This window comes from Engystomops pustulosus, chromosome 4 (assembly GCF_040894005.1).
Source record: "Engystomops pustulosus chromosome 4, aEngPut4.maternal, whole genome shotgun sequence".
Lineage (NCBI taxonomy): Eukaryota > Metazoa > Chordata > Amphibia > Anura > Leptodactylidae > Engystomops > Engystomops pustulosus.
This window is the reverse complement of record NC_092414.1, coordinates 76,799,658-76,871,746: the sequence shown is the minus strand read 5'-3', so window position 1 is coordinate 76,871,746 and position 72,089 is coordinate 76,799,658. Positions and strand designations below refer to the sequence as shown.

Here is a 72,089-nt window from a genome sequence, read left to right as displayed (position 1 = left end):
ATATCTGGCTTTACCATTGGTTTTACAATTCTAATGTTCATAATCAATGTGGGATTGATTATTTAAGGCCACGTTTGAATGAACCATGAACATATTTGGATATACTTTCCTATTTCACAGAACATATACATTATGCTAGAATGTTCTGCTAGCTTCCAGTAAGCTTGCACTTTCAGCTGTAACAAGGTGGTCTGGGGACTGAGCAACTTAAGAACATCCAGTTCTCATTTTCTTCATAAAAAGTAAACCCCTGACAGTTGTTATAAAGACGAACTGAAGACCACAATGTAGTGTGAACCTGGCATACATGTAAAGAGTACAAAGGCTAGCTGTTAGGAATAATGAAGAGATACATGATATTCTTTGGACGCATAAGCAGAATAGCTGCTGTTCTATTTCCCAGAAGCCCTTAGGATGAAATTATGTCATTCACGCCACAGTTGCAATTTCTTGGGCAACATAATGTGCAACTTTTGGTAACATAAAACATCAGTTGAAAATTTTGAGGGTTTTAGTGACTGCATAAAACATGTCTGTTAATAGAAAAAGTATGTCTTTTATTTTCTCATATTTATAGCGCTGTGCATTGGACATTTGTAAAAGGAGAACTGACATAGGCTTATAGAACAAATGTATATGGGGTCATATAAGGTGAATTTACACAGAGTAATACTGGATGAATACTGTTCCCTCATCTGTGTGTTTTACTACCATTAGCGTGCATTAGTTCTTATGATTTCATATGAGGAATTTAAACCTATACTTGGTGTTATTTTAAACTATTATATATATATATATATATAATGATTTAAAAATGAAAAATCTAAAACTTTTTTAATCCCTTTAGGACCAGGTTTTGGGACTTCCATTTTCTACTTGTTTCTTTCCTCAAGCCATATCTTTTTGATTTTTCTGTTTACAAAGAACATGTTATCTGAGAGATATACTGTGCCATGTACTGGGAAGCTGGAAAACAATTCCAAATGTGGTGCTGTCCCACTGTCCCCTGCAGCACAGTATTCTGATTGGCTTTGTTTTTGCATTTGTCTTTCACTGTGCAGTCTAGATGACACAACCCCTTATCTTTGGGTGAGTACGTACATTTAAAAAAAATCAAAAAGAAAGCTGTGCGTCACCTTATTCTGTAACTTCTTTGTACTATATACTGAGAAGCATTACGTCGATGCAGCCACCACAAATGTCCTATAGATCGCTCCGTCTCACCAAGCTCCATCTCACTGTAAGCTGCCATTGTTGGGTCCAACCATGTCACCTTACAGCTTAATTTCCTTTATCAGTACCAGCACCAAACAGGGCACTTAGTGGTAGGTGTCAGCTATATAATACAACTGACAACCACCATGCTAAAACTTGCTATTGTTTGTTCTGTGTTTTAACCACACCCAGGGATGTTTGCTGGAAGTCTTAATTGACAACTGCCTTGCAAAATTTCTTTTGGGGAAAGTTGGGTACTGTCATTTTAGAGCTCAGTTGTGTATCACATGTGACTTGAGTGATGGACGGTCATTTAGCTGCTGGGGCAGTGTTTAGGAGATCCTTTATATATCTGCCCAGTTCCATTTCAACTTGCTGGTTTTACTAGTCTCCTGGCACTTTTGTCCTATTTGTGCTTGCTATTCCTACTATATTGTGTATCTGACCTCTGACACTTTATATGACCATTCTCTTACTATTTGATTCTGTGCTTCACCACTATCTTGGATTTCACCAGGTTCTGTCTGAATTTTCGTGTCTGTCTGTTATCTGTTAAAGAAGAAGTCCTTAACCAATGGGGTTTGTGAGGATTGTAAGGTAGGTGACAGGGGATGCGGCTCACCCTCTCTATCATGGCATGCTGTTAATCTGAGTCCATGAGCCCTCATCATGCACCCATTCATATTTTTAAGTTGGCTGGTCATTAAGTGGTTAAAGGCATAACAGCAGTAAGGCAGTTGCAAACACACGATTTTGTTCCAGCTGTTCTGGGTTTGGGCTGATAAATTCGTCAGACACATAGACACAAGCTAACTCATATGCAACTTCCCTGATACCTTACAATCAAAAATCTGATGTAAATACTTTTGTGTATAAACTATAAAACTGCTTAAGGAATGATACCCTTATTGGCTAACCAGAAAAATTATATTTGTTGCAAACTTTTAGTGCACACAGGCCCCTTCTTCAGGCATGGATACAAATGAAGCACTGAGACAAAAACACAACATTTGAGGGATGTTACAACAAGATAATTAGTACATATGGTGAGACTCAATTAAGATAAGCTGGGGCAATAAAACTAGAGGTTATGTTACACAGAGAAGGGTGATGGGGAGGGGGTGGGGGGCTAGGATGGCAGGGGTCTGGAGTTAGTCTCTTGTGGGGATTGAAGTTAGTCCATGTAATGAGCCATAAACCCAGGTGCAATATTGAGGCCTTGTGTCAGTGACTGGAAAATCATCATCAGTTTGAACTCCCAGGTTTTCCTTTCTCTGTTATCCTTAAAGTCACCTTTCAGTAAATCCTTCTCGCTTTGGCCTGGTCTAGAAAATTGCTTTCCCACAGGTGTGTCTTATGATGTGTTTGTGAGAATTCATCCTGCTCTGAAGTTTTTGTTGAGTCTCCCCAATGTATATATTATTTGTGTGACACCTCATGCACAGTATCATGTACACAACATTGGAGGATCTACAGGAGAATGTACCCGGGATTATATACTCCTGTTGTGTGTTGGAGATGTGGACAGTGCTTGATGATAGAACATGGGCACAAGTCTTGCATCTTTTGTAGTGGCAGGGAAAAGTGCCTGTCTGTGTTGGTGGTGAGAGGGCACTTCTTACCAGGAGATTCCTCATGTTGGTGGCTGTTTGTAGGCAAGTAGGGGTAGGTCCGGGAATATGTCCTTTAGCCTGTTGTCCTTATGAAGAATGGCTTGGAGATCTGCTGCAATTTTCTTCAAAATCTTCATTTGGGGGTTGTACATGACCACCAAGGATACTCTGCACTTGTCCTCTTTCTGTTGGTATTCCAGCAGGCTGCTCCTTGGAACCCTTGTAGCTCTGTGGATCTGTCTATCTATAACCAGGGGGTGATACCCCTGTTGTAAGAATGTTCTTCTTAGTGATAGAAGGTGTTGTTCTCTATCCTCATTGCCTGTAGACAATAGATTTCTTGATATGTTTTGGATGAAAACTGTTCCACTTTAGTTACGCTGGACGAACTGTAGGTTTTTGATAAATTGTAGTTTGTATGCTGTTGTCCTTAATGTATGCGGTTGTGTCCAGGAAATGTACATTAGATTTAGAGTAGTCCAGGGAGAGTTTTATGGTAGGATGGAATTTGTTAAAACTTCTGTGGAAAGACAACAGTTCATCCTCAGATCCTGACCAGATAATAAGCAGGTCATCAATATAGCAGAAGTATGCTAGAGGTTTAGTGGTGCAGGTTGTTAGAAACTCCTCCTCTAGTTTGGCCATGGACAGGTTGGCATACTGTGCAAACAGTCATATTAATATAACTATTCTTCTGCATCATGCTGCTCTCAATAAATAAAATAAATGGTAAGTGTAGGTGCTTATATCTAGATGTTATTCTTTATGAAGGTGAAAGGATCAGGTAGGTCATTTTTAAACATACATATGCATAATTTACTAACAGTCTCGAGTATTTTGGCAGGGGGGCTTAAAAAGAAAAGTACAATTCAATAGCATGAAAGAAAAAGGAGAAATCTACAAAAACACTGCATAGTAGCCTGGAAAAAAGTCTTAAAAAAGACAAAAGTCAATTAAGTACTGAAAAATCGAACATAATTTGCTATTATTTATTACTACCCAAATCAGAAATCGTCTAGAATTTCATGAAATGCTGCAATAGTTTAAGCTTTAGTTTAACTTTAAAGAACCATTTCCTATCCACGATGTTTGTCCTGTGGTCCTTTGCACAGTTCACGGGAATAATAAATTGTATGCTAGCTTTTTGTCCAGACTATGTAAATTGAAATTGCATCACTTCTAAGGTGTCTTTTTTCCAAGCTTTTTTCCAATCCAATTTTTTTTATCTGGTTGCATGTCTTCAAACTGTCTTGAAGACTAGAAACAAATATTGGGGAATCGCTGAGGAACATGAGCAGCGAACATTACACAGTGAATCCAAGCATGACGCTGCAAATCACTGTGGGTTAGCCAATTTCCCTGTGGCTAACCCAAAACAATTCAGCAGTGTGTGTCTCTGCTAAGCTGTCCTATATCCTTTTTAGAATGTGCTGTCCGAAACTGGAACTATAGGAAATTGCTCTCATTGCAATCATTTGGAGGTATCACCGTATTACATTTCCTACATTCTGGGCACAACCTTGGTTGACACTGCATTAAATATATGGCATGTATGGCAAAATCAGTAGGAAACCCGACAGTACAACCAGACCCATTCGTTGACTGACTTTCTGACAGACAATGCAGGTTAAATGCTGTTGTTGGAACTCAACCTAACAAGAGATTTATAGAAGCCCAATAATATATTGGCATCTCTGATTTTCATTTTGGGTAATGAAGCTAGAGGAAATATATTTGCAAATATGAATATTTTATTCCTGGTTTTTGTTACTTTTCATTTATGGATAGTGTCCAGTGTAATATGGTTGTAGCTATTCTCTGGCTGATAATGAAAGAGTTGGAAGATAAGTATTTATTAAGTGTAAAGTTCAGGAACAATCAGGAACAAATTTACAGCTCACCATCTGTTCTAAAAAAGAAACTCAAGTCATATATAGTATTTCTGTTTCTTAAATTCAGTCCTCCTAGGCACCATAGATTAGTGGGAGCGTGACACGTGAAGCATACTTTGCCAAAAATGCATGTAAATAGTTTGCTATAAGCATGTGTTTGTTTAATCTCTTAACATTCAGTCCTTCTTCATACTCAAGCGTTTTACATTGATTGACAAAGAATAAAAAGGTTCAACCAGATGTAGGCCTTATGGTGAGAACTTTAATCCTGTCTTTAACGTGAAGGGATACACATTAGCTGCACTGATTTGGGCTGCCATTATGCTCCACATTGATCACCATTTGTAGTGATACAAGGAACACCAGCTTAGTGTATGTGCAGGACATGTTGCAGCCACATGTGTTGCCTCTCCTGGCAGGGCTTCCTACTGGCATTTCTAGCAAGATAATACTTGCCCACAAACAGCAGGGATTTCAATTAGTGTCTCTGCCAGATTGCAACACTCCGTTGGCTTGCTCAGTCACCAGATTTGCCAATTGAACATTTATAAGACTAACGCCAACTTTGGCATCCAAGGTGTATGCTAGAGACCACCTGAAAGTCTATGGGCAAATGTACTGCAGGATTCTATACAGAACCTATTTACCTCCATGTGCAAATATGAGGCATATCACGAGGACCTCATAGGTGCAATAGTAACCATCATCATCCCTTAATCATATTCCTAACAAAAGGAGACCACTTTTCCCACTAGAGGACACATTTTTAATTAAAGGCACCAGAACTTAAAAGTTAACACTGATTTGAACCTGCTGCTTGTCGGGAATACTTCATGACTGTGTCATAGCTACATACTGTAAACCCTACCCTTATGGGCCTCTGGCACTGGCAACTACCAGTGCCTAAGGGTGTTGGTCCTCAAATGATTTGCCAAATCTGTTTTAGTCTTTAATGTTGGCCCTGTCTAGTCTATGGTTTATACACTAGTTTGTCCTTCCAATTCTGTGACATCATTAAACATTTCAATAAAAATTGATAAAATAGTAACAGTTACCTATGCAAGCACTCTGACTATGCAATGGAAGTGACATATCTTGCCAAACAAGTTACATTAGATTGCACCCAATCTTAACCCTCAATAGCAAGTTCAGGGCTGATCATTTTCTGTGTTATAGAGGATACTCTTGGAAGCACAAGAGTGTGTCCTCCATCATGTGAATGGATTTTTGTAAATCCTACTGCATCAACACGTTGATTCCTTTTTCTTCAAATGCTGTAAAATGTTGAAATAATGGAAAAACACAATTTTATTGTGATATAAAACTTAAAAGGACACTTATTTAAATGTAAAAAAACATGTTTTTAATTTAGACTTTCGTTCTATCCATTGATCTGCCTGTTTCTTGGCACTGGACCTCATTGTCTTCTGCAAAACAGACACAATTATAGCTAGGACCACTATGACCTTTCCTTAATGGTCCCCGTCGTGGACACATGCTCTCAAATTAGGTGATCAGACATACAATAAAAACAAGTTTATAATAGGCTTCAGCAGTTTCAGCTGGCAGATCTTCATATCTCCCTGCCTAGAACAGCAGTGTGGGAAACAAGATGTAATAGATAGCAATGTTGAATAAACCCCAACCAAAGAGTAAATGATATTTATTTTCAACATTTGATGGCCACAGTTGTTGTTTTACTCTTTCATAGACACAAGAAGAATTCAGAAACTTGATTGTTCTCATAACCACTCCCATAGGAATTAGAGGATTATATATTATAAAGATATTATAAAAAAAGCTGCAACGAGTGCTGAGCATACAACAGTGTCATTGAAAAAGTTGCAACTGGGTCCCAATGCCTGGAGAACATGCAGTTCACTTACTTATAGAACATAAGGTATTAAAAGAAAAGATTGGGCCACAATTATGCAAAGTAGTGCAAACTGCACTAGGTACAGTTTGCCTGTGGAGCGTGTAGCGGGTGCCAGATTTATCAAAAGTGGTGCCTGGTCTTAATTAATCTGGTGCACCTTTTAACACAGAGGGGCTTATTTACTAAGGTCCCGTGGCCGCATTTCCGTCGGGTTTTCCGACGTTTTCGGGGTTCGCGCCGGGGATTGCGTCGCATGCAATCAGATTGTGTCACAATCGCGCCGGCTTTCACACAACACAAATTGGGGGGCGGGCCTATGGACAATCTGACGGATTCGGACTACACGCAGGATTTAACAAGTCAAATTGTGTTGCAAGACATGCACTCACATACACCGGGAAGAAGAAGGTGAACTCTGGCGGTCCTGAGCGTGGAAGCGACACATGCAGGATCTCGGGCACACGATCTTGGTGAATTGCAGAAGACTTCATCGTCGTTGGACAATGCACCTCGGGGATAAGTAAATGTGCCCCAGAGCGTGCGACACAATTCAGTCAAGTCGCTGTGTTAAATGTGGTGCGCGGTCTGACTCTGCAGTGCAACGCCCCTTTAGGTGCAGAATTTCTTGCCACATTAAGCATAGTGCAATCATGCCATGTTGGCAAAAAAGCTGCGCCACCTCTGATTTGTTTTTATGCTATTACTTGACAATGGCTTCAGCACTCAGTGGGAGACATTTTTCTATTAGAGCTGAACTGTTCTAGTCATCTAAGGTAACCAAATAAAATGAAAGCTGAGCTCTGACTGGTTTCCATGGGAAAACTACAACAGCCTTACTTCAGAAACTTATGATAAATCAACCAAAATAAAACCAACCAACCAAAAGAAGCAGTGCCTGTTCTTTACTTGCTTTATCTATACACCTCTCTTCAAACTGAGTCAGAAGGAAACAGAATGCAAGATTATTCCATATTATTAGACAACTATGTGATTTGTTATATCAGTGAGATTATTGTTAATGTCCTTCATTATCTCTTACACATGTGTCTAACATTTCCCTGTGTTTATGTCCCTCAAATAAAATATTAATCATAATTGGTTAGCCTTGTTATATTACGGGGATTCGTACTTCATGTAAATGATGACCAGAGAGCACATAGTACATCTGTTTAATGAAATATGTGGTGATCACTAATTAAGTCATGTTTAGAGGATTTTATGGCTCATTTATATTCATTTTGGCAACAAGTTAGAATTGTTGTAGAATACTGCAATATCAGTGCTGTAGCAACAAATGATAAACATGTACAAAGCATAATATACAGAAGTAATTTCACCATAATTACTCCCAGATGCCCCAAGATCCTTAGCCGTTACCTTTTTAAACATATCAGTTATTCTAAGTAAGGGGGATTAAAGTGCCTTTTCGATGTATCTCGGGATATACCAAAAGTGGTTTTATTCAGTTTATTCAATAAGTTTGAAAAACATGTCTGTTTTTTCCAGAAACTACAAAATCTTTATCAGTGAGAATGTATAATGGGTAAGAAAAGCATTTAGAGCCCTTTAAATTTTTCACTGTATGTTCCATGCAGCAAATTGGTAAGATCAAGATTTTTTTTCTTCATTAATGTGCACATTGCACCCCATCTTGACAAACAAAAACAAAAATGGAGATATTTTTGCTAATTTATTAAAACAAGAAAAATGCACAGATCTGGTAAGAATTTCTGCAGCACTTAAGGTTCCTAAGAGCACAATGGCCCACTTAACCCTCAAATCGAAAAAATTTGAGACAACCACAACTCTTCCTCGACCTGGACGTCCAGCCAAACTAAGCAATCGTGGGAGTAGAGCCTTGGTGAGAAAGGTAAAGTAGAAAGGAGATGGGAGAAAGTTACACAAAGTCATTTATCACTGCAGCTCTCTACCAGTCGGGGCTTTTTGGCAGAGTGTGCCGACAGAAGTCTCTACTCAGTGCAAGACATAAAAGCCCACAGAAAGGTTTGCAAAAGAAAACACATGAAGGACACCCATAATATGAGAAATAAGATTCTCTGGTCTGATGAGATGACCATTGACCTTTTTGGGTGTTAATTGTAAGCAGTATGTGTGGCAAAAACCATGCCTTGCTCATCACCTGCCAAATACAATCCCAAGAATGAAACATGGTGGTGGCAGCATCATGCTATGGTGTGTTTTTCAGTGGTTACAATTTAAAGATGAAGATGAATATGGCCAAGATATCCTGGATGAAAACCTCTTCCAGAATGCTATGGACCTCAGACTGGGCTGAAGGTTCACCTTCCAACAAAACAATGACCCTAAGGACACAGCTAAAATAACAAAGCAGTGGCTTCAGAACAACTCTGTGCCCATTCTTGACTGGCCCAGGCAGAGCCCTAACCTATGCCATGACTAATAACGGGGTTACCGTTTGAAACGCGTTGGCCAAAAACGCACTTGGATTTTAAATATCATGCCTTAATAAAGCTTGATTTGCCTTGGAAACGTCTGCATATGGAATTTTCTTTCCTTGTACAGAGCCCTAACCTAAACCCAATTGAGCATCTCTGGAGAGACTTGAAAATGGCGTCCACCAACATTCACCATCCAAACTGAGGGAACTGGAGAGGAGCTGCAAGGAAAATTGGCAAAGAATCCCCAAATCCAGGTGTGAAAACTTGTTGCATCATTTCCAAGGAGACTCATGGATGTACTAGCTCAAAAGGTGCTGTCTGAATACTTATGACCATGTGATATTTTGGTTTTTCTCGTTTAATTAATTAGCAAAAATATCTACACTTCTGTTTTTTTCTGTCAAGATGGGGTGCAGAGTGTACAATAATTAGTATAAAAAAAAAACCTTTTTTGATCTCCACAATTGGCTGCAATGAAACAAAGACTGAAAAATTTAAAGGGGTCTGAATACTTTCTGTACCCACTGTAAATAGGACTGAGTTATAAACAAGACACAACCTATGTACAAGAGTTGAGGGAGATTTAAACCAGAAATAATACACCAGAACTCATAATTTGCACCATAAAGACTGTCTAAAGCCAAGGACACACAGTGCAGTATGCTATCTAGATGATGCAAAAAAACTATCAGTGTAAATGATTTACACTGTGAGTTTAGAATCAACATATCTATTACTGCTCCAGATTATAATTGTAGAATTCAACTTTTGCAATTCCAAGTTTTAATTTACCCCCCTGCCCCAGACCAGTTACATCTAAAAATCTAAAAGTCTGGGGAACTGGTGGCTCAGAAGACGAATCAGTAGTTTCTTCTGGACACAGATGTCTCCTGTTCCAGCCATGGCTATTGTTATTGTGTGGAGCCATGAGTCTTTATAGTGAGGGGGGCTGATGAGCTGATGAGAATAACAATGTGGTGGGGGCTTCCCAGTCTAATCAATTCAGCATAGCAATTCAACATTGACCAGCTGGATAAAACCATCCATTACAGAATGGTCACACAAACCATTCAAAGGAGGTTTTAAAATAATAGATACATAAGTCAGAAGTCAAATAACAGTATTGGCAACCTGCTGCGCATATTTGATAGAAGAACCATCATATCACCATGGAACACTGAAAGTAGTAAACGTGTGCATGAACCGTATATGGGCCACTTGTTATATCTTATCATTGAACACCATATTTATTTCTCAGGCTTAATATTTAAAAGGCTTTTAATAATTGTTAGCCATGAAAGGTATTGCACACAATCAAAAAGTTAGTAGAATGGTAGATGTTTTTGGGTGACTCCCTTGCCTAATGGGCCCCTCTGTACCAGTAGAAAGTTGTACCAAAGGTATGTCTACCATTAGTATTAGATCGACTTAGCGAGCTTAGCCCCGTGTGGGCAATTTAATATTACACTGAAACATGTGCTAGACAAAGGCCAAGGTCCTGATATAGAGCAAACGATTCAGGTTAAGGTCACAAACACAGAAGCAATCACAGAACGTAGGCTACAGATTAGGTCATGAAATGCAACCTTAGGCTGAGTTGTCATGGTCAGTTTCCAAGAAAATTTAGAACATGATTAGAATTACAGAGTTTCACTTGAACACAGTACATATACTGAATGAGAATCTAATTCAGATTTGCTTTCTACCTTTATATCAGCTGTAGGACATGGTAGTAAAATCTTCAATCTGGTACACAGGACCACCAGAATTATTAAGTGGTGAAAACTCTCACTTGGAAGACTGGCATGAGATTCGCCTGTCTTAGTAGATACTCCCAATTTCCAGCGTTGGACCGGCCCACTAGAAGCCCAGCTCTCTGCATTTGCTGCAGAAGTTCAGAAGAGTAAAGCCCCACTGGCTTAACTTGAATACAGCCAGGGCTATGTGTACCTGACAAGTGCTTCCTGATAAGAGATACTTTCTCTCCTCTCTCCTGCACTGTTCTTCTAAATCTATATGGAGGTGTGAATGAAGCCTAAGATTGCTGTGTAGTCAGTGGAGGGAAGATAGGAGAGTGAGTTAGGCATGAGAACAGGAAAGAAACTGTAGAAAATAATGGCAACTCCTTAGCTCTAAGACTATGCATGGACTCACAGAGAAAGCCTGGGAGTCCTGAGAAGTGTGAGGGGGAAGGGGGGCAGAAATGCTGACAACAACAAAATAGAAAGGTGCTATTTTATATCTAAATAGAAAATATAATTAAAATATAAGTTAACAAACACAATCTAGAAGGGAGTACAGGAGGTACCCCGACTTAAGGACGCCCGATTAACAGATGACCCCTAGTTAAAGACAGACCCGTCTGCCAACTGTGACCTCTGATGAAGCTCTCTGAATGCTTTACTGTAGTCCCAGACTGCAATGATCAGCTGTAAGGTGTCTGTAATGAATAATCCTTGGTCCAACTACAGCAGAAAATTTTGAAACTCCAATATTCACTGTGGCAAATTTTTTTTTGTCTGGATATACAATTATAAAATATCCAGTTTCCACTTATATACAAATTCAACTTAAGAACAAACATATGGAACTTATCTTGTACGGTCCCCTTTGCCCACTGTGACCTCTGATGAAGCTCTCTAAATGCTCTACTGTAGTCCCAGACTGCAATGATCAGCTGTAAGGTGTATGTAATGAAAAATCCTTGGTCCAATTACAGCAGAAAATTTTGAAACTCCAATATTCACTGTGGCAAAATTTTTTTGTCTGGATATACAATTATAAAATATACAGTTTCCACTTACAAATTCAACTTAAGAACAAACATATGGAACTTATCTTGTACGTAACCCGGGGACTGCCTGAACATTCTTTATTCTGATTAAACATATACCCTATAAAAGTTGGGAGGTATGTACATGTACATGAAATGTTTAGAAGGGGTTACAACCCAACTCCATTTATCACACTAGTACCAGCCTTGTGCTAAGGTCCCATAAAGATGTTCCCAGCAGAATTAAACTAAAAAGTTCTATCTATAAAATCTATATTGGGTGTGATAAGACCCAGCAGAAATTGTTAACTCCTTCACACCCAGCGATCATGTGACTGCTGTCATATAATATAGGTATTGCTGAAGCCACTATTAGGTATATAGCATCATTCAGAGATTGAGATCTTTTCAGGAGAAGAAACTGCAGGACACCACTGCTGACTAGGGATTTGCAATATCTGACCTTTGTTTTCACATGCTGCACATAGTTATTCAATATTTTCTCTAATTTGCCATCATTTTGTACCTGTTCTTCTCTTTGCTTAAGTTAACATTTGGCAGTCCAATAAAATGCTTTTAAAATAAAGAAACAAAGGTTTCATAAGAGTGGGCACATAGTGAAACTGTAATAAAGAAATTTTCGGATCCAGCAAGTTGCAGACTAAGACCGCCTTTATTGTATATTCAGGGCATCCATGAGATAAAATACAGGTGACATGGTAGGATCGTCAACGCGTTTCTAGCACATACAAGTGCTCTTAATCATGACTGGGGAGTGAAACTGTACATACTCTGGGGTTCTTTATTCATAACAGCAATAGGCTGTATTATTTTTATTAAATGCATTAATATGTTGCTGTTGGCATTGATTGAAAGAAAGCAACCTTTTTGTGGCATGACACATGATCTTTTCTTAAAATCCAAATTCTTAGCAAATCGTGTACCTGGTTATTTGTTTAAAAGGATAGCGTTGTTTGCTTATTTGTCTGGGTTCCCCGTGGTCAAAGAAGGATTTGGACACAGTGCTCCATCCTATCTAACTCTACTAGATACATACTGATCTGTTGAAAAAAGTAGGTACTCACATGGTTGTATTAGATCTCTAGGAATTCTAGGAGCATTATTCGGTCATGGCCAAAAGTTATGAGAATAATACAAATGTTAATTTTTACAAAGTCTACTGCATCAGGTTTTATAATGGCAATTTGCATATACTCCAGAATGTTATAAAGAGTGATCAGCTTAACAGCGATTAATTGCAAAGTCAATATTTGCCTAGAAAATGAACTTTTTTTCCCCAGAACACATTTCAACTTCATTGCAGGCCTGCCTTAAAAGGAGCAGCTAACATTGTTTCAGTGATTGCTCCAGTAACGCAGGTGTGGGTGTTGATGAGGACAGGGCTGGAGATCAATCTGTCATGATTAAGTAAGATCCACCCCACTGGACACCAAAGGAGACTGGTGCTTGGCATAATTGTTTCTCTTAAAAGTATTTCAGCTTCGGGATCGGGCTACCAGCAGTGCAGAGCTTGATCAGGAATGGCCGCAGGCAGGTGTGAGTGCATCTGCACGCACTGTGAGGCGGAGACAATTGGAGCAAGGCCTGGTGTCAAGGAGGGCAGCAAAGCCACTTCTCTCCAGAAAAAACATCAGGGACAGACTGATATTCTGCAAAAGGTACAGGGAGTGGACTGCTGAGGACTGGGGTAAAGTCATTTTCTCTGATGAATCCCCTTCCTGATTGTTTGGAACATCTGGAAAACAGCTTGTTCGGAGAAGACAAGGTGAGTGATACCACCAGTCTTGTCTCATGCCAACTGTAAAGCATCCTGCAACCATTCATGTGTGGGGATGCTTCTCAGCCAAGGGAATCGGCTCTCTCACAGTCTTGCCTAAAAACACATCCATGAATAAAGAACGGTACCAGAACGTCCTCCAAGAGCAACTTCTCCCAACCGTCCAAGAGCAGTTTGGTGATCAACAATGCCTTTTCCAGCATGATGGAGCACCTTACCATAAAGCAAAGGTGATAACTAAATGGCTCAGGGAACAAAACATAGAGATTTTGGGAACATTGGCCTGGAAACTCCCCAGATCTTAATCCCATTGAGAACTTGTGGTCAATCATCAAGAGACGGGTGGACAAACAAAAACCAACAAATTGTGACAAAATGCAAGCATTGATTGTGCAAGAATAGACTGCTATCAGTCAGGATTTGGTCCAGAAGTTGATTGAGAGCTGCCAGGGAGAATTGCAGAGGTCCTGAAGAAGGGTCAACACTGCAAATATTGACTTGCTGCATTATCTCATTCTGACTGTCAAAAACGCTTTTGTTACTCATAATATGATTGCACTTGTATTTCTGCATGTGATAAAAACATCTGACAAACACACATAGAAACCAGAGGGCAACAGATCATGTGAAAATATAATATTTGTGTCATTCTCAAAACTTATGGCCATGACTGTACAATCATGCTGCGTTCACACATTTAGTTTTTCTGTTTTTGACATCTAAACCAGGAGTGGAATCAAAAAAGAAGAGCAACAGCTTCTCTCAATTACCCATTATGATCCCTTCTGGCTTCAAAAACTGCATCTGAAAAGCTGAATGTGTTAACGCATTCTCATAATATGGCAGCCACAGAAGCAGATGGAGCTTAATTGTACAATCACCCTCAGGCTGCATGTTAAAGTGTTTGGCTGCCAAGTAGGGACTCCTTGCATCATGTTTCTTTCATCCGCTGCACTGTGCTTGGTCAGTGGAGTCTGCCCTGTCCATTTTCACAGACTAAGTGTGTTTGTGTCAATTTCGACATCACAGGTGTAACATGGGCAATTTCTCACGAACTTGCCCTAGTTCCCACCAAGCATTCAAATTTGTGATAAATTATCAAGACGTTCCTCTTTGTCCAATGGATGTCTAATCCTTAATTTGTTATAACATGAATACATTAATATATTGTAATCAAATTGTAAATAAATGCAATCATTTTGAGAGCTTGAGAGCTATTATGACATATTTTTTGTGCTCTCAGGTTGTAACCTACTACTTATTAATTATATTTTATTAACTTTTTAGCAAAACTACCAATTTTTTACCCAATATATATGTAATTTATGACAGTTTGCACTGCTCAATGTACAACAACATCTTAATATTTTCTTTCTAAGACCAAGTACAATCATGACATTACCAATTTCATATAGTCTGCAGCTTTTAAAGGGTTATCTTTCTGCAAAAAGAGTTATCTTTGGAAGTGGTTGCTGCATCCCAGTTTCTGCTGTATGTTATAGTTAACCCCCCACTATCCCTGGAGCTGGCTCAGCTCCTGAGAAGACTCTTTACATATAAAGTGATATACCATATATACTCGTGTGTATTCAATACAAGAAAGAAATGAGGGCTAGCAAAAAATGGGCGCTGGAAAGGAATAATATACATCAAACCAAGACAGCTGTCTTGGTTTGATGTATATTATTCCTCTTCACCTTATTGGTTGCTCGAGATACCACTCACCTATTCACTTAATTAGCTTAATGAGGTTGGTCTTATATATCTGTTTATTTGAAACTGCTGTCATATGTCCATGTTTTAGTCAGAAGAAGGGAACCTTCCCGAAAGGCGTCACTTTTTTGGACCAAAAAGTTTTTTTATTGCATTTAATTCATGTTTTTACTCTTGCATTGGTCTCAACAATTTTATTTAGTTTTATCCTCAATAAATGTCCATTGCCTGATATACGGGTGTGAGTAGAATCAATTTATCATCCACTGGTGTAGACACTCCACCGTTTAAGGCTTTCCAGCGCCCATTTTTTGCTAGCCCCCATTTCTTTCTTGTATTGGATACTCATTTATTACCGGTCCATCTCCGATGGTACCAGCCACCTCGGGAGCTTTGGAGCTGCAGGAACGTTTCTGGACACTGAGGACCCCCTGCCTGGAGTATACACTGCATACCACCAAGTGGTAAACAGGTGAGCAGTATTGCTTACGCTCTACATCACTAGCGTGACGATATTACACGAGGTGCCATCCTCCTTTTGTTCTCTTTTTTTTTTGTCTTTATATACACATATATACTCGTGTATAAGCCTAGTTTTTCAGCACAAAAAAGGTGCTGAAAACCCAAAATCGGCTTATATTCGAGTAAAAAAATTATAGGTTTTACCAGGTTTTGTGTTAAAATTAGGGGCCTCGGCTTATACTTGGGTCGGCTTATACTCAAGTATATACGGTACATGCTTCTAAGGCTGGATTCACACCTTGATTTTATTCTATGTTGTAAGGGCATATTGGGCAGATTTAATTCTGTATGCTTGAAAGGAGTGAACATCGATAGCAGGCAGTGATTGGCTGTTGTCATTGTTCAGGGTGTCACTTGAATGATGTCTCTGTCCTTACATGGGCAGTGACATTACCAGGGTTATCACTAAGCATGAGCACAATGGAGGCCGGGGGGATGCTCTACTGATGAATCCACCCCCCACACGCTTCAATGACCTCTGCTGAGCATATACATTGCTCAGCAGCTGGTCTGCTGTGTTTTGCACTGTAAACAATTTATACTGCGCAAAAAAAGGAAAAAACTATGCCTCAGTCTTCCAATATATGGGTATGCTCAGTATAGGCTAAGCACATGAAAAAAACGGGATGTGAATGTACCCTTATCCTAGTACTTTGTGTCTGAAAAAGATCTGGAGAGAAATGTAACATAGGAATGTACTGTAATTGGTGGGTTGCATCACTACTACCGGTAAATTAATTTATAACTACATATTCACAAGCTTTTGGAATGTTTAAAAGTTTTGATTCCATTATAATACAACACACAGAGTTACGATTACACAGCTCTCCAGAATTGATGCCTTTCACAGTCTGCAGTTTGCACGGTAAAACCTTTTTACAGTTTCCCATATAGATGGAAAAACAGCTTTTGCAGAAGAAATCTAGGTAAAATATTGATTTTACCTAATTTCCCATTAGATGTTCAGATCTTCCAGGAAGAGGTTAAGTGAGGTCTTGGGAGCATTTATCATTTACAATCGTAGGCTATGATAAGTGGCTGGTTTTAGTCATCAAAAAGGTCTTCAAAATCTTTATTGATTTTTTATTTTGATTTTTTATGCAAAATTGAAAATAAAACGAAAAGGCACAAAATACTCTCACACAGTTTTGTCAGTTTGTTTTACGTTACAATGTAAGTGGATTGGTTATGGACAAAAAAGTTTGAAAAATTTTCAAAAGGAACAAGTCAATTATTGGACTCCCAGAACTTTAGACAGTGATTCATATATCAGAGCCATGTGCCTGCTTTTGAGCGTATATGAAAAACAGCATATAGCTCTCATATATCCATGTTTAGAACCAGGTATGGAAAATAGAATAATAAAAAATAGATATAAACAAAAAATCGAAACAAAAGAATTTGTTACAGTATCCAGTTTTGGTAATACAAGTGATACATTTAAGAACAGAATGCTATGTCCATTCTATGCAGCTCCACAATGGTCCAGCATATAGGGTAGGGGGAGCACAAGGCAGTATGTATTGTATTGTATGTATGTATGTATTGTATGCCTGAGCTAATAAATTTCATGACTAACCGATACTAATATATTATAGTAAGTTATTAGGATGATGATCTTTGAATAGGAAAGGGATAACAAGGGACTGCTATACAGTTCATGTAGAGGGCCTCTCTGATGTCAGTGTCCACCACTAGATGGTTGATTTGTTTATTAATACAACTACACATATACTGCATTGCAAGTGTAAAAGGTGTGGACAAACATATTATTTATTTCCCTAACAGTTGCTATCATTCTTTATGATAGTTTGCTTATACGAAGCTAAGAAGTACCCATTTCTGTATTGTATTGTTTATGTGTTCTCATGGTAAATGTATAGTCAATATACTGGAAGTATTTAGATTACAAATTCAGTGACTGTGCTATTCGTGCATTCCCCTTGATTAAAAAGGACATATGTCAAAGCGATCAGGACATACTTATTTTTTAATATATTGGAGTCAGAACTCCAATTACTAAGATGATATTAACCACTCAATAAATGTAGGTATTAGACCCGGGGTATACAACACCAGGACCCTGCACCAAAAGCTATACCATGCCCCCCCCCCCTACCTGCATTGGAACCTGTACAGCGGATAGAACCATCAGCACTAAATGGTACATATGTAGTTAAATGTTAAATGTGTAGTTAAATTAGTAATATATAAATATACCTAACACATAGTTTTATATATATATATATATATATATATATATATATATACATATATATGTATATATATATATATATATATATATATATATATAATTACCCTAGGTATCCAAGATGACAATGCACGGTAACTAATATTAGAGCAATTTATTACAGAGGAGCAAATCATATTAAGTTTAACAAAATAATACAGACACAAACTTGTAGGTTAATTCAGCATCTGACATTCGAGGGGTTGTCAATTTTCAGAAAATAATTGATATTGTTAGTGCAATAAAAAAATGATGCAATATAGGAAACTTCATTGTTTATTTCCAGTAGATAAGACACATGATCATGTGATGTTACACAGGTGCATGGTTCGTTATCACACACAGCTCTGATTACTCTCTGTGATACCAATGAACCGCGCACCTGTGTGTCATCACATGACCAAGGACCGTTTTTTTTCCACAGGAAGTAAACAATGAAGCTTCCTATAAAAGGACAGCAAGCGGAGATCTGGAAAACTGTGATATGTTGATACAGAAAGTGCTTTGAAAAATTGTATAACTTTTCATGACACAAACAATATCAATGGTTTGCTTGAAGTGGATAACCCCTAAAATAAAGTTTAGAAAATTGTTAAAAAATCTCTCTAAATCCTGCAAAATTTGAGAATTCAATTAAAACTCAAACAAACAAATGTATAGTAAAAAATAGAACATAGGTCCAGGCAGACCCCCAGTAAAAAACAAAAGTACAAGCAATGTATAAAAGAATCGGATAAAACTACAGATATACACAAATCCAAAAAATCCCTAATGATAAAATAGCGTATGAGTGGGTGCAAACCACATTTTAATCCTGGTTCAAGAGGTCCTGTAGAGGTATACCATACAGGTGGTCCCCTACTTAAGAACACCCGGCTTACAGATGACCCCTAGTTACAGACGGACCTCTGGATGTTGGTAATTTACTCTACTTTAGCCTTAGGCTGCAATAAACAGCTGTAACAGTTATCTAAGGTTTCTGTAATGAAGCTTTATTATTAATCTTGGTTCTTATGACAACCTAACAGTTTTAAAATCTAATTGTCACAGAGACCAAAAACATTTTGTCTGGAGTTACAATTAAAAAACATACAGTTCCGACTTACTTACAAATTCAACTTAAGAACAAACCTCTAGAACCTATCTTGTATGTAACCCGGGGACTGCCTGTATTAACAAAGGTTATAGCACTAAAGGTCTCTGGTTTTCTTTATTCTCCCAGGTATAAAAACTGCAATGTTCTGACTTCAAGAGCTGTTGTAAAGCAAGCTTGAATCTGCAGAAACAGCCATAGATGACTCATTTTGCCAAAAATATAATGGTCCAAAAAGCAGTAGCACCGACCATGAGCACTGATTGGTGGCAAATCAAGCACTTCCATTTACTTGCACTTCATGCTGCAAGCATACATACAATATTTGTTGTATACTAAACTAATCCATTAGATTTTACTGTCAGTACATGACTTGTTTTACACACTTTGGGAAGCCTGGAAAATTGATATACATTTCTTTGGTGCTCAGTTTAAGGACTTTTTAAAAAAAAATAGGTAATGCTTTGTCTCCCTACTTCCCACTGTAGTTCCAGGAATACGAGATACCTAAGGTAAATATAAACATACCTTAGTGCAGTGGCCTGAACAGTCACCAGCCCATAGTGTAACATCTCTGCAATTACTATGAAGTACATGTTGAATTAGCACAAAATCACTGCTAGCTAAGTTTCACAGCTATATACACAGTGGATAAAAAAGTATTTAGTCAGTCACCAAATAAATCCAGAAAATCCATGTGACAGAGTTCACTTGAAGATAAGTACCAAATTCAAGTATACAGAACCACAATAAAATTCTTAAATTCATCAAAGGTAGATAAATCAAACAGTATATCTTTATTTCTATTTGTACACAAAAATGGCAATCAACAATCAATATTAAAAACATCCCATAAAAACAGACAGAAAGTGGTGGTGGTCAATACAATGATCAGTATTTGGCCATATTAGGCATACAAGTAAAACAGGGAGAAATATCGCGGTACAACCAGAGTTCAGAGCCTTAACCAGGCATTCTACACTATCTACTCATACCACAGTAAGGAGACTCCCCGACCACCACCACAGCACCCCAAGTGTTCACCCGAAGTGCATTGTCCGACCGGAATGCACTGTACTGTGATTCACTAAAATTGTGCGCCTGATATCCTCGCTCAGCTCCACCGGAGTTTACCATCTTCTTCCCAGTGCATGCAAGTGCTTGATCTTATGACACAATTTGAATGTTAAAGTCCGAATCAGTCGGATTGCCCAACGCCCCCCCCATTTCTGTCGCATGAAAGACAGCGCAGCTGTGCCAGAATCTGATCACATGCAACACAATCACCTGCTAAATTGCCACTGTTTCTGGTATGTTGGCCCATTCCTCTATGATCATCTATGGAGCCTGGAGCCCCTCAGGCTCATTGCATAATTTTTTAAGCAGTTTTCTTAAAAACAAGGGTATAGGAAGGTTAAAGACAAGTGGATTCTGTCAAAGGGTGCAAACACCAGTATGTCAGTTTGCTTGGTTTACAATCCTTCATCCTGGTGGGAGATGTCCCTGTTGGTGTAGTGTACTGACAGTAGCCTTTGTTGGTGCCACCTTTCTGTAGGTCATTCACTAGGTTCTAGGATTTTTGCTCACCGTTCTTATGATTATTTTGCCTCCCCGGGGTGAGATCTTTTGTGGAGCCCCTTGATTGAGTCAGATTATCAGTGTTCTTGTATGTCTTCCATTTTCTAATTATTGATTTTTGGTGATTTTTTCACACCAAGCTGCTTGCCTACTGCAGATTCAGTCTACCCAGCCTGGTGCAGGTCTGGTGTCCTTCGACAGATCTTTGGCATTCAGCTTAGTGGAGTTTGGAGTGTGACTCTTTGAGGTTGTGGTTAGGTGCCTTTTATACTGATAACAAGTTCAAACAGGAACCATTACTACCGGTAATGATTGGATGACAGATGAGCCTCTTAAAGAAAACGTTACGAGTCTGTGACAGCCAGAAATCTTGCTTGTTTGTAGGTGACCAACTACTAATATTCCACCATAATTTGCAAATGAATTCTTTAAAAATCAGACAATGTTATTTTCCTGGATTTGTGTTTTCATGAGGTCTAACTATGATTCAATTACAGGCCCCTCATCTTTTTAAGTGGGGGAACTTGGTTGCTGACTAAATACTAGTTCCACACTGTATATATACACCATATTTTGGAATATAAGTCACATCTTATTATAAGATGCACCCTGAATTTAGTCATCCAAAAAAGGAAAAATATATTTGACACCAATTAAAAACTTTCTGGTTGTCACACTCAAGCACTGGACTGCTACCTCCACTCACTGACACACAAATCTCTGCTACAGCTATACACTTACTTACACACATGTTGGCTACATCCATTCACTCATACACAGCTATGTTACATCTTTTCACTCACACACAGCTCTGCTAAATCCATTTACTCACACACAGCTCGGATACATTAATACTTACTCAGGTCTTCTAAATAATTTTACTCACACTGAGCACTTCTACACACACACACACCACTTCTTCATACCTAAGTCCAGCGGCGACTTTTTCTTCTTCTCTGGCTCCTCTGGCCCTCCAGGGTTTAAGGACCTTGCGATAATGCAGGAAGCATGTGATCAGTCACATGCTTCTGACATCACTCTACAATCTGCTGTAATGATCAAGTCCGGATGCCTAGGAGAATGAGAGAGCAATGCAGAATCTCTGCTCTGCTAGTGATTTACCAAATCTCCAAGACAGCAATCAGGAGGTTCTGGTAGTGCTGGATCCTCCTTTCTGTTTCTTATTTGTATATAATATATATATATATATAATATATATATATATATATATATATATATATATATATATATATATATATATATATATATTTGTATATATTCAATCTGCCTGTCTACAGAAAAAGAAAACAGGCAGCACTCCGACTTATTTAAAATTGGGGGTTCCTTATTACCCAGAGTGCAATGTTTTGGCCCACCCTATCTATGTACATGCACACACATCTATTATTATTTTTAGCACATTGTTAATTTTAATGGTTGTGTTTTACATGTTTCACATGTCCTATTTAACATAGACCTTTCGTTTGAGATTATGAGATTAGATAATAACACTGTAAACTACCTTTGTCTAAATTTAGTTTAACAGGATGGAGAATTAACTGCAAATTATCAGTTGGACCTTGTGGACTGTCTGCAGACTCAACGAATACATAACATACATTTATTCATTTAACTGAAAACCACGTTGCTGTCTCAAATTGAAAAGAAAACCTCGGATGAAACAAAAGTTGAATGTTACATATTTACAAAGTATAATCATTACAGACTTCAAATATTTGCTGAATAGAATCATTACAGGGGCAGTGAACTTTGCATAGGCCAAGGGAATGGTTACAGGTTGGAGTTTTCCATGGGATCAATAGCACTTCCAGAGCTGAACATGATTCTGTACTTCACAGTCAACACCTCAATGTGTGATTTTAGCAGACTTATTTGAAACATTTAACAATTTCTATATAGCAGATAGGCGACTGTCAGGAATATAAGAACATTATGATCCACTTGCCCCCGCAAGTACAGGTGGAAATCATAGGCGACAACCATTGATGACCTGTGGCATCCAGCGTTATCTTACACAAACATGTCATTGAATTAGTGTCTCTCTTGATTTAAAACACAGTCTCAGTTAGGTGTCCTTTGAACTTTCCTCTCAATGTCTAACTGTGTGCCAGAACCCTGTCTATCTCATAACTTCTTCTACAGTGATTCTTTTCCCCCTAATATGTAGAAATACATTACTAGAAAGACTTCTAATGAAATCAGTTCTAACAATAACATAAATACTTTTGTCTCAATTATTAAAATTTTATAAAATGCTAAAAAATGATGTAAATATATTAAGTTGTATTAATAGAGATGTAGAGAAAGGTGTGCATTAAGTGAATTTGTGCATGTACCCCCGAAGCAAAGTATCACCAAGAACTGTCCGTTTTACAACATTGAAGGCAAATGCATTTCAGCCTTATTGATGCCTTTATAAAACAAATACTAAGAGTTCCTTTATGGCACTAAACACTAATTACAGGCAGTCCACGGCTTACGTACAAGATAGGTTCTGAAGGTTTGTCCTTAAGTTTAATTTGTATGTAAGTCGGTACTGTAAATTTTATATTTGTAATCTCAGCCAATTTTTTTTTGGTCTCTGTGACAATTGGATTTAAAAAATGTTGGGTTGTCATAAGAACCAGGAGTACCAATAAAGCTTAATTGTAGACACATTTGATAACTGTTATAGCTGACCATTGTAGCCTAAGGCTAAAGTACCGTAAATTACCAACATTCAGAGGTCCGTTTGTAACTAGGGGTCATCTGTAAGTTGGGTGTTCTTAAGTAGGGGACCGCCTCGAATATAATGAATTATCTATCCCATCACCAAGCTTGTTTGAGGAATGAAACCATTTTTGGTGAAAACACTGTGGTTATTGCTATTTGATCAATAAGGGTCCAACTACCAGAAACATCAGTGATGTTCAGAATAAAGAATCCCCATATACACCACTTCACAAGGAACTGTAAGATGGGTAATTTCTTTAGATTGATAGTTGATGTTAAAGAATATTTGAGCAAATTATAATATACACCTTTAAGAAATGGATCATTGCTATTCTCAAATTTTATTAAGAATAATGAAGGCCAGTCAAATATTTTTTTCATGTACTCATTCCAAACAATGATTCATAAGAAACTGATTTTCTAAAGAAATTTTCTTTAGAAAAGCCCAAATAATTGTATATTGCAAGAAATCCAGCAACACTGGGTTCCTCCCTGCAGCCCATGAGAGCAGAGTGCGAGAGGGACTAAGTTCTGCGACTTGCGATTGGATTAGATGTCTATTATGATTCTGATGATTCTTCAGCATTGCATGGGCAGCAGTTTATAGTACAATCTCTTCCTTCTGGAAAGACTGTGTAATTGCCCTTCTCCCTATGGCATTCTATAAGATAGATCATTAGTGTACATTCAGCATTGTGCTACATTCACCCAATTGCATCCTCCAGAAAGACTTGCGGGCAAGGCTTCATTCACAGCTCATTCACACAACTGCTTGTGTTTCAATGGAGAGGAGAGGGATAAGGAGCTCCCTACCCCCCATCCATTTTCCCATGGCCCTGTGCTCACCCGGAATCTGGTCTGGGCGACCACACATCCATGTGAATAAGGTCTGAGATGATAAATCTCTAGACAAAACAGAAAGGCATGTTATTCTGAGGGGTCACCATGAGAGCATATGAAGTAGTGCAGTGCTTCTTTAATTACCCTTACATTCGACCTGCAGGAAAATAAAACACTAGCGTCCCCTGCAAATCATATCCCTTCAATGAGGTATCAGCAGTGGGACACTGTGTGATTGGCTTATTTTTGCCTCTTCTTAAAACCAATAAATTGATTTCTACAGAACATCAAAATGTTTATTTCCAGGAAAAGTCCACGTCTCCAAATACCCCACAAGTTTGGCTATGATAACAATCAGTTGATCATTATTTGGCATTGGCAGCCGCCGGTGATGCTGTAATACTTGGCAATTTCCAATATTGACCGGACTAATTCACATTATATTTGGGAGTGTGTGCAGTCAGTTGTTTTACACTCCCAAAGCAGGTTTCTATGTTCTTCATGCCAATGAAAGCCAATGTCTTTTTCAATCAAAAGTGTTCGGAGGGCCAACAATTAGTAGGTATCTATTAGTTAGGTAAATTGTATATTATGAATGTACACCTCCAGCAAACCCTCTTCCCAGTCCGGTAGCACGAACCATTGTGGCATCACATATTAAGGGAATCATAAATCATCATGTTAATTGAAATCCAGTATTCCACTTTGAAGAAAATTGGATTGAATTTACACTGCTAGAACCTAAACTTTCTGCTGCCTGAGGCAAGATATAGAATGGTGCCAACTCCACCTCATCCAGTAGTAATATATCAGGTTATTTTTTAAGTATGTGGGTTCTCCATGCAGTGTGTCACACCCATGCTGATATCTGGTTACAAGAAATGTTATTTTTACATTTTTTACATATTGCTCTACTTCTTTGTAGCCGATGACTACACCCCTAATGCTCTGCCATCTTGCTGCAGTTGGTGCTGCCTGAGGCAACAGGTTAAACTAATCACATGGTTCGTGCACCCCTGGCTTTGTCACATGTGGCTTTGTCACAATGGAAACTTATTTATTTAGTCAGATGCTGAAATGCAAGTCACTATGGCTATTTCAGTTGTAGAGATAAGCTGGTTGTCTCGTTTTAACCCTTTCATTACAATGTGCTAGCAGCACATTGTAATGAATGAGGAGGAAAATCACCATATACTGCCATACTGTAGGATAGATTAGACAGCCTAGGGTTAAAGTAGTCAGAAAAATAGTAAAAATAAAAATAAAAAAGTTTAAAAAAATACATTTTAATTAAAAAACATACAAATTTAAATCACCACTCTTTCCCTAGAACTGATAAAAATATAACAGTAAAATACATCCAATTAAAACTCACTATACAAATACATATCATTATACTTTTCCCATTATATAATTTGTATAAGAAAACAAGAAAAACTACAATCATAGGTAATTATTTCACTTTTATCCCTCCCTTCTCCCCTCTTGAGATTGCAGGGGTCCCAAAAAACAACAACATTTTTTACCCCAATTTTAAAAACCATTGATTCCATTGATTCCTCATTTTCGGCTTCAACAGCCTCTCGTTAATATCTTCATAAATCCCAATCTGGGTAACCAAATTTTCCCACTCCTTAACCTTTGGTCCATCCTTTGATATTCACTTCCGAGTAATTCTAAGTCTGGCAGCAAACAAATATATATCATACTTTTTTCCTTGTCTTTCAAAGTTGTATGTAAATACCCCAGCAATAAAGTTTCCCTTTCCAGGGATGGAGAGTTGAAAGGATGGTGTGGACAGGCTTGATGATGGTGAAGGCGGTGCTGCTATTGGTGGCGGTGGTGGTGGTGTCATATCCTCCATTTGCGGGGAGACAGATAGCCTTGTGACTTGAGTGGAAGCTGGGCCATCAGAAAAACAGTTTTTTTTGGTGTTGCAGCCACTGCAGCTCATGTTTACTCTGCAGATGCCTGGTAACACATAAAGTGCTCAAATTGTTGGAGTCTCATGGAGTGGTGTCACAGCGTGCAAAGGGCTCATGTTCTGTAGTCTTCATTCTTTGAGAAAGAAATGCTGCAGACATCCTGTGTGATGGCTTTGCTTTCTGGGCCTGGGAATATAGGCATTCGCAGTTGATGTCGAGGCTACAGGCTGACCGCTGCACCTTTCATGTACCTGACCGCTGGCCCCCTTTTGTGTGTTTTGCCAGTTGCACATAACTTCCTGTCTGCTACCTCTTTGTCTGAAGTATCAATGCCTACAACCCAAGGGGATGAGGTGGAGGGCATTGCCCTTTAAACTGAAGATGAGTGTGTTGAAGATAATCCCATGGAAGTTGATACATTCCATGTCTACCATATAATTGACCAATGCCTCAATGTTGTTTCACCTATTGAAGCCGACCAGTACATGCTGCATACCCGGGAGACTACTTTCACCAGAGGAACTTGGAGCAGGCAGAGATGGAACTTGTCCTCTGCATCATGTAACACGAGACGACAGCGTGTGGGCACCGCCATCTTGGCGCAGAGCATCACTTCCGTTGTGGCAATCTGTTGCCATGACAGCCTCGGGTCACACAAAGATCTGAGGCTATCATGTTTTAGGTTATCTATTACATTATCTATTATTTGCACATTGTAATAGATGGTGTGCAAAATCCACATATACTGCCATACTGTGGTATGGTAGTATATGGTAGAATCAATCAGACAACCAAAAGTTAAAGTACCCTAGGGGGTCTGAAAAATAGTAAAAAAAAAAAAAAAAGTAAAAAAAAAAATTATATTAGAAAAAACTAAAAATTCAAATCACCCCCCTTTCCCTAGAACTGATATAAATATAAATAAACAGGAAAAATCATAAACACATTAGGTATCTCTGCATCTGAAAATGCCCTATATCAAAATGTAATAATGTTTTTTCACTGCGTTTAAACCTGTAACCGAAAATAGTGGCCAAAGTTGCAAATGGCACTTTTTTGCCATTTTGAAAAATATAAAAAATTCAATAAAAAGTGATCAAAATCTCACAAAATCCTAAAAATGATAGCATTGAAAATGTAATCAAAAGTTGCAAAAAATAACACCACCCACAGCTCTGTACACCAAAGTATGAAAAAGTTATCAGCACCAGAAGACAGCAAAATTAATAATTTTATTTTTGTACAGGAGGTTTTCACTTTCATAAATGTATTATGAAACATTATAAAACCTATAAAAATTTGTCATCTCCATAATCATACTGATCCAAAGAATGAAGTAGACATGTAATTTGGGGCGCACAGTGAAAGCCGTAAAATCCAAGCCCACAAAAAATGGAGCAAATGGGTTTTTTCATCATTGAAATCAGGGGCCACAATATGATGGGTAAATGAGAGGTCACAATATAAAGGGGAGATGAGAGACCATAATATTAGAAGATGAGACTCCACAATATGAGGGGGAGATGGGAGGCCACAATATGAAAGGGAGATAAGGGGCTACAATATGAGGGGGAATTGAGAGGTCAAAATATTAGGAGGAGATGAGAGGCTCCAATATGAGGGGGAGATGGGATGCTACAATAAGAAAGAGTGATGAGGGTCCACAATACGAGGGGGAAATGAGAGGTCACAATTTGAGGGGGATATGAGAGGCCACAATATGAGGGGGAGATGAGAGGGCCCACAATATCAGGGGGAATGGAAGGCCACAATATCAGTGAGAGCTGAGGGGCTACCATATAAAAGGAGGGTAACGGGTCACAATAAGAGGTGGAAATGAGAGGTCATAATATTAGAGGGGGGTGAGAGGCCGCATTATGAGGGGGAGGTGAGGGCCACAATATGAGGGGGGTGTGAGGGGCCATAATAGCGAAAGTAGATGAGGGGTCACAACATGAGGAGGAGATGAGAAGTCACAACATCATGAGGAGATGAGAGGCCGCAAAATGAGGAGGAGATGAGAGGCCATCATATAAGGGAGAGAGGAGAGGCCATAATATGACCGGGAGACAAGGGGACAAAATGTAAGGAGAAGATGATAGGGAAATGAGGGGCCACAATATGAGAGGGAGGTAAGGGGATACAATAGGAGTGATAGATGAGGGGCAACAATATGAAAGGGAGATGAGAAGCCACAATATGAGGGGGAGATGAGAGGCCACAAAATAAGGGGGAATTAAAGGGCCCCAATAAGAGGGGGAAATGAGAGGTCACAATATGAGGTGAAAATGAGGAGCCAAAATATATTGGGGAGATGAGGGGCCACAATATGAGGGGAGATGAGGGGCCACAATATGAGGGGTAAATGAGAGGTTACAATATAAAGGGGAGTTGAGAGACCAAGATGAGACGCCACAATATAAGGGGGAGATGGGAGGCCACAATATGAAAGGGAGATAAGGGTCCACAATGTAAGGAGGAGATAAGGGGCTACAATATGAGAGGGAAATGAGAGGTCAAAATATGAGGGTGAGATGAGGGGCCACAATATGAAAGATAGATGAAAGTCTCCTCAACATGAGGAGTAGATGAGGTGCCACAATATGAGTGGGAAATGAGAGGTTGCAATGTGAGGGTGAGATGAGGGGCCGCAATATCAGGGGGAAATGAGAGGTCACAAGACAAGAGGGAGATGAGATGCCACAATGTAAGGAAGAGATGAGAGGGTCCGCAATGTAAGGGGGAGATGAAGGGGCCACAATATAAGGGGGAGTTGAGGGGCCACAATGTGAGAGGGAGGTGAGAGGTCACAATGGGAGGGGTAGAAAAGTGACCACAATATAAGGGGGAGATGAGAAGTCACAATATTAGGGTGAGATGAGAGGCCACAATATGAGGGGAAGATGAGAATTTAGGGGGAGATGAAGGGCCACAATATGAGGGGGAAAAAAAAGAACCACAAAATGAATGGGAGATGAGGGCCACAATATGAGGACTAAATTAGACGTCACAATATGAGGGGTAGATGCAAGGCCACAATATGAGGGGGAGATGAGGATCACAATCTAAGGAGGTGATGAGAGGGTCCACAATATGAGGGGCTAATGAGGAGCCACATTATGAGGGGGAGAAGAGATGTCACTATATGGAGGGGGGGTATGAGAGGCCACAATATGTGGGGGATAAGGGGCCACAGTAGAAGGGGGTAGATGAGGATCCACAAAATGAGGGGGAGAATGAGAGATCAAAATATGAAGAGGAGATGATGGGCCATTATATGAGGGGGAAATAAAAGGTCACAAATGGAGGGGTAGATGAAAGGCCATATATGAGATATAAGGGGCCACAATATGAGGAGGAGGTTAAGGGCCACAATATAAGGGGGGGGGGGGGGTGAGAGGCCACAATATGAGAGGGAGATGAGAGGTCACAATATGAGGGGGAGATGAGAGGCCACAATATGAGGGGGAGATTAGGAGCCACAATGTAAGGCAGACATGAGAGGGTCCACAATATGAGAGGGAGGTGAGGGGCCACAATACTAAGGGGATATAAAAAGGTCACTATATGAAGGGGAGATAAGGGTCCGCAATATGAGGGGGATATGAGAGCCACAATATAAACAGGAGATTAGCGGTCACAATATGAGGGAGAGATGAGGGGTCACAATTTTATGAGGAGATGAGGAACCACAATATAAAGGTGAAGTGAGAGGTCACAATAGGAGGGTAAGATGAGAGGCCACAATATGAGGGTAACAATAATGGAAAGCCACAATAAAAGAGGTAGAGGAGGGGCCACAATGTAAAGAGGAGGTGAGAGGGTCCAAAATATGAGAGGGAGGGATGAGGGGGCCACAATTGGGGGTGTAGATGAAGGGCAACAATATGAGGGGGAGATGAGAGTTCACAATATAAGGGTCAGAAGAGTTGCCACAATGTAAGGGGGAGATTAGGGGCCACAATGAAAGGAGGAGATGAGAGGGTCTACAATATGAGTGGGAGATGAGGATTTGAGAGGTCACAATATGAGGGGAAGATGAGGGGCTGCAATATGAGGGGGAGATGAGAGGCCACAATATAAGGGGGAGATGAGGGGTCACAATATCAGGGGAGGTGAGGGGGCCACAATATTAGGGGGAATTGAGAGGGCACAATATGAGGGGAAGATGAAATGCCAGAATATTAGGGGAGATAATAGGCCACATTATGAGGGGGAGATGAGAAGTCACAATATGAGGGGGTGGTGAGGGGGCCAGAATTGGAGCTGTTAGAGGCACTGATTGCTATTAATAGGTCCTACCTAATGCTGGACCTTACATCTGTATTTACAAAATAGAATTACATTTTAGACGCATCTGGAGAATCTCCTCCCTGAATATAGCATGTTAAGATCTAAATGCTTGCAAGTAGCAACAAAGCATATTACTGCGTACCAAACAAAAGCAATGACGTCTAAACACAACTGCATTCTGGGACAACATTTTCGACGTAAGCACTATGAAACATAATTCATTTACATCTTGTGCACATTATGGGGCACATTTACTTATCTGGTCCCTGAGCGATCCCAAATCGGGAATGTCAGACGAGGATGAAGTCTCCGGGATTCGCTACCAGCGTGCGCCTGATATCCTGCATCTGTTGCTTCCCTGCTCAGGTCCAACGGAGTTCACCTTCTTCTTCCCGCTGCATGTAAGTGCTTGGCTTGCAACACAATTTTAAAAGTAAAATCCTGCGCGTTGTCCGAATCCGTCAGATCATCCGTCGGTACAATCCGATCGCGTGCGACGCAGTCCCCGGCGCGAACCAAAATGAAAAATGTATTCTGCAAATGCAGCAGAAGAATTTACAGGAAAATATTCCTACGTAGCAGTAGGTGCGCCCCAGAATTATTTTCACTGGGTGAGGGGGGTGGGGTGGGCTATGGCTGCTACTATATTGGCTACTGTGGGGGCACTGTTCCTATATTGGATACTGTGGGGGAAGTGTTACTATATTTGCTACAGTGGGGGCACTGTTACCTTATTGGCTACTGTAGGGGTTTTGTTACTATATTTGTTAATATATTGTCTATTACTATATTTGTCTGTTACAAAATTGGCTACTGTAGGGGCTATATCAGAGGGGTCATTTGGGGAATGAAATATAGTTGCACTCAAGGTAGTAAACTGGGTTCTTGCCTTTGACTTTTGAGGATAAAATGTACTTATCCTGTTCCGGATCCTGTTCCCATTGTGCAGCCCTGTTGACATCCCAAATTCAGCTCCTGTGGCTGGCAGGGCTATAGGGGGTCATGTGAATACAGACACTGGCCCATGAATGGATGTGATTCCAGGAACTCCAGATTTTGTAACTTGAATCCTCCATCGACCCAGTATTGGACAAGATAACGATTTTGCAAACATAAGTTGACATTTAAAATTTTACTTACTATTTGAGAAAATGCTAACATTACATTTAACGCTCCACATGTCATTGAAAATAATATTATGTAGAATGATGATCTGACATTATATATAAATCCATAACTTCACATTCCATATACAGGTTAAGTGGCTGTGTGCATGACTAGTATATGGCACATCACTACTTAGCCTCTGATTGGCTTGAAAAAGAGGTTAGTGCCATACATTTTTATTATATTCCTGAAAAAAATTATTTAAATCGGATAAACCCCTTTAAGCTGGATTTGGCTCTGGGAGATGCCTTCTTTTTATGCCCCATAATGATGTGTTGTATTGCACATGCAATACCTAAGACAAGGGACAGTATGGTGCCTACATTGCGGTACATTTCCCTACAGTTGCTATAGTAATATTATCACTGTAACATTAAAAGAGGGCATATTCTAGGTAGTGTGTACAGGTCGAATCTCAAAAAATCGACTCAAGTATAAGCCTAGGGTGGGAAATGCATTGGTAACAGCTTCCCCCCACTATTGAAATACCCAGCAGCCTTCCCAACTAATGAAATGCCCAGCAGCCTTACCCCAGTATATAGGTATCCAGCACACTGCCCCCCCCAGTATATAGGTAGCCAACACATTGCCCCCACCCAGTATATAGGTGTCCAGCACACTTCCCCCCAGTATATAGGTAGACAGCACATTGCCCTCCCATTATATAGTTACACACTATGACCTAATGTGGCAGAAACACCACTGCATTGGCAAAGGAGAAGAGGAGCTGCAAGAAGTGCTGGAAGGTGAGTACTGTATTCATGCTGCCGGATTCTTCTTGCATGCTCTGCACATGCACAGTAACTCCTACAACACTGTCGGTGGCTACAACAATATGCATGTGTGCTCTGCCACTCGCATTAAAGCAATTGGTAAAATTAATTATGACAGCAGAGTTACACTTTAAGGGATGTTTAAATAATTTCCTAACTACTATGGCCCACTAATTGGCTGTAGTTATTGGACTGTGCTGGTCCAGAGTTTTCCAAGACTATTGGAAAATTGCTCTTTTGCTCCACCATTTCTCTGAGTCTTATTCCCAGTTTTCATGTCAATCTTGCATTTGCAGTGACACCTTGTGGAAAAATTCTATATTGTTTCCCATATAGACTTCATTCAGTATGTTTTAACTTTTCCCCACATGAATGCTTTATTTTTTTTTAAGTCATAATAATTCTCATTTTATTCTGCAAAGTAAACATGAAATATTAACGACATGAACATCTGGCTGAGATGTGTGACTGCCAAAAGCTAGAGCCAAGATTGTATAATCACATCCACCCTCTCTACTTCAGTAAATATATAAAATAGGTCATCATACTCAAATAAAAAATGAGTGATACAATCATAACACTGCACATATAATGCTTACTAAGTGTTCAAACATATACGGTGTATTATATACAGATCACATGGAAGCTGTCTACTTTGCAGCTGTTCTTGAACTACATCTCCCAGAATGCACAGCAGCCTCTGTCAACTGGGTCATTATACTACATAACATATGAATACCATAATAATTATAATAACTCTTTTCCTAGACAGTTCAATGCTCCAGATTTTAAAAACTTAAAAGGGTTGTCCCAAATTTAGAAGTAAACCCCCTACTATAGTTTATGGGATAACAAAGTAATTGTGTGGGTCTGACTACTGGGACACCCCCATGTCTCATTCTTACTAATGGGTGGAGTGCCAGGTACTGCTGCTCCATTCTATGCTCTGTGCCTGAGATAGCTGAGTAAATAGTCAGTGAATGGAGTGGCAGGGCACATGCTCAACCTACTGTTCCAAGCATTAGTGAGAATGGTATATCTGTTCTCTAAATTCTCATGATTGTGGGGGTCCCAGGAGTCAGACACACACCACCTTCTTATCCCCTATCCTGTATACAGTGGTGGATTAAATGTCCCATGTGCCCTGGGTTGTTCACACGACTAGGACCCCCACCAGAATCCAAACCAACATGTGTCCGGATGTTAGGACTTAAGTACTACTCTATAGCCTTAATCTTGTACTGTTTATAAAAGTAATGATGAACTACAATCGTGCTCTTATAACCCATCTATTTACAAAAGCTGACATTCCCGAACTGCATGATACCCTCCACCCCGACTGCTGTCCATACTAGATCTTTCAGACAGTGTTGGAGATGTGGATGCTGCCCCCCGGCCTCTGTGCATCATGCAGCTGAACTCCCCCTCATACTCTAAATAATCACGTATAACTTGAGGCTCCTAAATTTCCGTCCCTAAATTTAAACAGGGAAAAGTTATTGAGTGGAGGACACCCCCTAGGGTAGGAAATGCAGCTGCTTCTCATTAATTAAATGTCCTTCGGCAGAGCCCCTCTTTACTGAAGTGTCCACAGCAGAGCCTGCTTTTACAGAAATGTCCACAGTAGGGTCCCCCTTTACTGAAATGTCCACAGTAGGGTCCCCCTTTAATGTAATGTCCACAGTAGAGTCCCCCTTTACTGAAATATCCACTGGCAGGGTCCCCTTTTACTGAAATGTCCACCGGCAGGGTCCCTCTTTCCATAAATGTCCACAGCAGGGTCCCCCTTTAATGAAATGTCCACTCCAGGTGCCCCTTTAATGAAATGTCCACCACAGATGCCCCCTATTAGTGAAATGTCCACTTCAGTTGCTCCCTCCATCATTACAGTTATGTCCACAGCCAGGCTTTCTTAAAAAAAATTTAGAAAAAGCTATACTCACCTTCGAGCTTCTACTCCTCGGCCCCGCAGCTCCGTCTTCTCCTTTTTCCGGCCCGGGCAGCGCATAAAATATGCCGTCAAGTGGCCGCGACACCGCTGCGTCATAGTGATGCATTTGGGCCAGAAGAGCAGAAGGAGCAGGAAAGTGGGCATAGTTTTTTTTTTAAAGACTGATGGCAGATCTTCATATAGGGCTCCGGACGCCCGCCCATAACACCTATATGAAGATCCGCCATTGCCTTCGGATAGGTGTTAACTGCTAAACTTCCTCTTTAACTGGAATGGTTTCTAAACCAGATCCAGCTTTCACAAAAGTAAATATGGGCAATAATCTGAAACCTAGCCATGGATGGACATTGTACATATGAAGCCATGCAGTTCACAAAGCAGTAATAGGGCGAATTTGTAATATAAAAAGAATCTTTCTCACTCTGGAGGACCACAGCCAGGGGCAGTTTGCAACGTTTTGTTTAACCAGTGGTGGCGCTGGAGGGGAAGTGAACACCAATTGCCACGTTCCAGCAGAAGACTATAGTGGATCATTAGCAGGGCCTTAAGCAACTTATTGAAAGAAAAAACATTCAACTTAATTTTTTAACTTAATGATTCCAATTGCTAATATGATACATTAAGTTGCCATTTCTTTGACTGACTTGGAGTGACCTGTCCATGTCAGTTTAAGAAAGAAATTTAATTCCTCATGAATTAACAATTCTGGCTAATATTTTCTATGCTATCCTGTTTCTTTAGCGGAACACCCATTTGGCTTACTACTCATAAACTTCCAGATAAGATTATTAAGGAACAAGATATAACTATAAATAAGGATAAACCATTATTGTTATTCTATGAACAATAAGGTCAGGTGACAGGTTATGTTTATAAATAAATAAAAGAGAGGACAGAACATAAATACACACAAAATAGTGAGCTTGATACAACATTCTTTATCCATATACTGTATAAAGTAAGTAGGCTCAAGGCTTAACAAATGTACATAGATTTCTAGCCAATGTTAAAGGGGTATTCCCATGAAGACAAGTTTCTTAAATATACTCAGGATTACAAAATAACACATCCTCTAATTCATTGATATTAACAAAAATACAGCATTTCACAGATGCAAGTCCAACCTGTCTATCAGTCCTGGTGTACACAATTTCAGTTGTCCCTAGCCTAGACCCTGTATCTTCTGACTTTAGGGTCGTCAGCAACCTTGCCTGAGGCTTCACGGAGCTCTCTCCCTCTGCTCATTGGTCCCTGCAGGGGCCCCTCCCCTTGGATTCCTGGACCAGCTCTCACTCACTGACACAGACATTGATGTCCTGTCGACATGTAAACAGCGTGAGGAGTGCAACAGGCAGGTAAGTTCTTTATCCTGGGCAGAGGGAGAGAGGGAGGTATGTAATATAGCTGACAATGTTTAATGGCTGTGATAGTAGAGGGGAGAAAGTCATGTGTAATATGCATCTCATGGGTCTCATCACCTCTCATCTCTGATGTGTCTTATCTCTCACTTTTTGTGTGTCAGATACAAGTACAATGTTCAAAAACGAATTAAAGTGTTTATAAACATGCACCCTGATAATTTAACCACATTGTCAGCTCACAGAACTAGAGAGTTCACTAAGTGTCTGTTTAGAGAGTCCCCGCCCACACTCTGGATTCTTACACTGACCATCACTGAGTGTTTGGATGTAAAACATGAGTAACATGAGTAAAATTGTAAAGTAAGGGGTTAACAATGATATTTATTGTGTAAAAATCACTAGGGGATTGAAATTTGAGAATTTTCTCAAAAGGGCAAACCCCTTAAAGGGAGATGAAATCTCAGATCATGAAAACATGACAATTTCTCTGTTAAGATCTATACCTTATGTTTAAAACCCCTTTTTTTATTATTGGATTTTAACAAATCTTGTCAAGTGCGGAGCAAAGATTTTTAAGTTCTTCATTTATTTCACAGAGGGCAGTCCGGACCTTCTGAAAAGTGTCTAAGATTTCAACACTACAAGTAAAGGGATCATACCGCAGGCAGAATGGTTTCTTCATCTTCAGAGCATATTGTCTGGGAAATAAGTCAAAATATTTGTCAGTTTGAAAATACTGTGTCTATGATTGCTAGAAATTGTATTAAACTGTATTACATTCAAATGTAGATTTCAGGATCAGATTAGATATTTACACATTACATATAACCAAGCCATGGATTTAAAGCCTAGGACTATGTTTCATGCATTTATGGTGATTGATTTCATATGTTAGTAAAATACCACTGACTTACTCTTAACCCTTTGCCGACGATTTTTGTGATTCCATTTTACCCCCCACTCTTTAATTTTTTCATGTAGAAAGCAGTATGAGGGCTTGTTTTCTGCTTTCCAAATTTAACTTTCTTGTGGCAGTATTTTATATTTATTGCTTTTACTAATAAGCTGGAAAAAATTGCAAATGCAGTGAAATTGATGAAAAAACACATTTGCGTCGTATCCTTGTGGGCTTTTTTATTAAACGAAAAATAATCAGTTCACTCACATCCAAAACAACAGAATTAGCTATAATGCAAAACAATGATTATGCCAGTCTTACTGTGGAGTAGTAGGCAGACTGTATCTCCATTGTTATTACTCAAAAATGTAAGAATTGTGAGGAGCAGTGTAAGGCTTAGAGGTTGTGGATCCTCTGAACCACTGCGGACGATGACACAGGCCACTACCTGGGACCAGAGTCTAAGTGGGACCCGGTTTTCACCAGAGCCCGCCGCAAAGCGGGTTGGACTTACTGCGGCGTGGTACCACCAGGTCTTTCCACAGGCATGACTTGTCCGCAGTGGCAGCCAAGGTCGAGGTACAGAAACGGCAGGCAATCTCGTAGTCAGGGACAGGCAGGAGGTCAGGACGGGCAGCATGGGATCAGAGTCGGAGTCGTAGCACCAGGTCAGGGCAGGTGGCAAAGGAGCGAAGTCAGAAACGGAACCAGGGTCACAATGGGAAATCTCAATAACAGCACTAGGCATCAGACTCAGCTTTCTTTAAGACACAAGGCACGAAGATCCGGCAAGGGTAACAGGAGGAGGCAGGGTTAAATAGTTAACCAAGGAAAGGCCAGCACCAATTAGTGGCGCACTGGTCCTTTAAGTCTGCGTGCCGTCGCGTGCATGCCCTAGGAGTCGGGGACGCGCGCACACAGCCGAGGAGGACGGAGCAGCAGCAGCCGGGACCAGTGAGTTGCGCTTGCGAGATGCTGGCGGGGGACGTGAGGCACGGGGGAGCCCGCGACCCGCGATGTGGGTCTGGGGCCACCGTGACAAGCAGGAAAATAGTTAGCAGAAGTCCCATATTTTTTTTAATCAACTTTCACTGTATGTTCCAAATGAATTCTTTGTTCTCTGGGTTAGTAGGATCAGGGAGATACCAAATTTATATAGGTTTTATTAAGTTTTAAGAGCTTTTAAAAAATGAAAACCTTTTGTACAATAAAAAAAATGTCTTCATTTTGCCATATTCTGACACCAATAACTATTTCATACTTTAGTGTATGGACCGGTGTCAGATGTATATGAACAGTGTACATTTTACCATTTATGGGACTGTACGAACCTTTAAAATTTTTATGTGTTGTTAAATGGTGAAAGAGTGCCAATTCGGATATTAATCGCTGTTTGCCGGGATTCTTCACTAGCAAAAAATGATTTCATACTTTGATAGCATGGGACTTTGGTACGCGGCAATACCTCACACTTTTATGATTGTTTGCTTATTTATTTTTATTTGTGATCTAGTGAAAGGGGGTGATTTGAACTTTTAGTTTTTTTTAAAGGGTTTTATTTTTATTTTTTTTAATACTGCATTTAAAGTCAGAAAATAAAAAAGAGGATTGCCACTCAATGGGTCCGGTAAAATCGGTAGGTAATTTTATTCAAGTACAATTAAAATACATCTCCAAAGTAATTTCTAATTTGTATTTAAAGTCTGCAGGTAAAAAAGAAGATTGACACTCACTGTGTCCAGTAAAATTACTAAAGACCTGACGCATCAGATGGAGATGTCATTTTTCTTTTAATTGTACTTTGCCTGTTCCAGCGAGTTGGAAAAATAAAGTTACCTAAAGACTTTACAGGACCCAGTGAGCGCCAATCCTATTTTTTAATTGCTGTTACTGTTACAAGAAACAGAAAACTTCCTCCTCAAAATTATGCACCTGGTGGAGAGTGAGCCCAGTTTCCTCATTTGGCTCTTTGTATGTTAAGTCCCTTAGGGTACTTGAACCCTAGGGGTCTGATCACTTATACCAGTGATTTTCAACCTTTTTTGAGCCGCGGCACACTTTTTATACTTAGAAAATCCTGGGGCACACCACCAACCAAAATGACACTAAAACATATTATACATATAGTTCATAATATAGATTCTAAATTTATTTTACTCACTCATTGTGAAACCTGGGCCTGTTTCGATAAACACAAAAGGGATATCCTGGCAGGAATGGTGGAAAGACACACACAAAGCTCTTCCTCAACAGTTCTCAGTTTCTCCCTTTTTTTAGAATATGGTGCTGATTATTTTGTGGCTCATATACTGCAAAATAAAGGGGTACAATGAGAAGTACTAAGGCCATGAGGCCAGACTACAAGTGCCAGCTCATATACTCAGCATATGAGCTGGTACTTGTAGTGCTCCAGCCTCATGACTATAGTATTTCTCATTGTTATATGCAGTATACTGCTGGAGTACTAAAAGTACCAGCTCATATGCTGAGTATTCTGCCAACAGTTCATATACTCAGGCAAAAGCTCATATAGTCAGCATTATTGGTGGGCATTACCTTGGCGGTGGGCAAATGCGGGAGTCTCTCCGCACTCAGGATGATGCGCCGGCCTCGGTGACGTCATTTGTCGCGCGAGGTTCAAAGCTTGCACATGTGTTATTGTACACGTCTCCTACATTGTAAGAAGTCGTGACTGCGCATCGCTGCGCATTGCCGGGAAACAAAACACAGGGGACACTATCGCTGCGCATTGCCGGGAAACAAAACACAGGGGACACTATGGTGCCCCCTGTGTTTTGTTTCCCGGCAATGCGCAGCGATGCGCAGTCACGGCTTCTTACAATGTAGGAGACGTGTACAATAACACATGCCCAAGCTTTGAACCTCGTGCGACAAAATGACGTCACCGAGGCCGGCGCATCATCCTGAGTGCGGAGAGACTCCCGCATTTGCCCACCGCCAAGGTAATGCCCACCAATAATGCTGACTATATGAGCTTTTGCCTGAGTATATGAACTGTTGGCAAAATACTCAGCATATGAGCTGGTACTTTTAGTACTCCAGCAGTATACTTGGGGAAATTTCCCCCCGGCACACCCGACCATGTGTCGCGGCACACTAGTGTGCCACGGCACACAGGTTGAAAATCACTGCCTTATACAATATACTGCCATACTAAACTATTGCAGTATATTGTAAAATTACTAGATATGAAAAAGAACCTTTATAGATCCTGCTTTGACCCCTTGGTTAGGATCCTGGCTGTCATAGCAGCAGGATGGATAAGTGCCGCCATCACGTTTAATGGCATTACTTAAGGAGTTATGTGACCTATGTCAGCTGTGTATATTAGCTGCATTGTGCAGCTGATACCCGCTATGCATGCTTATTTCAATGGTAAGAAAGGCATGTCTGTCATGCTCATTACCTCTTTACCACACGTTGTTGAGAACGTTGATGAACATGGGCTGAGAATTGATTTCTTATTTCACATTACTCTAGGGACATTATTACCTGAGTTTTACTGTGGAGTCTTCAAAACTTTCAGATATGAAGTAAACAGGCTGATAGGAATTGTCTTGATAAGGGTGAACTGCTGTAAGTTCTGGATCAAAGTTCTTAAGAGCAGGCGTATTTGATAAAGCATACTGAAAATACACAATCATAGATTTTTCAATAATCAATATCCTTTTATTTAATCCAGAATCAAAGATATTGAGAAAAGATAGAAAACTATAGAAATATAATTTAAGGCCCCCTGCACTCAAACCTTTGTTTTCTGTGTCCTCAAACCACGGATCTCTTGTCCATATTTGCAGGCAGCGGGGAAAAGTCACAACACATGAATTCAGTCCCATTGTAAAAATATTTGTAATAATTTTTATAGTTTTAAGCCATATGTTCACAGAAGAATCCTAAGTATTTCATCCATATCTTATCTGTATATGTATGTAGCTGATCCCCTAAAAAAAACCAAAGGCTGGCAAACGATGTCACTCACTTGTCACCTGTCCCATGAAGGGTTACTTAGCAACTGACCACAAATACGCTTGGCATATGGATGACACCTGTGTGGCATCTGTATTTTTCACACTCCAATAGGCTTCTATGGGAGGACCCAGCTCACACACAAGGTTACAGAAACCACAGCGTTGGATGAGCCCACAGAAATACATGGGGAGAAATACATTTGATTGCATAACCAAAAACAAGAAAAAAGACAGCAACCCATGTTTGTTTGATGCATGCAGCCCAAGGTCCTAGTGTGCAGGATCCATAGTCCAAGACAAAAAAAGAGAGAAGGCCACAGCATCCAACATGATGAAAAAAGGTTAAACCTTTATTCACAGGCATAGAAAAAACTGTGCTAGACATAGATTAATGGCAAATCGAAACATTGCAGTTTTTTCTATGTCTGTGTGAATAAAGGTTTAACCTTTTTTCATCATATGCTGTTGGCTTCTCTTTTTTTGATTCCATAACCAGTGGACAGAGATGGCCAAACCTGCATGTGGTCCTTAAAATTAATCATGGCCCGTAAGTTCATTGGAAAATGTCCATAGGTGTGGTTCCATGAATTTATTTGTCTGATGGATGAATGAACACATCAAAAGTTGTCTTTTTTGTTACACATAAGTATAGTTACTGGATGTAGGCTAGTCTCACACACATGCTAGCTTTTTCCTTGATTCTGCAACACAAGAGCCCAAGGAAGGTGACTATGCTTAAAATGATGGCACCAAGATGTTCCATAAGAACCCAATTACAATAATAGGGTTGAATTGGGGGTCTGTTATTTTACCAAAAAAGAATTCCTCTAACACAGATGTGAACATTACAAAATACAAGTTTCACCATTTTTATTAAAGACCCTCATTTATTAGTGCGTGAGAAGCAGCAGGATTTAGGATGTTCATATACTTCACGTAGAGCCCTCACATGTTTGTTTGAAATGTATAATGTTATTGTACAGGGAAAGATGAAATATTGCTGCCCATAAGTAAGCTGAGTATTGTGTAGTCTTTCATATAAAGGATATGGTATAATAGACGCATATTAAGAATTCATTGATTTTGATGGTAGAAAAATTTCTCACAGTTGTTCTTTTTTTCATGCTTTCTATTCTAGATTTAACAATAATTTTGATGATTTTTGCCGCTACTCTTAAGAATATAGTTAAAATACTTACCATGAGTTCCCCATAAGATGAGAGGAGGCCAGCGCCATAGGCTTTAATAGATCCATTCTGCTTGCAAAGTCCAAATTCAATGGTGAACCAGTACAGCTGAAATAATTAGAGCCATGTGTTATAATGCGCCATGCACCCGTGTGGTGAACCATGTGTCCAACGTTTCATTACACAAATAATAATATTTATTTTCTGAAATGAGAACAGCCTTTTAAGCAAAAAAAAACAGAACTGAGATTTAATTGTGTCTTACAAGTAAGGATAGCCTGTTCTATTTTGGTCCCTGTTACATTTCAATTAATTTATTGTAAATAATAAAAATGACTGCAGCTTCTAAATGAAGTGATTTTTTTAAACATTGTAAAATATTTCATTGTAATTGTTGTATGTGCAATTGTAAGTGCAAGTGCAATTAATTTAATACTTACAGTTGACAGTTTTTCAATATCTTCGTCAGATGCTCCTAGCGATGCAAGACCGATATCCTAAAGAAATAAAACATGTTTGATGTAATGCCACATCTAATTGTGTGTGTTTATATATATATATATATATATATATATATATATATATATATACCGTATTTTTCTGACTATAAGACGCACTAGACCATAAGACGCACCTAGGTTTTAGAGGAGGAAAAATAAGAAAAAATGTTTTTTCCCCCAAATAGTATGCTAAAATTTTTAATAAAGTAACAGTAAAGTAACTGGACGGTGCGGTGCAGCCATGTTCCTCTTTGGAGAGGGGCAGGGGCGAGCAGCGGTCACCCCCTCCTCCTCTCCTGGACACCGCCGTCTATCATTAGATAGAATTATGCTGGCATGTAGTCAGGGGGTCTCAAGAGTTACCAGGGCTGTATAGGTATGCGCATATGTGACAATGGTCACAAGAGCTTACAATCTATGAGGAGGAGGAGGACACATGAGATGACAGTGCTTGTACAATAGTCACAAGAGCTTACAATCTATGAGAAGGAGAGGGGCAGAGGAGGTGACAGTGCTTGTACAATGGTCACAAGAGCTTACAATCTATGAAGAAGAGGGGAAACAGGAGGTGACAGTGCTTGTACAATGGTCACAGGAGCTTACAACCTATGAGGAAGAGGATACAGGAGATGTGAGTGCTTGTATGATGGCCACAAGAGCTTACAATCTATGAGTAGGATAAGGGGGCAGAGGAGGTGACAGTTCTTGTACAATGGCCACAAGAGCTTACAATCTATGAGGAGGGGACACAGGAGGTGACAGTCCTTGTATACTGGCCACAAGAGCTTACAATCTATGGGGAGGGGACACAGGAGGTGACAGTGCTTGTACAATGGCCACAAGAGCTTACAATCTATGAGTAGGATAAGGGGGCAGAGGAGGTGACAGTCCTTGTACAATGGCCACAAGAGCTTACAATCTATGAGTAGGATAAGGGGGCAGAGGAGGTGACAGTGCTTGTACAATGGCCACAAGAGCTTACAATCTATGAGGAGGGGGACAGAGGAGGTGACAGTCCTTGTACAATGGCCACAAGAGCTTACAATCTATGAGGAGGGGGACACAGGAGATGACAGTGCTTGTACAATGGTCACAAGAGCTTACAATCTATGAGGAGGATGAGGGGACACAGGAGGTGACAGTCCTTGTACAATGGTCACAAGAGCTTACAATCTATGGGGAGGGGACACAGGAGGTGACAATCCTTGTACAATGGCCACAAGAGCTTACAATCTATGGGGAGGAGGAGGACACAGGAGGTGATAGTCCTTGTACACTGGCCACAAGAGCTTACAATCTATGAGGAGGGGACACAGGAGGTGACAGTCCTTGTATACTGGCCACAAGAGCTTACAATCTATGGGGATGGGACACAGGAGGTGACAGTCCTTGTACAATGGCCACAAGAGCTTACAATCTATGGGGAGGGGACACAGGAGGTGACAGTCCTTGTACAATGGCCACAAGAGCTTACAATCTATGGGGAGGGGACACAGGAGGTGACAGTCCTTGTACGATGGCCACAAGAGCTTGGTCTGTGGGGTAAGGTACCTTCAAAAGACAGCAGCCACTACATAAGAGTGTGAGAGCAGAGACAGGGGGAAGGGAGCACTAACACTTATCTGATCCTGTGCTCCGGAGAGAAGTTTCAGGTCAGACACTGCAGCAGCCATGTACAGGCTCCTCTGCACACACTGCCGGCAGCCTTCATCTTCTTCTTCACTCTGAACCTCCCGGGCTACTTACAAGCCGAGCGGGTATTGGCCAGAGCTAGTGCCTTTCTCCTCCCCCTCTCTCTCCACTGCTGCTGCTCTGCCACAAAGCTGGAGGACATCGATATATATATATGAGTTACAAAGCGCTGCGCTCTGCAAGCTTTAGCTGCCCTCCATTCCCTCCAGCAGTGGAGGGCTGAGAGGAGGAGCGGCACTAAGCACAGCCGCTGCGCTTCACTGTGAAGGGCTGCGATTACTACCAGCATCAGCTGGCAGAGCGCAGCTCCATCCCCTCCTGCAGGCTACATCCGGACTATAAGACGCACTACTGTTTTTTCCCCATTTTCTGGGGAAAAAAAGTGCGTCTTATAGTCCAGAAAATACGGTATATAGAATGTAGAAAAGTCCAAGCAGCACGGCAAATATCCCAAAAAAGTCACAAAAATTGAAGTTATGTGCAAAGCCGTATTGAGTCCGGGCAAGGGAGGACTCTCCAAGTAACAAATAATGAAAAGGCAGCACAAAAAAATGTGGTGAAAAAACGGTGGTTTTAATCCATAGGAGACGGCGGTTTGTCCAAATCCGACGGTTTTCCGACGGCCACGCCCCCGATTTCCGTTGCATGCATGCCTGCGCCGTTGCCCCAAAATCCCGGGGCAATTCAGGGAAAATCGGCGCAAAATGGTAAAATATCTTTACAGCAGTAAATCTTTTAACCCACACAGTGCAGACTAAACACTTCATGTAATTGTTTCACTGCTGTTTTCTACTACTTATTACATGCTGTATGCTCCACCATGTAATTAAAAGTGCCAGGTTTTTCATTTTATATATCCTGTGTGTATCTACTATACAGAGTTTCATTTATTTACTTGTAGAAATTTTACTGGATTATCTGCTACATTACATCCAGAGAAAACGCAAATCATCATGAGTCCTAAAAGCAGCTTTAGAGCAAGAAAAGGAAGCCCACTTTACTACTGCTGAGAAACATTTCTAACAAATAACTTAGAAAGAAAATGATGAACAGCACAATATGGGCATAATTCTGTTTGCTTTAAAAGGGTAGTCACATAGTGCAATTTGGTAAAAAATCATTATGAAATCAGTGTTACACTTTAAGATTTTCTGTGACAAATGCACTCTATTTATTTACATAGATATTTAGATATATTCAAGGCCAATGTCATACCTGTGAAAACTGTGCAAACTCTTTATCAGCAAGCATAGGGATGTGGCCCAGAAGTTCATGGCAGCAGTCACTTAATAAATAAAATAGGCACAAGTTTCATACAGATTGTAAAAAATTAAATACACAATATAATTTATATTTAGACTCTGCACTCACATTACAAATTGATTCCAAAGTTTGTCATGCTTCTTATGATTGTAATTAACATATTTTTAGTAATAGTATATGTTTATACTGATATAGAGATTATGTGTGGGACAGTATTGGCTGGTTAGTTCAGAGATACAGTCATGGCCAAAAGTTTTGAGAATAATACAAATGTAAATTTTTACAAAGTCTACTGCATCAGGTTTTATCATGGAAATTTGCATATACTACAGAATGTTATAATGAGTGATCAGCTTATCAGCAATTAATTGCAAAGTCAATATTTGCCTTTCTCCCCCAAAACACGTTTCAACTTCATTTCAGGCCTGCCTTAAAAGGAGCAGCGAACATCGTTTCAGTGATTGCTCTATTAACACAGGTGTGGGTGTTGATGAGGACAGGGCTGGAGATCAATCTGTCATGATTAAGTAAGAATCACACCACTGGACACTTTAAAAGGAGGCTGGCATCATTGTTTCTCTTCTGTTAACCATGGTTATCTCTAAAGAAACACGTGCAGTCATCATTGCACTGCACAAAACTGGCCTAACAGGGAAGAGTATCGCAGCTAGAAAGATTGCACCTCAGTCAACAATCTATCGCATCATCAAGGAATTCAAGGAGAGAGGTTCCATTGTTGCTAAAAAGGCTCCAGGGCGCCCAAGAAGGACCAGCAAACGCCAGGACCGTCTCTTAAAAGTGTTTAAGCTTCGGGATAGGGCTACTAGCAGTGCAGAACTTGCTCAGGAATAGCAGCAGGCAGGTGTGAGTGCATCTGCACGCACTGTGAGGCGGAGACTCTTGGAGCAAGGCCTGGTGTCAAGGAAGGCAGCAAAGAAGCCACTTCTCTCCAGAAAAAACATCATGGACAGACTGATATTCTGCAAAAGGTACAGGGAGTGGATTGCTGAGGTAAAGTAATTTTCTCTGATGAATCCCCTTTCCGATTGTTTGGAACATCTGGAAAACAGCTTGTTTGGAGAAGACAATGTGAGCGATACCACCAGTCTTGTCTCATGCCAACTGTAGAGCATCCTGCAACCATTCATGGGGTTGCTTCTCAGCCAAGGGAATCGGCTCTCTCACAGTCTTGCCTAAAAACACATCCATGAATAAAGAATGGTACCAGTATGTCCTCCAAGAGCAACTACTCTCAACCCTCCAAAAGCAGTTTGGTGATCAATGCCTTTTCCAGCATGATGGAGCACCTTGCCATATAGCAAAGGTGATAACTAAATGGCTCAGGGAACAAAACATAGAGATTTTAGGTCCATGGCTTGGAAACTCCCCAGATCTTAATCCCATTGAGAACTTGTGGTCAACCATCAAGGGACGGGTGGACAAATAAAAACCAATTAATTGTGACAAAATGCAAGCATTGATTGTGCAAGAATGGACTGCTATCAGTAAGGATTTGGTCCAGAAGTTGATTGAGAGCTGCCGGGGAGAATTGCAGAGGTCCTGAAGAAGAAGGGTCAACACTGCAAATATTGACTTGCTGCATTAACTCATTCTGTCAATAAAAGCTTTTGTAACTCATAATATGATTACACTTGTATTTATGTATGTAATAAAAGTATCTTATGTAATAATGTAATCATTTATGTAATAAAAACACACATAAAAACCAGAGGGCAAAAGATCATGTGAAAATATAATATTTGTGTCATTCTCAAAACTTATGGCCATGATTGTATATGCAGGGGACATGTTGTGGATGGCTTTGTAGGTCATGATTATTAGTTTAAACTAAATGTGTTGTGCAATTGGTAACCAGTGGAACAACTGGAAGAGAGGAGAGGCTGCAGAGAATTGAGATGAATTAGGCTGGAGGCAGAGTTAAGTATATATTGAAGGGGTGTTAGAGAGTAACCTGGGAGACCACAGAAAAGATATTGCAGTAGTCCAAGAGGGAGATGAAAAGGGCATGGACTAGCAATTTTGTAGACTTTGGAATGAGGAAGGGTCGGTTGCGAGAGCTATTCTTGAGATGGGGGCTACAGATTGTAGTAAGGGCCTGGATGTGAGGTTTAGAGACTGTGAAGAGTATGGAGCCATGAATTGGTATTGGCTGACTAGCTCAGAGATATATGAAAGGGACAGGTTATGGACAGCTTTGTAGGTCATGGTTATTATTTTAAACTAAATTTGCTATGCAATTGGTAAACAGTGGACCAACTGGCAGGGAGGAGAGGCAGAGGAGACGTGAGGAGAGAGATGAATTAGTCTGGAGGTAGAGTTAACCTGGGAGAAATGGTGCTGCAACTTTTTAGACTTTGGATTGAGAGAGATGTTCTTGAGATGGTGGCTGCAGATTGTAGTATTGGCCGGGATTTGAGTTTTAAAGGATAAGGCAGAGTAAAAGAAGACTCCAAGGCAGTGGATTTTAGGCAATGGGGAGAGTATGGAGCCTTGAATTGAAAAGGTTAGGTCTGGTGGCAGGCATGCATTAGGTGGAGGAAAGATTATAAGTTCTGTTTTCTCCATGTTAAGTTTGATAAAATAGGAACTGAAGAAAGAGGATAGGCTAAACATTCTGCAATTTTGGCTGAAAGACAGGTGATATCTGGGCCAGAGATATAGATCTGTATAGATCAGCATAGGAGTGGTATTAAAAGCTGTGGGACTTAATTAGCTGTCCTAGGCCGGAGGTGTAGATGGAGAAAAAGGCCAGAAGTGTAGATGGAAAAGACAAAGAAGAAGAGAGGACAGATCTATGTGGGGTCTGAACAGTGATGATGAGAGGTGGTTTGAGAGTAATTTACATTGAATGTCGGGTTGGAGAGGTAGGAGGAGATCCATAAAAGGGTCAGGTCTGCAATGCAAGGGAACATAGCTTCTGCAGCAGGAGAGAATGCTCAACAGTGTCAAAGGCAGAGGATAGATCAAGAAGGAGTAGAGCAGAATAGTGTTGTTTGGCCTTTGCAGATAGTAGGCCATTATAGACTTTGGCCAGGGCAGTCGCAGTAGAGTGATTGTTTCGGAAGCCAGATTGTAGTTTATGAAAGAGCAAATTGGAGGACAGGTAGGAGCATAATTCCAGACGGACATGTTGTTACAGTAATTTCAAACCAAATAGCCTAAGTACATTGGTAGCAGCCATAGCAGCTGCTATGGGGCCTGCAGTGTCAGGGTGCCCCATCATCTGACCTGACATGCTAAAGAATGGAGGATGTGCTCCATTATATACATATTATGAGAGTGGAGATGGATGGGACTGCAGTACAATAGGACTAGAGATCTCTCATTCCTGCCGTTTATATCCCCTATGTGGTCAGCAGCTACTGGGACAGATCTGTGTAATTGTATAAATGTGTGAGTATACAAATATGTGTATTTTCTGAGGGGGAAACAAAGCTCCGTGGAGAAGTCTGCTGTGGGGCCCTGACTCTCCTAGTTATGCTCCTGGGGATTCTGAATATTGCCATTGAATAGAAAAAGAGATGTGTTAGAGCTGGGATAAGCACAGTGGTGAGGTTGGAGATAACATGTCATGGAATTGGAATCGCACAAGTAGTGAGGCTTGAGCTTAACAGCATGGAGGAAACTTTTTCATCAGTAAGAGTAGAGAAGATAGTTAAGCCGGAGGAACATTGAATATTGTGGATGGATTGCAGAGATTGGAGGTTGAAACTTTCCCTGATCTATTTTGTTTTTGAAATGTGAAGCCAAATCCTCAGCTCAAATAAGAGAGGTGGGTGGAGGTACTGTAGGGAGTTAAAGGTAGAAAATGATTATCCGGAGTTGTTAGACTCGTAAGGTATAAGATTGATAAAGTAATCTTGTTTGACCCCTCAATGCCCTTTTTTGTTTTTCATTTCCATTTCTCACTCCCCACCTTCAAAAAAGTATAACTTTTTTATTTTTACACATAAAGAACTCAGTGAGGGTTTGTTTTCTGCATAATGAAAACAGAAATTTTATAATGTTTTCATACATTTACAAAAATTAAAACCACCTGTATAGATATATTTTCAATATGGCAAAAGAGTGACATTTTTTACTTTGGGCACTATTTTCTGTTACGAGGTTAAACACAGTATAAAACCGTTATCATACTTTAATAGATCGGGAATTTAGGACGGGGCAATATCTAATGTGTTTATGATTTTTACTGTTTATATATATATATATATATATATATATATATATATATATATATATATATATATAAATTCTGGGAAAAGGGGGGTGATTTGAATTTTTATGTTTTTTTATTATAATTTTCTTGTCCATTTTTTTATTTTTATTTTTCCTTTTTTTACTTTTTTTCAGACCCGCTAGGGTACTTTAACCCTAGGTTGTTTAATTGATCATACCATATACCGCCATTCTACGGTATGGTAGTATATGAGGATTTTCCTCCTCATTCATTACAATGTGCAATTAGCAATGTAATGAATGGGTTAAAACGAGACAGACCCAAAGCTGTCATAGCAACGGATCGCCGCTCCCTGATGACGCCAAGGGGAGTGGCGGGATAACACCTGCGAACGGTGCTAGCACCGGTAAGACTTATCCAGCAAAGACTTACCGGCCATGGAGAGGGTTCAGCCCGAGAGCCCTCTCCATGCACCTGCACTCGACGCCGGGCCGTACTATTACGCCACCCGTAGGGAAGAGGTTAACAGACTTAAGTGCAGATTTGTACAATGAAGACCGACTATTTGTATTACAGGAGGTTTTCCTTGGAGAGAGATGTCTTCAAATGCCGTTCATCACTCCTGGCAAATTGCTTCAGATGTTTTCTGAGATTGGTGTTCCAGGATTGCCAGTCAGGTTCTCTGGTTGTAGTAAGAGCGCAGGAAGCTGCAGATTCCGGGGTTGAAGTGGTGCTGTAAAAGGTGGCAGCGGTTTCTATCTCCTTATATGAAGTTATGAAAGAGATAAGTATAAGATTCCCGTGTGGGTTTATAAGTTTATGGACTGCCAGAGTGGTTGAAGCCAGAACAGTAGAGAAACCGAGTAAGTTGTGATCAGATAGTAAGAGAGTAGACAGATTGGGTAGGGAGTTGGGTGAAAATAGGGTCTTGGTGTATGGCCCTCTTTGTGAGAGGCCAAAGGAGGAGGTAAGTGCGAGAAGTCTAGAGGTAGCAGGTTGAGTTATATTAGTGTGGATATTTAAGTCACCAATGGGGATGTTAAATGGAGAACATGCCAGAGGAGAAGAAGTGAAGAAGCCAGGTATTAAAGTGGTCAATATATGTGGTGGAAGAGCCACATGGGAGGGGGGGGGGGATGACACTTCGAGGTTAGAGGGAGGATAGATGCGGATAGATGGACTTCGAAGGATGGAAAAGTGAAGACAGTTTTTGAGAAATGAAGTTAATAAAAAATTATATATACAAATATATAATAATCTAGTATGGGGGTTAATTTATTAAGGGGGCAATAAATATTATTCATTATGGTGTCAATATACGTGATTATTTATTTTGAGTTCTGTTTTTTTATAAACATGTTTAGGGCAGGCAATATAAAAAATATTATCATGGGTCATGTTAGTTAATTAGAGGGTATAAAGTAATTTTTTTTACAATATATAACATAATTTATTGGAGGTTGCTATTTATAAAAAGATCTGTTCAGAAAACTGGGCAAGAAATGCAATAGTCATGGCCAGGAGAAGTTCTGTACTCCAAGCACAACCATTGTCACCTGTAGGTTGTGAGATTTGTCAAATCAGTACTGTCTAACCTTCTAGTGTGTGAGCCAATGATATGTATGTCATAGTCAAAGACAAACTAATGTAGGATGGGAGGTCCACAAGTCTGTATATGAACATATGAAAAAGATGTCAGAATATGGTGATACAGCACACTTTTTTTTTTTCAAAATATTCAAATTTTGTTTAAAAGTATTAAAATATAAAAACCGTGGAAATTAATGTGACAGAACCAATCCAAAGAATAAAGGGGAGGCATCATCTTGATCATGCAGTGATAGCTTTTAAAAGAAAACGGATAAGAAAATGGAGCAACTGCATTTTATGTGATTTCTTCTGAATTTGGGATTTTTTGACCAGCTTTCCTGGTGCCATTAGAGAGAATAAACTGTCACGCAGATAACAAGCCTCTAACAGCTCTGGGAACTGAGATATAAAAAAAGCTTTTCTTGGCTTTAGTAAAACAACTGTAAAGGACTGAGGCATTCAAGGGGTTGTCCAGTCATAAACAGTTCTCCCCTATCCTCAGGGCAGGGAATAACTTGATGATCTTTGGGTTCCCAGTGGTAGGACCCCCACAGATCATGGGGACGGGTGTCCGTTGTACCCCAATAAATGGAGCAGCAGCTTGAACATGCATGCTGACACTCCATTCATTGTCTATAGCACTAATGGAGATAGCTGAGTGCTGTACTCGGATGTCACTGCCATAAAGATGAGAAGAGCAGCAGGGAACAAGTACAACCATTTTCTCAATTTGCAATACAATGGCCCCCAGTTATCATGATTTTTGTCTTATTAGCACTGATCATAGTAGTATATAACTTTTTGATCAAGCGTGTGTGTGTGTTTGATTAATTCACCTCAGGTAGCAGATATGCTAAGTTCACCCCTGGCTGTATATACTATATATAGGTTATAGCTATTTACAATGGCTGAAATCTACACCAGCTCACACCAGGAGTAAACTGGCAGAGATCAATTCCAGATATATGAAGAGTCTGAATCCCCTGAGTGAAGGGTTGTTTGAAGGTTTATCAACTTTACTACCGCCCATCATAAATATACATTGGGGGTTGTGAAACTGAGTATGGAGAGGGCTTAAGGACAGAGCCTTCTGTCAGGAGCTGCAGTCCGGTCGAACAGGTATGCTGCAGGAAAGCGCCATCTTTAAATGGTGGTCAGCTCCCTCCATGATGTCAATCAGAGGGCACTGATTGTCACAGTAACAACTGGGAGTCTATTAAAGGCTCTTATAGCTGTCATTAGTAATTCTATTATACATTCTGTCTGAGTTCTAAAATATACTGCAATATACACTCACCGGCCACTTTATTAGGTACACCTGTCCAAATGCTCGTTAACACTTAATTTCTAATCAGCCAATCACATGGCGGCAACTCAGTGCATTTAGGCATGTAGACATGGTCAAGACAATCTCCTGCAGTTCAAACCAAGCATCAGTATGGGGAAGAAAGGTGATTTGAGTGCCTTTGAACGTGGCATGGTTGTTAGTGCCAGAAGGGCTGGTCTGAGTATTTCAGAAACTGCTGATCTACTGGGATTTTCACGCACAACCATCTCTAGGGTTTACAGAGAATGGTCCGAAAAAGAAAAAACATCCAGTGAGCGGCAGTTCTGTGGGCGGAAATGCCTTGTTGATGCCAGAGGTCAGAGGAGAATGGGCAGACTCAAATCGCCACCCGTTACAACCAAGGTAGGCAGAGGAGCATCTCTGAATGCACAGTACGTCGAACTTTGAGGCAGATGGGCTACAGCAGCAGAAGACCATACCGGGTGCCACTCCTTTCAGCTAAGAACAGGAAACTGATGCTACAATTTGCACAAGCCCATTGAAATTGGACAGTAGAAGATGGGAAAAACGTTGCCTGGTCTGATGAGTCTCGATTTCTGCTGCGACATTCGGATGGTAGGGTTAGAATTTGGTGTCAACAACATGAAAGCATGGATCCATCCTGCCTTGTATCAACGGTTCAGGCTGGTGGTGGTGGTGTCATGGTGTGGGGAATATTTTCTTGGCACTCTTTGGGCCCCTTGGTACCAATTGAGCATCGTTGCAACGCCACAGCCTACCTGAGTATTGTTGCTGACCATGTCCATCCCTTTATGACCACAATGTACCCAACATCTGATGGCTACTTTCAGCAGGATAATGCGCCATGTCATAAAGCTGGAATCATCTCAGACTGGTTTCTTGAACATGACAATGAGGTCACTGTACTCAAATGGCCTCCACAGTCACCAGATCTCAATCCAATAGAGCATCTTTGGGATGTGGTGGAACGGGAGATTCGCATCATGGATGTGCAGCCGACAAATCTGCGGCAACTGTGTGATGCCATCATGTCAATATGGACCAAAATATCTGAGGAATGCTTCCAGCACCTTGTTGAATCTATGCCACGAAGAATTGAGGAAGTTCTGAAGGCAAAAGGGGGTCCAACCCGTTACTAGCATGGTGTACCTAATAAAGTGGCCGGTGAGTGTATTTTGCCTCCAATAAAACAAATTTAATAAAAAGTAATCAAAAGGTTGTACTGTTTTCAAAATGGTATCAAAGAAAACAGCAAATATAGCAGACCTGATCTGCTTCAAGGTTTTTACCATGGAGCTCACATGCTCTACAAGTCTTACACATTTCTGTATTTCCCCCATTTTTAATGGAATGAAATAAAGGATATGAACTTTTAAGAATTCAACACAAGTGGCGGTTATTTAAAACATTTACTACTCATCAATGAAATCATCCTCACATCCTGCAAACAATGACAACTTACAAGGCTCTATACACTGAAATATGTGTGGTGTTGCAAGGTATTTTTTTATTAATGCAAGATTTTTAAAGGAATTGAGACAAAACTAAAGTATAACTAGAGTAGGTGTGCAAAGTATCCAGACCCCTTTAACTTTTTCTCTCTTTGTTGCATTGCAACTAATAGGTAAAATCAAAAAAGTTCTTTTTTTCTCATTAATGTACCCTCTACACCCCATCCTATCAGAAAAAATACAGAAATGAGGATTCATACCCTGTGCTCAATATTGAGTAGAAGCACCTTTTGAGATAGTATAGCCATGAGTCTTCTTGGGATTGATGCAACAAGTTTTTCACACCTGAATTTGGGGATCCTCTGTCATTCTTCCTTGCAGATCCTCTCCAGTTCCCTCAGGTTGGATGGTGAGCGTTGGTGGACAGGCATTTTCAAGTCTCTCCAGAGATGTTCAATTGGGTTTAGGTCAGGGCTTTGGCTGGGCCAGTCAGGAATGGTTACATAGTTGTTCTGAATGCTTTGTTATTTTAGCTGTGTGCTTAGGGTCATTGTCTTGTTGGAAGGTGAACCGTTGGCCCAGTCTGAGGTCCAGAGCACCCTGGAAGAGGTTTTCATTCAGGATATCTCTATACTTGACCATTCATCTTTCCTTTTATTGCAGCCAATCATCCTGTCCCTTCAGTTGAGAAAACCCCCCATAGCATGATGCTGCCACAACCATGTGTCACTGATGGGATTGTAATTGGCAGGTGATGAGCAGTGTCTGGTTTACTCCACACTTGCCGCTTAGAATTAACCCCCAAAAGTTCAATCTTCATCCCATCAGACCAATGAATCTTATTTCTCATAGTCTTGGAGTCCTTCATGTGTTTTTTGCAAACTGTATGCAGGCTTGCACTTCCATCGGCACACTCTGCCATTAAGCCCCTACTAGTGGAGGACTGCAGTGGTTTTCCTATCTCCCTACTGCATCTCTGGAGCTCAGCCACAGTGATCTTTGGGTTCTTCTTTATCTCTCTCACCAAGGCTCTTTCCCATGATAGCTTAGTTTGGCTGGATGGCCAGATCGAGAAAGAGTTGTAGTTTCCCAAACTTCTTCCGTTTAAGGATTATGGAGGCAACTGTGCTCTTAGGAACCTTGAGTGCTGCAGAAATTCCTTTGTAACATAGGCCAGATCTATGCCTTGCCAGAATTCTGTCTCTGAGCTCAATGGGCAGTTCCTTAGACCTCATGATCCTCATATGTTTTGACATGCACTGTGAGTTGTGATGTCTTATATAGACAGGTGTTTAATTAAACACAACTGAACTCCAATGAGGTAGTAGAACCTTCTCTAGGAGGATCAGAAGAAAATGGTCAGCATGTGAGTTAAATATGAGTTTTTCTTGTGTAATAAATTAGCAAAAATATCTCCATTTCTGTTTTTTTCTGTCAGGGGTAAAGAGTGTACATTAATGAGCAAAAAAAAAGAACTTTTGTGATCTTACCAATTGGCTGCAATGCAGAAAAGAGTGAAACATTTAAAAGGGTCTGCATACTTTCTGTGCCCACTGTATACATGTGGTACCTCTGCAGTTGTACTGATCCAAAAAATAATGGTGAGGTGTCATCTCGACCACACATTGAAAGCTGTACAAATAAAGCCCATCAGAATATGGTGCAACTCTGTTGTTTACACCACCTCCCAGTACATGGCACAGAATAGTAAATGGTGCCACTAGAAAATAAAATTTTTCTTGAATATAATAATACATAATAATCCCGCCTATTATCATTATAACCACACCTGCACAACCATGTACCTAATAAATTAACTGATGGACAGTGCAACCCTTAACATGTAAAACATTAATTTATGATATTGTACTTACGGTTCTGGTGAATGCATTGCAGCTGAAGGGTGTCTTATGTATTGGGTACTTGGAAACACTCGGAAAGCTAGACAGGCCAGGAAATCTCTTGCAGAAAGTAAACCAGCAGCTGGTCTCAGTATAAACCCTGTTCTTTCTACAAAAAGTACAATATTTACATATTTGGACTAAATGGGCGTGGGCCTCAAAAATTACCTATGGAATCCCTTTATTATCCAAGAAGCTGAACTATCTATGGACTGTCTGTAAAGAGTTCAGGTCCTTTATCTCCCAGCTGTCAGTGGTGTATGGGGTTAGAGAGCTAATTTAGACAAATTACTTAAATAAGGAAGATAAATAAGGTATTTTACAAAGATTACTATTATCATCTGCACCATTCATTAAAAAAATTCTTCTTACAATCACCGGATAGACTTGTCACTTTAGGCCCCATGCACATGAATGTGTAGAGAATGTATTAAAACAGCCATATATACATGGCCATCCATGTATATGGCCGTATTGTCCACAGTACCTTACCATGACCAGGACGTATAAAAATATAGAATATGTCCTATTTTCCACCATATTTCCGTTCCATACGGCCCATAGAAGTCAATGCAAGATAAATACATGCTGCATATAGCTGTGCACTGTATGCTGCCCTATAGACATGCAGTATCCAGAACCAGTGAGAGGTGCATTCTGTCAGCCAGCCAATAGTCAGCTATCCATCATTTGCGTATGGTGCGATACGTATTTACAGCCAAAATACAGACGTATATATAGAACAGAAAAGACGATACAGTCATGTGCATGAGGCCTTACATAGATGAACTATTAAGCACAATATTATCTAAGTATGGTATGTAAAAAGTTAAGCCGTAGCCTCCTCTCCTTATCTATATGATGTGTACAAACTTCAGAACAGTTTATCTGCTCCCTGCAGGAAAGAAAGTAGGGAAAAAATAACATACATAACAAAGTTTACATTCAACATCTGCCCTATTTATTGCTAAAATTGATTAAAAACTCTGGCTTTAAAAACAACATATAAAAATACAAAATGAAACGAATATAAATACTATAAACGTGTCTTTTAAAAAAGTGTATGAAGGATCCCTTAGGCCCCTTTCACACTTGCGTTGCAGATCACATCAGAGTCTGATCAGGGTGCGATCACGGTTTGGCCAGTGAAAAACTGACATTTTTCATCAGAGTGCAATCAGTTTTCAGTCAGAGTTTGTTCATTGTCTCAGTTTTTCATACACGTTTTCAATGCAATTTCAATGCATTTTTCACACGCAGATAACACGCGTGAAAACGACTCAGGACTGAGCTCTATCTTTTCTATGGTAATTGATGCGTGAAAAACGCATTGCATTTGCGTTTTTGATGCATCTCCATAGACTTGTATGGTGCGTTTTTCATGAGCGTGACTTGCAAAAGTAGAGCATGCTGAGATTTAAATGTGCGTGTGCGCGTGAAAAAAAATGCAAGTCTGAAAGAACCTGTTAATTACAATGGGTCAGAGTGAAATGCAAGTTCCGCACTTGAAGAACACGCACGTGAAAAATGTGAGTGTGAAAGGGGCCTTAGTCCGACAGGGTCTGCACTGATTTGAACATGTGTATAAAAGCACCACATTCCAAAATGCTACATATTCATATAACCCAATGCATGAAAGATTATGAAAATTATGAAAGATTACTGTCATGTATGTGAATCCAGTTTAAAAGTAATTATTTATTGCCTAAATGGTTAATTCTTGATGTAAGACATTCTCAACGAGCAGCTGAAAAGACTTTTATACATTGATAGAATGTAGATTCGTTAGTGACGCACAGCTTCTTAGGTCATATAAACCTCAAACATCTAAAAAATGTGCATGTGCTGTATATATTGTATTGTGCGGATTACTTCCTGGCTTCCTGCCAAAAGAATGGACCATTATTTTCCACCGCACAGGAAAATCTATGAGGCAGCCATCTCTTTAGGTTGCCCATGGCACCTTTTTAAAGATGTTTCTAAGAGATGACAATGTACTGTAGATTTTAGACACATGGAAACCAAAACTTGTTATATAGTAATATTTAGGGATCTATTTCTGGTCAATGATTTCTGATGCATGAATGGGTCTTTACTCTCTGGTCCTGGCACAATTAATGCCTGGCAATGTAAGCAAGTGCCTGAAATCCAAGTTACTTTGGGAACACAAAAGTATATATGGAATACTATAGGGGGTATTATAATTATGAGTTATAAGATGAGGGCCATAATAAGGAGGGATACAAGAGGGGAGCTTTAGAAGTTAATGGGCCACAATCAAACGAAAAAATAGAAAATCAGCTCACGTGAAGAGTGACCTGTGGTCATGCATCAGGTGCCGGTGAACGGATATGCTGAGCCGGATCAGTACATCTTGGACAAAAGGAACGTTTATCCAGCAACCAGGCCTGGTTGCTGGATAAATGTTCCTTTTGTCCAAAATGGGCCACAATAGTGGGGCAATTCTTAGGTGGGAGGGTCACCATACAATAATGGGTGCACAGGTAGAGGGGGCATTATCAAATGTATGTAATAGAAGAGGGTCCACGAGAGGGCTTCATACAATGTAAGTGTAATGGCAGGACACAAACGAAGACAGTGAGCCCTGGCACTGAGACCCCAAATCTGTCCATACCTACTTATTGGGTCCCCCCTAAACTGAGGCCAATAACTGGGTGACGTTCCCTTCCTGGTTAAGGGGTGAACAGGAAACAAAACAGACAACCAAACACAATAAGGCGAGGTAAACAAACCAAGTAGGTAACAGCGGAGAATAACAATTACCAAATCACAATCCAAATAGACTAGTCAATATACAGGCAAGAAATCAGTAACCAGAAATCAGAGAATACAAGAGAGCTAGTGAACACAGCAAGGTAGCAGTAGATACAGAAATCAGACTGAATAACCAGCAAGGTATGATGGGTTTTTTTTTTCGAATCCGTCGAGTTTTCTGATGGCCACGCCCCCCCCCATTTCTGTTGCGTGAAAAACGCGGTTCGAACCCTTAGTAAATGTGCCCCACTATGATCCATGATCAGGGCAAAGGGTTATCTACACTTTCATCTGGCTTCTGAACACTGTACAAGTATCTAACACATAGAAAGAGAGATGAGATGATGAGATGCAATAGTATGTTTGAAGCTTGGTTCATGAGGAATAAATTAGACTGAAACTAAAATTTGGAATTAATTCGGTAAAAGGGTCAAATCCAACTTTTTAAAAGGTAATTTGATAAGCACAGGATTATAAGGCACACCATTAATAAATGCCTGCTAAAACATCTAGGTTCATATATAAGGCGCACCGGATTATAAGGCGCACCTGATTGTAAGGATGAATGACCAGTAGGTGGCAGATCTGTGCACAGTTCAATGCAGCTGTTGTCTGTAAGTATGGTTCATATATAAGGCACACTGGACTATAAGGCGCACCTTTGATTTTTGAAAAAATCATAGGAAACGGCAATCTTAAGAACAGGCCTTCAGTATCAATAACCTGGAAAGGTTATTGAAATGGGGTGCATCACTAATTTACTAATAAAGACCAGACATTAGAGTATCTATTTATAGCTATTTGTCACTGAAATCTTTTCTATGCTAATAATGAGGCAACCGATAGAAAATTACAGCTAGAATATTGCTAGAACGCCATTAGCGTTCATGGTCAGTTTAAAAACATAAAGGGATTTTAATAGATGTCAGGAAAAATGTAAATATGTCTAACATAAAAATTGGATTTACTCAATGGGACATTTTCTCATGGCATATCCCCTTCAAATTAAATTTACAGAACGTTTACCTTTTAAGAAATTGGATACATCTTGGAGCTGAGGTATGGAATTTTCTGTATATCCACAATATTTTTCCAACTGCTGAAAGGTTTCCAAGTATTGCTCGCAGGCATAATTTGGATAGAGACTGCTGAGGGATTTGTACACTTGTTTCCTAAAGTTGAGATAATAATGCATAAAATGAAATGGGCAACTTACTTTAGCTCATTACATTTCCTTTTCATTTCACAAAAGATACAGACTGTTTGCTATACTTACCAAGTGGCAATTTCTTCAGAAGTATATTCAACTCTTGGGATAACATTTCCACTAAAATAAAATACATGCAATGGATTACTATATTTTAATACTGCTTCACAACATATCAAGATAAAACCCAACAAGGCTGCAGTAGTTGATTATGAGGCTGACAGTAGGCTGGAAATACGGCATACCCGTATTTTTCAGACTGTAAGGCGCTCCGGATTATAAGGTGCACCATCAATAAATGCCTGCTGAAACGTCTAGGTTCATATATAAGGCGCACCGGATTATAAGGCGCATCTGATTATTATGATGAATGACCAGAAGGTGGCAGACCTGTGCACAGTTCAAGGCAGCTGTTGTCTGTTAGTATGGCTCATATATAAGGTGCACTAGACTATAAGGCGTACCTTTGATTTCTGAGAAAATCAAAGGATTTTTTGTGCGCCTTATAGTACGAAAAATACGGTAAGTTTGCTTGAATCCAACAATAGAACAATGTCCTATATCCTCTAAATGTATAGGTACATGAATGGATTTAAAGGTGACTTATAGTGTGACTTATAATATCCACAGATCCCTAATATCTAATGTGTGATGAAAACATCCTGAGGCAGATTTATCAAACCATTGTCTAAAATTACTTTGCAGCACATTTATTATGGGTTTTAAATGGTTTACGTCTTTGACAACCAGAGGGTCATTGTCTCTGAAAAAGGGGTTTATGGGAAGAAGTCTCTGGGGCAAACATTTTACAAATTTTCTAACATTTTTCCCCATTTTTCTGGAGTAAACTATACCAACTATTAAGTATGACAAGAGTCTTAAAGAGAACTTGTCACCAGGTTTTACCTCACTAAACTACAGGCCTCTCAGGTAGGGTATGAAATATCCTTTCTAGAATTCCTTCCGTTATGTGAAAACTCACCCATTTACCTATAAAAAAAATCTCCCCCCAAAGTCAGGCCAATATGCTTTTTGAGCTACAGAATAAATACATAGTTGGTGATGTGAGTTGCAGATAAAAATCCAGTTCCCGCCTATTTATTTAACTGTATGTTCAGTTCTGTAAACCACAGAAAAATAAGCTTCAAGTGATCTAAAATATGAGACTATTATAAATATGAGACTATATAAAAAATCTTGTTTCTAGGTCCTGTAGAACAGAATAAAGGGACTTCTGAGGTTAAAGTACCCCCGCAACCACTAAACCTGACTCATCTCATGTGAAAATGGGATGAGAAGTGTCATATTGGCCTGACTTTGAGGGATATTTTTGTATAGGTAAACAGATAAGGTTTCACATTAATTTAGAAAGGATATTTCATACTCGACAGGAGGGGACTAGTAGTTTAGTGGGATAAAACCTGGTAATAGGTTCTCTTTAAACTGTGCCATATTTATTGTCTACATTATCAGACACAGTGGAGGACTTTTACTTGTACATCAGTTTTTTGTAGCTCTAAAATAATCACAATGGAGTCATTTACTAAGGGTCCTATTTGCGCTTTTTCGACGGGTTTCCCGTATTTTTCCGATTTGCGGCGTTTTCCCCTGAACTGCCATGGGAATTTTACGCATCGGCGCCGGCTTTAACGCGAGGCAGCACATATACTAAAATTGGAACGATACAGAGAAGATTAGCATGGCCCCTACGCACGGATAAATAAATCTGCCCCAATGTCTAACGAACTGCCAGGCATTGTGATTTTTTTTTTTTCGCAAGTGGACGTGGAGTGGCATGAAGAGGGTGCGGCCAGTGGCATTTGCTACAGCCTGTGACCGGTCAAGGCAGGACAGTCGACTGTCGTATAAATCAGGAGGCTACAGCTGATGTATTTGGTGGTAGCAGAGGGACAAGTCTTTCATTATATGCCGGTGTATAACAAACATCCCCCAGTGATAAATGTATCATAAATAAATGCGGCAGAAGACTGGTCTAGTCTAATTTAGGGCGATTGGTTAACACTGGTGCATTATGCTCCAGTTTTAACATTCCACCTATTGGCGTCGGAATGAAATCTATGCCAGATCAGACCTGGTGTAAATTTCAGCTATAACCTGCATTGATATTCAGCATTCCGGAGAGTCCAGGTACAATTATAAAATTGCAGGTAAAATTACATATTTCTAAATATTCCTCGGCATTTGGTCCATTCCAGGCCGAAGGATCAGTCAAACTCCCTTAAAAAATGGGGTTGCCTCAAACCTCAAAAAGGTGTTGTGGTTCTTTCCCCTCCAAAGAAAAATAAAAATTCATCTTAATACTACCCAACTGGTGTGCGCCTGACTCCCATAAATGAAAGAGGATCTATCACTGCTTTCTCTTCTGACACATTTGTTTTAATATTAATTTATTTCTCATGTTATTCCTCTATGATTCCCCCTAGAAACATATAGTGATAGAGTAGAGTAATAGGCCCCATGAGTTTTATTAGTTGGCAGTGTCTCCCTGCACATTCTAATACTGATTGGACAGTATCATACACCCAATTGACTACTAATAAACTTCTAGGAAGATAAAATAAAATCCTAAAAAAAAAATATTTAATGAAAAATGCAAATGAATTGACAAGTCGCTTCAAGTATATAGCATTCCTAACGTTCGTAATGTATGGAGTTCTTTTATTTTTGTGTTCACAGTGTTTCTTAGAGATATCTTACTATTTATACTTGAAAGCAAGTTCTGCAAAATATCCTCTTCTTTTCTTGTACTCCTGGTCCCCAAATCCCTAATAAAAGAAGTGAAAAGAGATAAAACAGCTTCTTTACCATACTCATTGTCTACAGTGCTCAGAAAGGTGGTTGTAATCTTGCACAGTAACTTTGGGGTATGGCCAATTGTCAAAGGGGAATGGGTGAGTATACTAATCTATTATAAAAAAAATGTAATATTCTTGTTATTTGAAGGTAAAAATCAAGAAATCTGCACATAACTGTAACTATTCAAGGCACGAAACCTGATCCTAAGTGTTGACGTTACAGCAATGAAAACATGCTCAACCTTTGCTACAAAGAAGAAACCTCTCAGCCCCCAGCTGTATAGGGCCGTCCCTGCTTACATGGGAACTGGCTATGTTTCCTGCCATATGGTATTAGTTACTCAGCACATACCCACCCAGGGAAATCGCCTCTCCGAGCTTCACTAGATGACATTTTCTTGGTTTTAGATCTGACAGCAGTGGATGTAAAACATCCTAATTTCTATGTAAATGATCTGTCTGGGAAAATTATATAATACTTGATTCACATAGTAATTATATGTGAGCCAAGGGTCTTAGTATTGTGGCTATAGTTATGATGACCAGAATGTCTTGTTACGTTTATGTAAAGCTACAGTCGTCAAATGTTCTGTGGTCGAGCTGAAAATCATTTTGGCACATGTAAAAATGTCTCAAGAAACACAAGGCCTTTACCTACATACATGTAAATTAGCAGTATGCTGAACAGATAGACAGAAAACTCAACTCTTATAAAGTTAAAAAATGTTGACAAATAAGGTAATAAAAATGGTATTAGTTTAATATGATATATTTCTTTTAAACACGTATTGCAAGCTTAGGATATTATGTTGTCTGTGTCAGTAATGTAGCTATAAAGCCAGGGACACTTGTGGAATAACAACTGAACGCAAAATGACTCGTATATAGCATAACCATCGCACATTTTGTATATTGTGTGTGGGGAGATGTGGTGAATATTTTTCTAATACACTTCATTAACAAATTCTGCTTAGGCTACATTCACACCATGTATGCCCGCTGTACTGTAGTACAGTACAGTACAGTACCGCCATTGCGGTGTATGGGGGACGTATATACGGTGTAAATACGTCGGCCGTATATACCTCCCCCATATGTTCATGTGAATGTAGCCTTAGTCTGTAAAAAAATTAAGCTACTCTCTACCATAGAGATGCATATTCCAGCCTGAACTGTGTGTGTCTATGGAGGCTGCATGAGCTCACATCTAACCTCCCTGTTTGGTTAAACAGCTCTGAGATGGGAAGATTAACGCCTTCACTTTCAGCTTGATCTTTGAAAATACTGCTCATAGCATACTACAGGCATGGAGAGCAGAAAGGGTTAACACTCACAGTTGTGTAATAACCAGTAGAGGAGAGATATATTCATTGTCAAGATTTGCCTCAGCAACGTAGAAGTAAAGGGCACATTGCAGCCTGTTTCTTTTTAAACTAAGCAGAATTTTGGTATTAGAAAAATGATCACAACACTCCTCCCACACAATGACAGTTACTCTTTAACACTTTCACGCGAGCATGGGAAGGGCTCACTGACATATCGCAGCAAAGACTTACCGGTAGCACCGGGTTAGCAATGATCGCAGGCTTCAAAAAGATGGTGCCGCTCCCCGTGACGTCATCGGGGAGCAGCGATCGGTTGCCATGTCAGCCTCGAGGCTTCCCAAGGCCCGAGGCTGTCTGGATTTAACCCATTCATTACTATGTGCTAATTGCAAATCGTAATGTATAAGGAATACTGTAGTATGGCAGTATATGATAGGATCAATCAGACAACCTAGGGTTAAAGTACCGTAGGGAATTTGAAAAATAGTAAAAGTAAAAATAAAAAAAGTTTAAAAAAATTAGAATAAAAAAACCTAAAAACTCAAATCACCCCACTTTCCCTAGAACTGATATAAATATAAACAGTAAAAATCATAAACACATCAGGTATCCCTGGATTTGTGTTTTACAGTCACCTCTAAGTGATTCTGCTACATGATTCCCAGGATTACAGGGGAAAAAAGTATTTTGGATGGCTTAAACCTAATGTGCAGCCACAATAAGATCAATGAAAGTACAAATACTAATGAAGACTATAGTAGAGAAAAATAATAAAATAAATATGTAATTATAATAAATGTATTTCACATTTCTTACTACATACTGGATGATCTTTGTCGAAATCCGGTTCAAATTTCATAGATAGGTGCTGGCACATGTCCAGGTCTTGCACTTTTCTTGGAAAAGAAGGTGCTGTTTGCAATGCATAATAAAACACACACATGAGATTTCAGGATTCCCTAATATGTAACGATCATCATATTTTTCCTAAAAATCACTAAATTACAAAAGCTGGGAAATATGTTTTTATTTTAATAAAGTAAAACCACCAGGGTCCCAGTCCAGTATCTGGCAGCTTCTGCACGCGAAGGGGTATAATTAAAGGGGTTTTTCAGTTTAATTAGGCCCCTTCCACACTTGCGTTGCAGATTACGTCAGAGTCTGATCAGGGTGCGATCAGGGTTTGTTCATTGAAAAACTGACATTTTGCAATCAGTTTTCAGTTTGTTCAGTGTCTCAGTTTTTCACACGCATTTTCAATGCAATTTAAATGCGTTTTTCACGCGCAGATAACGTGCGTGAAAAGGACTCAGGACTGAGCTCTATCTTTTCTATGGCAATTGATGCGTGAAAAACGCATTGGACTTGCATTGCACTTGCAAGTGTCTCAGAGTGCAATGCATTTTTGATGCGTCTCCATAGACTTGTATGGTGCGTTTTTCACGCCCGTGACTTGCAAAAGTAGAGCATGCTGAGATTTTTAAAAAACTGCGCGTGTGCGTGTAAAAAAAAATTCAAGTCCGAAAAAGCCCATTGATTACAATGCGTCAGAGTGCAATGCAAGTTCTGCGCGTCAAAAGCATTCGCAGAACACGTGTGTGAAAAATGCTAGTGTGGAAGGGGCCTTATACCCATAGAGAAGAATATTAATTAGAGTTCAGTGTGAGTATGACACCCAGCACCCATGTTGATCAAATGCTTTACAGTGCCAATGAAGCAAGTGTACAGGATTGCCAGCTTTCCCCTAGTCTCTTAGCTTAGGGGTCATTCTGGTCTTAAAATCTTGAGATCTGCGGTCTGATATCCATTTTTAGATATGATTGATTTATTTCTCTCCTACTATTATCAAGCATTTCTATCTATGTGGATGATCATGGAAATGTATTAATGAGTGGTGCAAGGTCTGTTTTCTGCCAGCTGACTTCTCATAAAAGTTTTGTGTTCCATAGTCTAACCCCTATTAATCAGTCACCTATCCTCTATTTATTGTAAAAGAAATATGTTTGCATTCTTGGAACCTAATATATAGGTTTATGGAAAATGATTACGTAAAACTTGTCATCTATCCATCTATGTTTGATCTTCTTAGTAAAAAATTAAAGGGAAACTGTCATCAGCAAATGGCCTAATAAACCACTACCAGTATATAATGCCTTCTAGTTTTTGTTTGTTTCATGGTCCAGTGTAATGGCATCAACCTGAAAATAAACTTTGAAGTAAGATGTAAATTGGATGGCAGGGAGTTGGAGAGTTTAATACTGAAGTCAAAATAGCTCTAAATGTCTACTTCCTGTGATTGACATCATGCATCAGACTACAGGAGATCTGGTTAGTGATTTCTCAGGATGCAAGTGAATTACAGTGAAGGGGCTTTATGAGGAAGAGAGAGCTTGACTTCAGTGCTAAAATCCCAGCCTCCTTGACTTTATACAACAAATATACATCTCACTTCAAAGTTGATTTTCTGGATGATGCCATTTCACTGGGTCATGAAAGAAACACGATCTGGAAGGTGTTAAGCTGCTCGGCAGTGAATGTACATCTCACTTCAGAGATAATTTTCTGGATAATGCCACCACACTGGGCCATGAACATGACCTGGAAGGTGTTAAGCTGCTTGGCAACATGCTGTTAGTATTTTATTAGATCAATTTCTGCTGACAGGTTCCCGTTAAGGATATGGTCCTCCGTTTAAGGACCTCTACCATAAGTTTAGTGATGATAGTAAGAAGTTCTTAAGGAACATTATTGCTCTGGACTTCTTTAAAGGAAACCTACCATTTCAAATGGTCAGTGTAAGCTGTAAACACCGAGCACCAGCTCAGGGTGAGCTGGTGCCGGTGCTTAGTTTCGTTAGTGTTATAAACCGCGGTATCGCGGTTTTAACACTTTTTAAACTTTATAGCAGAAACTGCTTCGGCGCTGCGTGCGCACGATTGTGCGCGCGCAACGCCTGCGGCATTTCCTATGTAGGCGCGCGCACAATCGTGCGCGCGCAGTGCCGAAGCAGCTTCTGCTATAAAGTTTAAAAAGTGTTAAAACCGCGATACCGCGGTTTATAACACTAACGAAACTAAGCACCGGCACCAGCTCACCCTGAGCTGGTGCTCGGTGTTTACAGCTTACACCGACCATTTGAAATGGTAGGTTTCCTTTAATTATCACTCTCCATTATATCCCAAGATCACGGAAATATAGAGTTATAAAAGTTATGTAAATTAGCCTGAGGCACTAAGTCTACGTTACCCGAGCACCTCAGGGAGGTGGGACAACCAGGTAGGGCCCCCAGCGTTACGGGGGCTGTGCATACATTAAAATACTAGGCTCCCAAAACAGTTTAGGTGACGTAGTCTGAGTGCCCAGGCTAATGTGCATAACTTTTAGAACTCTATATTTCCACGATTGCGCGATATAGAGTTAAAGTAAAAGAAGTCCTGAGGAAGGATGTTTCTCACGAACGTCTTACTATGACTCATCTACCATAACTAAACACTAAATCCTTTAAAGCTATCCCTGTATACACTAAGCTATCCCTTTCTTAGAGGGGAGGCTGTCAGTCACTGACTAGGACCGCCTCCTGGACTTTCCAACATAGAAATAGCTGATATATGAATGGATAAATTACTTTGCGAGAGTTATAGGAAATATTTTCCCCTATACATAGACTTTTTCCTCTATTACATGCTGCCTGCAAATTTCTGTGTGACCAGTTCCATTCTAACAGCATACTATGCCCACATATATTGCACAGGGTATCCTACAATTTTTAGTAAAATGAATGATTTATATTTGCCACTGAAAATCACTTCTGGCATGACTTTTATTCCAATCAGATACAGCAGATTGCAAATAGGCCTTTAACACCTTCATGTAAAAAAAAAAAAACATTACTCACCTGATAGATCCTTGATCACTTTCACATTGCCTGCTATCTTCTTCAATGAGGACAGTAAAGAACAGGTGGAAGAATTATGAATAAAGCATTTCACAAAGCACTCTAGCTCTTCTCCTTTCATCTTGCATTGCCCGGCAGGTCGGGTTTCTATATGATAAATTATAGCCCCATGTTTCTGAAGGAGATAGAAAACCTGTTTTGTCATTTCTACATGCACATTGCAGGTCATTTATGACAATTTATGATTGTTTACTTCTAACTGGACACAAATAACAAGAGAAATTGTCCTGTGAAGTTCCCTACATCCCTACCTCTACATGAGAAATAGTTACAAGTTAGTTTTTGTTATTTATGCCTCTGTAATATACAGGTGTGGATTAAGACTGCTATGGGCCCTGGGCTGTATGAATATTATTGTACACATCTGGAATTCACTTTCTACATATGGTACTAGAATCAAGCTTTTTGGGGAATGGAGGATACATCCCTTCTGCTTTCATTCTGTGGTTTCAAGACCTTTGGAGGACATACAAATGACTTTTGTGTATATGTGTAATGAGAGCAGGAACAGATATATGAGGATTTCATGGGTGAAGGTCCTTCTCAGTATAAAATTTGGCAAGTGGTTTGGGTGACCATGGACCCCCTAGAAGGCTTGGAGCCCGGGCTACTACCCAATCCACCTATATTATAATCCACAACAAGTAATATACAGAACTGGCAGTGTGTGTACATGAAATGTAACAAAAATCTGCTCTCAAAACCTACAGAGCAAATATCCCGGGCTGTGAGTTTTCCATCCCAAGCAAGTTAATCTATACTGCAGAATTTCCCAAAAACTTTTTTTGCCGCTGCCACATTTTGAGAATTGCCAGTAATTCAGCAGGGGAAATGGTCTGTGTAGTCATGACCTCATATTGCTAATGTTCAGTATATTAGACAAATAATATGGTTCCTTGATGTAGACTATAAACATTTGTATCTGTCTTCATTTCTTTCATGTTGAAACAATTTCAGATTTATGAATTGCTGGACTGGACTGTAGTTTCTAAGAAAACTGTATGGACATACTGCTATCCCTGCCTGGATCAGATAAACCCTGCCTTCAGATAAACAGATTTGTCTTATGTGATGCAGGGAAAGAGGGAAGTGATTTCTAAAGATATGACATTGGTGCAACAGATTCACCAGCATATAGATTCAACTAGGAATCTCCTGGAAATGGTATAATGGGCAGAAATAATAAAGGTATGCTAGAAATTACACAGCACTTCTCTATAACATGCTGCCAGCAGACTGTAAAACCTAATAGAAGGAGTAGATACCTCCAACGAGGTGGTCAAATTGGCTTTATTATCAAAACATTTTTGTACCCAGCCTATAGTTTAGGGAGCGTTTTTAGTTTTTAACACATTTTTTTCTTATATATTTCAAAATGTGTTGACAATTTCCATATCGCTATGGAAATTATACACAGTTGTTCTAGAATATAGTACAGTACTTATAGCACAGCATAAGAACTTAGGAGAACTTAGCAGGGCAATGTAGAGTTACAGGGATCCCATTATAATACATTGCATAAGGGATTACAGTAGGGCATATAAATGTCATAGAGAGATCACTCCCACTATCAACCAATGAACACACTTTAGCAAAGAATTTTGTATTAACCCATTCATTTTCCTTGCTCCCCTAAAATACCATATTATCAGGGGCATAACTAGGAATGGCAGGCCCCCTAGCAAACTTCTGAGTGGGGACCCCTTCTCATATGCCTACTACACACATATACACAAACACATTTATATACCAATATACATCAACGTTAAGAGGGGCATTTGTTAATTATGGAGCAGGGTGATGATGAAACCGTGCTATATTTCTCAGTGAGATGTATGTTTGTGGCACAAGGGATTGATGAATTGGCACCACGGACTAAAACGTTTAGAAATCCCTAGACCAGCCTTTAGTTGCTCTCTTTTTGCACCACAAATGGCGCCAAAAAAAAGGGCCAGAAAAAAAATAAGTACCAAAAAACTATTGGATTTACAAGTGACGCAAGAATTTGGCACCCAAAAATAAAACAAGTTGAGATTGTCAGAAATCAGCAATATTCTGGCACGGACAGTTCATAAATTAAGGCTCAAGAGGAGCAAAAAGGGGAAAAAAGCACTGCCAGTTTTCTGCTTGAAAGACCATAATAAAATGACCCCCAAAGTTCTTTAGTCATACACATTTATATACTTGCACACATATATGCACACATATGGAGCATATACACATCACATATACACATGATTACAGTGCCATATACAGATGTACAGCATATATACACTTCTTTCTTTATTAGATTCATTTAAAAGTAGTTATTGGACAGTCATTGTATAGTATCCAACGCGTTTCAGGCGCCAATTGCGCCCTTAATCATGGACCATGATTAAGGGCGCAATTGGCGCCTGAAACGCGTTGGATACTATACAATGTCTGTCCAATAACTACTTTTAAATGAATCTAATAAAGAAAGAAATTTTTATTTGAAAACACTGTCTGATTCTGGTGGATGCCAGCTGGATTAATGCGATTTCTTTGACTGGACTCAAGTGGAGTGAGGTTCCGAGCTCTCCCCCGAATCAGTGGTTCATTTACGTGGTAGGAGCTGAAATCAAGCTTTGTTCACAGCATATATACACACATACAGTGTATATACACACCATATACACATCACAGATACACACACACACATATACAGCATATATACATCACATATATGTTAAATATATATTATGCTGTAAAATGCATATAATGGGGCAGGTCCTTCTTTCCTGAGTGTCATGCAGCATCAAGAGTTGAATCTCAGATGAGTCCCCAGTTAGTGAGGGAGTATAAGCTTTGGTGACATATCTGGTCCCTTCCCTTAGCCAAAAAAAAGTCAAATAAATAAAGCAGAGGTATATACACACAGATCAAAGTAAGTGGGATTGACAGAAAGAATAACATTACCTCAAAAGTCTTTAGGCTGGTAGAAAATGGAGAGACGCTGGTGTTACTAACTGTGAAAATCAAATACAAGGTGCTGCTGCCTTCATCAGGATGATCAAATGTGTCATCAGGAGGATCAGATGTAGTTACTTCCGATATTTCCTTCTCTTTGCGAGCATCTTCTATAAGACTTTGCTTTCTGCACTGAGAGGTTCCCACTTCAGATTTCATAGTCACAGCTAAATAATAGGATTCAAGATACAGATCTAGATTTATTATTGACCATTTGTGTAGGTAAATCAAACGTTATTGTCTGAACTAGTGATCTTTAGAATGATTCTTACATACCCAAATTCTGAATTGTCCAGCACACGGCCTTCTGCTGTGTATTACAGCGAGATCTTCTGACTTATATAGTCTGCATGGGAGCATCTATAAATATTCATGGGTATACCTTCACTTATTTCCTATTTATCCTGCATGTGTTGCGGAGTCTCATTGTCATCAGATGCTCTGCAGCACTGTACGGGAAATGTATAGGTATAATGAGATGGAAGTACTCTGTTTAGATATTTTATTGAGCTGGCTATTTATCTAGTTATGTGAGCAGCCTTCTCTACCTATGGAGGTATATTGTTGTTGATATCCTGTGATAGTATATAATGGCTAACTTACAGAGCTCTCCATGGTGCTGATCCATACATTCTGTCTGCTTACTTCAAAGTAGTCTAAAGTAGATCAAAATATTCTACAGTAAATACCTGAAACAATACCAAGACTCCACCTAACACTAAAGGATGAAACTAACATCTTTTCTGACAGGCAACCAGGCTTATAGCACAGTTTGCTGATGATGTTGTAATGGTGTTCCCGATTTTCATGATAATTCCTTGATTCAGGGATAATACCTCCTAAGGTCTGCATAATCATGCTGAATCTAACGCACAAGTTAGGAGTTTGTCCACCTCTAGAGGATTTGTGTGGTAAGGACAGTTTAAAGGACATCTATCACCATTTTCTCGGTGGTAATCTGTCCCATAACGCACCCTCGTTACCTGTAGGACATGAGGGTTCCTCTTTTTGCTTCCTCTGGGGCCTCTGTTACATCGAGAAAATAGATTTTTAAAAATATTCAAATGAGCTGAGACCTAATTTATGCACCCCCCCCCCCCACCTCCTTGTTATTCCCCACTCCCATCCCTCTCCGCGGCCAGACAGGTGACATCTCCTGGATCTTGTGCAGCTCGCAGGTATCCTGTGTGGCTGTGCAAGAAATCAAGCAAGAATTCATTGCAATATGTGCGAGCTACGCAAGATAGAAGAT

General features: G+C 39.8%; 1 protein-coding gene and 1 non-coding gene across 2 annotated transcripts; one reads left to right on the top strand and one right to left on the bottom strand.

Annotated features, from left to right (window-relative positions):
- Positions 1–35,399: 35,399 nt before the first annotated feature.
- LOC140126672 (tyrosine 3-monooxygenase-like) lies at positions 35,400–71,286 on the bottom strand. The gene is made up of 13 exons (XM_072146388.1): positions 71,114–71,286; positions 70,787–71,004; positions 67,787–67,961; positions 64,715–64,803; positions 62,469–62,536; positions 59,820–59,870; positions 59,570–59,715; positions 55,742–55,877; positions 45,269–45,338; positions 42,302–42,358; positions 41,874–41,969; positions 40,199–40,332; positions 35,400–36,485 (listed from the first exon to the last, which is right to left on the bottom strand). The coding sequence occupies exons 2-13, from the start codon at positions 70,994–70,996 to the stop codon at positions 36,326–36,328; spliced, it is 1,392 nt and encodes a 463-aa protein (XP_072002489.1). The 5' UTR covers positions 70,997–71,004; positions 71,114–71,286; the 3' UTR covers positions 35,400–36,325.
- Positions 61,388–61,490, top strand: LOC140129278 (U6 spliceosomal RNA). The gene has a single exon (XR_011855475.1). It is a non-coding gene; the product is annotated as a U6 spliceosomal RNA (small nuclear RNA).
- Positions 71,287–72,089: the final 803 nt, after the last annotated feature.

Coding starts and splice junctions, on each gene's coding strand:
- LOC140126672 (XM_072146388.1), bottom strand. CDS start 70,996: ATGAAATCTGAAGTGGGAACCTCTCAGTGCAGAAAGCAAAGTCTTATA. Junction 59,716..59,819: donor TCTGAAGAAATTGCCACTTG/GTAAGTATAGCA, acceptor TCTCAACTTTAG/GAAACAAGTGTACAAATCCC. Junction 45,339..55,741: donor GCAATGCATTCACCAGAACC/GTAAGTACAATA, acceptor TTATTTATTAAG/TGACTGCTGCCATGAACTTC.